A 71,531-nucleotide genomic window follows, 5' to 3' on the forward strand; every position below is an offset into this window, starting at 1 on the left:
ATAGCCCCATCGTACTGATTCCAAAACCATATGGATCGTTATGCTTCTGTAACGATTTCCGGAAATTGAATGAAGTAACAAAGTTCGACCTTTATCCAATGCCCCGGGTGGACGAGCTGATTGAGAGACTGGGGCAGGCCCAGTACTTTACCACGCTCGATCTCACCAGGGGTTACTGGCAGGTACCTCTCGCAGATTCGGCGAAGGAAAAGAACGCCTTTGTAACTCCAGAGGGTCTATACCACTTTGTGTTCTTACCTTTTGGGTTACATGGGGCCCCGGCTACATTTCAGAGGTTGATGGACATAGTGCTCAAGCCTCATCAGGAGTACGCGTCTGCGTATCTAGATGATATTATCATCTTTAGCACCGACTGGCATACGCACCTATCACAGGTACAAGCAGTGCTGGATTCTCTCAGAGCCGCAGGGTTAACGGTAAACCCCAAAAAATGTGCGATAGGGCTAGAGGAAGCCCGATATTTGGGGTATGTGATAGGCCGAGGAGCTATCAAGCCCCAAATCAATAAAGTTGAGGCTATAAAAAACTGGCCTAAACCGTCAAGTACAAAACAGGTGAGGGCGTTCCTTGGCATCCTTGGGTATTACCGCCGGTTTGACTTGCATGGGTCACTGCCTCAGTTACTGCACGGTGTGAACACCGCCGCCTTACATGGCCCTTTAACAAGCCTTGTCACATGACCACTTGTGATGAATGGCACCAGAGGAACCCCGCAGAATCCCACCGCAGCCACCACATGTGAGGGATCCACACCTTGCCACCCGGCTGACTTCACAGTTACATCAGAAGGAACACGTGACACGGATCCCTCCTTTGCACCAGCACCAGCTCGGGGACATGTAACGTCAGCTTGGTACAGTTCTACACAGACACCCCCTGTCCACACGGGTACAAGAGTGAGAAGAGGTGGCCCACTCAGTCACTGACGTGGCACCACACTCACACCCCTGACAGGTTGAGAGACCCCTTCACTAGCACCAGTGAAGCAGAACCTTGTCGGCCTGGTTGAGCTGCCACCAGTATCTATTAGATATAAGCCCCCCGGTCCATCAAAAATAGTTATATCGGGCGAGAAACCAGCCCTAGTAGCATTAGTTGGACCGAACAACGGACGTGAGGAGTCGTGGATTGAGATAAAAGAGCAGCCCAAAGTTAAATATATTTACTTGCCTTAAGGGCACACTAGACAATACACTATATACATAACAGTACTTACATAATGGCCAGAGATGCAAACACAATAGTAGTGGTACAAGAGTATTCAGATATTAAGAGTCAGTGACCAGTCTAATGGAAGGCCTGGCTTGCGAGGGAGGTGAAGTCTGTACAGAGCTACAGCAAGTACTTGCAGAGGTACAAAAGAAAGAGGAAGATGGAGTAGGGCATGGGATCTGTGGACCGGATATTACAAGAACAATTTATTCTGGGACTCTACAGTACTTCCCTGAGCAGGGGGAGAAGACCAGAGGCCAACAAAGATGAAATATAGAAAATTTTATTATTAAAATTCAATAACAGGTGTGGGGGATACCCGACACATACAACAAAACAAAAGTGAAAAAGTGAAGCGCATGGCAATAATATATAATGGACACCAAACAACCTCTCTATAATGAGGGCATAAATAGTCAGTAAGGCCACTAGTGTGTATGTGTATATATATATATATATATATATATATATATATATATATATATCAGCATTAGCTTGGTAGCTAACATATATCATTACCTCTGGGTAATGTAGTTTGGTCTCCTAGTAACACACATTTCCGGTCGGCGGATGCATGTGATACTAGTAGTCGGTATTTCGGGAACCTCATTGGCCTCTTTTATATACTCAGCTTTTTTGTCTTTGAGCACACCCCTTGACAAAGACTCGTTGCCGAAACGCGCGTCGGGGTTGGAGCGCGTGCAGTGACAACACTATAGTGGCAGTTATATACTACAGGTATGTCACCCTATAATCCTACATGGACAACATAGCACATATTAGTACAGGCGAGTTCTGCTGTCTTTTGCCCTCTGATATATGTTAGCTACCAAGAACACATACATACATATATATATATATATATATATATATATATATATATATATATATATACATACATATACTAGTGGCCTTACTATTTATACCCTCATTATAGAGAGGTCTTTGTATACGGGGGCAGCGGTCGGGTCTCCGTGCGCGGGGGCAGCGGTCGGGTCTCCGTGCGCGGGGGCAGCGGTCGGGTCTCCGTGCGCGGGGGCCGCGGTCGGGTCTCCGTGCGCGGGGGCCGCGGTCGGGTCTCCGTGCGCGGGGGCAGCGGTCGGGTCTCCGTGCGCGGGGGCCGCGGTCGGGTCTCCGTGCGCGGGGGCCGCGGTCGGGTCTCCGTGCGCGGGGGCAGCGGTCGGGTCTCCGTGCGCGGGGGCAGCGGTCGGGTCTCCGTGCGCGGGGGCAGCGGCCGGGTCTCCGTGCGCGGGGGCAGCGGCCGGGTCTCCGTGCGCGGGGGCAGCGGCCGGGTCTCCGTGCGCGGGGGCAGCGGCCGGGTCTCCGTGCGCGGGGGCAGCGGCCGGGTCTCCGTGCGCGGGGGCAGCGGCCGGGTCTCCGTGCGCGGGGGCAGCGGCCGGGTCTCCGTGCGCGGGGGCAGCGGCCGGGTCTCCGTGCGCGGGGGCAGCGGCCGGGTCTCCGTGCGCGGGGGCAGCGGCCGGGTCTCCGTGCGCGGGGGCAGCGGCCGGGTCTCCGTGCGCGGGGGCAGCGGCCGGGTCTCCGTGCGCGGGGGCAGCGGCCGGGTCTCCGTGCGCGGGGGCAGCGGCCGGGTCTCCGTGCGCGGGGGCAGCGGCCGGGTCTCCGTGCGCGGGGGCAGCGGTCGGGTCTCCGTGCGCGGGGGCCGCGGTCGGGTCTCCGTGCGCGGGGGCCGCGGTCGGGTCTCCGTGCGCGGGGGCCGCGGTCGGGTCTCCGTGCGCGGGGGCAGCGGTCGGGTCTCCGTGCGCGGGGGCAGCGGTCGGGTCTCCGTGCGCGGGGGCAGCGGTCGGGTCTCCGTGCGCGGGGGCAGCGGTCGGGTCTCCGTGCGCGGGGGCAGCGGTCGGGTCTCCGTGCGCGGGGGCAGCGGTCGGGTCTCCGTGCGCGGGGGCAGCGGTCGGGTCTCCGTGCGCGGGGGCAGCGGCCGGGTCTCCGTGCGCGGGGGCAGCGGCCGGGTCTCCGTGCGCGGGGGCAGCGGTCGGGTCTCCGTGCGCGGGGGCAGCGGCCGGGTCTCCGTGCGCGGGGGCAGCGGCCGGGTCTCCGTGCGCGGGGGCAGCGGCCGGGTCTCCGTGCGCGGGGGCAGCGGTCGGGTCTCCGTGCGCGGGGGCAGCGGTCGGGTCTCCGTGCGCGGGGGCAGCGGCCGGGTCTCCGTGCGCGGGGGCAGCGGCCGGGTCTCCGTGCGCGGGGGCAGCGGTCGGGTCTCCGTGCGCGGGGGCAGCGGTCGGGTCTCCGTGCGCGGGGGCAGCGGTCGGGTCTCCGTGCGCGGGGGCAGCGGTCGGGTCTCTGTATACAGGTCGCTGCTCTCTGGTCGTTGCTGGTATCTGCCGTTTAGCCTCTGATCACCAGGGGGCAGTACGCTCCTCACACTGTTGTGCTCAGAGCCTCCCGTACAGCCGCCGGTCTCTATCACTGGTACGGACCGTGTCCCTCCGTATCATGGAGCTCATTCACAGCCTGAGGAAGAGGATGGCCGCCGTGACACAGGACGACTTCCGGCGCGGCGGCTGCGGCTGCGGCTGATTGGCTGCTGGAGTGAGGACTACAGCTCCCGGCATGCTGCGCGACCGGAGCGGAAGTGCCCGGAGCCGGGCCGATGATGGTCGGACAGAACCGGATACATGGAGGAGGAGGATCCCAACCACAACCACTGGCGGCTGCGGCCCGAGAGCGCCCCGGAGCCGTGCAGGAGAGGACGGGAGGGCGGCAGGAGCGGAGGAGCGGGAGGGCTGGCCGGCATCAGTCCCGGCATCGGCTCCGGCGCCTCCAAGTTCTGTGAGTGCAGAGACTGTGTGTATATATATATATATGTGTATTGTACAGAGTGTGTGAGAGGCGGAGGGCACCACAATAATAATAATAATAATACTCCACCATGGTGTCCATACTAACAGACTATGGATCGTATGTAAGATGTGTATGGACAGAGATCACCAATGTGTAATCACCAGCTATTCAGCCCGTTCTACGCCCGGGGGGGGAGCATTTTTATTGGTATATGAGCTCCCATGCTGGTATGTGCTGCCCCCATCCTATCCCCACCCCCCAGTCCTGGTATGCGTGGCACCCCTCACCCCCCCAGTCCTGGTATGCGTGGCACCCCTCACCCCCCCCAGTCCTGGTATGCGTGGCACCCCTCACCCCTTTCACACTGTACACACATACAAAAAAATAAACACTTATACTCACCTTTCTTCCCTGTGCTCCAGCGGTGCGGTGTCTTGTTTTGCCGGAGGCCGGGGGAGGAGCGCGGCGCTGGAGTACTCCCGTCCCCATACCGCGCTGTCTGGCATTATTTTGTTGAAGACACACAGCAAATGTATCTTCAGTAAAATGGCGCCGGACAACGTGGTATGGGCATGCACCGATCTGACGCTTCACTCCGTCCCCGATCTCCGGCGAAGAGAGGCGCCGCGGCAACGCTCCTCCCGGTCAGGTAAGTATGGAGATCGTGGTGTGTGTTCAGTGTCTACACATACCGCGATCTCCGGCGCCATACACCTCCTCTTACCTGTAACGGCTCCATGCGTGCTTCTGTCTGGAGCCGGACTGTGCGTCACACATGCGCCGTCTATAAAGGCTTCCCCCTTTATATTATAGATATACTTTTATTAAACAACTGGAGAAAGATTAAAAGGATCTAAAGAGCAGAAGGCTTCAACGTAACAACGAGCCGCAGCACAGTATTGTGTGGAGTAAACCTCAAGCGTCATGGCCAATCCAAGCTGACACTCCAAAAGTGCTAACAATATATCTATGTATACGCGTGTAATGCGCCCTGTACTTCATGTTTAACCTGGAACTGCTGACACCTCACTTCCCGGTCACCACCCCGTGTTCCTCTGCTCGGACTCGCTGCTCATGCGCATGGGCATCATGACGGCGGTGGCTGGTCTGGCGGTGGCTGGTCTGGCGGCGGCGGCGGCTGGTCTGGCGGCGGCTGGTCTGGCGGCGGCTGGTCTGGCGGCGGCTGGTCTGGCGGCGGCTGGTCTGGCGGCGGCTGGTCTGGCGGCGGCGGCGGCTGGTCTGGCGGCGGCTGGTCTGGCGGCGGCTGGTCTGGCGGCGGCTGGTCTGGCGGCGGCTGGTCTGGCGGCGGCTGGTCTGGCGGCGGCTGGTCTGGCGGCGGCGGTGGCTGGTCTGGCGGCGGCTGGTCTGGCGGTGGCGGTGGCTGGTCTGGCGGCGGCTGGTCTGGCGGCGGCGGTGGCTGGTCTGGCGGCCGGTCTCCTCAGCTGATGCTGTTTAAAGTAATGTTTTAATGATATATGAAATACTTGACTGGACGAACTTCACCATCACTATTTCCTCCCCTGATGAAGCCACCCCGGTAGTGGCGATACGTGTGGGGTTGGGGGTTTCCTTTGTAACCTCTTTGTGTATCTTTGTATACACCACATGCACGGCATTATGGGCATTTCTCTTACCTTGTATTTCAAGCGGGTATTAGATATATTGTTAGCACTTTTGGAGTGTCAGCTTGGATTGGCCATGACGCTTGAGGTTTACTCCACACAATACTGTGCTGCGGCTCGTTGTTACATTGAAGCCTTCTGCTCTTTAAATGTTTTTAATCTCTGGAATCTTTCTCCAGTTGTTTAATAAAAGTATATGATTAAATATTGGTGATCCCCGTCCATACGACTTAAGTACAGTGTGTGTGTGTGAGACGCCTGTGTGTGTGAGACGCCTGTGTGTGTGAGACGCCTGTGTGTGTGAGACGCCTGTGTGTGTGTGACGCCTGTGTGTGTGTGACGCCTGTGTGTGTGTGACGCCTGTGTGTGTGTGACGCCTGTGTGTGTGTGACGCCTGTGTGTGTGTGACGCCTGTGTGTGTGTGACGCCTGTGTGACGCCTGTGTGTGTGTGTGACGCCTGTGTGTGTGTGACGCCTGTGTGTGTGTGAGACGCCTGTGTGTGTGTGAGACGCCTGTGTGTGTGTGTGTGACGCCTGTGTGTGTGTGTGTGACGCCTGTGTGTGTGTGTGTGACGCCTGTGTGTGTGTGTGTGACGCCTGTGTGTGTGTGTGTGACGCCTGTGTGTGTGTGTGTGACGCCTGTGTGTGACGCCTGTGTGTGTGACGCCTGTGTGTGTGACGCCTGTGTGTGTGACGCCTGTGTGTGTGACGCCTGTGTGTGTGACGCCTGTGTGTGTGACGCCTGTGTGTGTGACGCCTGTGTGTGTGACGCCTGTGTGTGTGACGCCTGTGTGTGTGACGCCTGTGTGTGTGACGCCTGTGTGTGTGACGCCTGTGTGTGTGACGCCTGTGTGTGTGACGCCTGTGTGTGTGACGCCTGTGTGTGTGACGCCTGTGTGTGTGACGCCTGTGTGTGTGACGCCTGTGTGTGTGTGACGCCTGTGTGTGTGTGACGCCTGTGTGTGTGTGACGCCTGTGTGTGTGTGACGCCTGTGTGTGTGTGTGACGCCTGTGTGTGTGTGTGACGCCTGTGTGTGTGTGTGACGCCTGTGTGTGTGTGTGACGCCTGTGTGTGTGTGTGACGCCTGTGTGTGTGTGTGTGTGTGTGTGTGTGTCGCCTGTGTGTGTGTCGCCTGTGTGTGTGACGCCTGTGTGTGTGTGTGTGTGTGACGCCTGTGTGTGTGTGTGACGCCTGTGTGTGTGTGACGCCTGTGTGTGTGTGTGACGCCTGTGTGTGTGTGTGACGCCTGTGTGTGTGTGTGACGCCTGTGTGTGTGTGTGACGCCTGCGTGTGTGTGTGACGCCTGCGTGTGTGTGTGACGCCTGCGTGTGTGTGTGACGCCTGCGTGTGTGTGTGACGCCTGCGTGTGTGTGTGACGCCTGCGTGTGTGTGTGTGTGTGACGCCTGTGTGACGCCTGTGTGTGACGCCTGTGTGTGACGCCTGTGTGTGACGCCTGTGTGTGACGCCTGTGTGTGACGCCTGTGTGTGTGTGACGCCTGTGTGTGTGTGACGCCTGTGTGTGTGTGTGTGTGACGCCTGTGTGTGTGTGTGTGTGACGCCTGTGTGTGACGCCTGTGTGTGACGCCTGTGTGTGACGCCTGTGTGTGACGCCTGTGTGTGACGCCTGTGTGTGTGTGACGCCTGTGTGTGTGTGTGTGTGACGCGTGTGTGTGTGACGCCTGTGTGTGTGTGTGTGTGTGTGTGACGCCTGTGTGTGTGTGACGCCTGTGTGACGCCTGTGTGTGACGCCTGTGTGTGACGCCTGTGTGTGACGCCTGTGTGTGACGCCTGTGTGTGACGCCTGTGTGTGACGCCTGTGTGTGTGTGACGCCTGTGTGTGTGTGTGTGTGACGCGTGTGTGTGTGTGTGTGTGACGCGTGTGTGTGTGACGCCTGTGTGTGTGTGTGTGTGTGTGTGACGCCTGTGTGTGTGTGTGTGACGCCTGTGTGTGTGTGTGACGCCCCCCAATCGCTCTCTGCAGCGTATGTACGGGGGGAGGTCCGCAGCCGGCGCGTCCCGATCTCGCTGCAACGTATGTACGGGGGGAGGTCCGCCGCCCCCAGATCACTCGCTGCAGCGTATGTACGGGGGGAGGTCTGGCTGCCGCCGCCCCCCGATCACTCGCTGCAACGTATGTACGGGGGGAGGTCTGGCCGGCCGCCGCCGCCCCCCGATCACTCTCTGCAGCGTATGTACTTGGGGAGGTCCGCGGCCGGCGCCTCCTGATCTCGCTGCAGCGTATGTACGGGGGGAGGTCCGCCGCCCCCCCGATCACTCGCTGCAGCGTATGTACGGGGGGAGGTGCGGCCGCCGCCTCCCGATCTCGCTGCAGTGTATGTACGGGGGGTTTCCGCGGCCTCCGCCCCCTGATCTCTCTGCTCTTCTCTTCCAGTGATGAATGTGATCACAGTCGATGATTATAAGAACACGTATTGGCCGAAGCTGGAGAGCGCCATCGAGCAGCTGCTGACCCAGAGCCCCGGGGACTACATCCCCATCTCCTACGAGCAGATCTACAGGTAAGGTCCTGTGCGGGTGCCCCCTCCTCCTGTGAAGACCCGGGGTCTCCCGTGGGCGTAGTACTACTCAGACAACACAGGGTGATGGTAAAACAGCGCGGCAATACTTTACTGAACCACAAGGCGGACAATAAACAGATAGAACAGTCCTAGCAAATACCCAAGATGGTGGAACATTACACAGTCCTCACCCTTCCGCTCCGCCTGCCTGGGAAAGAACAGCTGCGACTTTGGGACTTCCAGGGCCGACTACCTCAACCAGTGCCCCCCGCTTCTGGCAGGCCCCCACAGAGAGAAGGTAGTGGCAAGCTTAGGAAGCTAGAAGTCCATCAAGGCACAAGGCCAGGAGACCCGAAGGTCCCACCCAGGCTTCTCCGAACAATTCCATGGATCAAGTTAACCTCATTGTCCCAACCAGGCTTTCTCCGAGTGTATCCATGGATCCAGGTGACAGAATGGTCCCAATCTGGCTAACCCAAACATATCCATGTGACCAGGTAACTGTAGGATTACAATCCTGGCTTTCCCAAATGTCTCCATGGGACCAGGAGACTGGAGGGTCACAATCCTAGTTTCCCTAAACGTCTCCATAGGATCAGTGATGGTCAATGGAGCAGATCTGTATCCTTCCAGCCAGGGCCGTGTTCCCTTAGGCTGGCATCCTGTAGAATCCAAATCTGTGTCTCTGGATGGAGCCATGCTACCAAACTACTGTCCTGAAGAGTCTCTCTGATTCTCCTTGCAGCACAAAAGAAACCCTGTTTATATGTACATCTGTGGCTCAGGTCATCATTCACAGGTCAGTGGAGAAGGTGCAGGGCTCATTGTTTGAGCATTTAATCAATTTGCGTACTTTGTCCTCTTGTTTTGTGAGAGCCAACAAGCTAGCTGGCCTGGTTCAATATGTAATTAGCATATTGGCAAACATTATTGTTCTATTACCCTGAGTCACTGTCCTTCTTGACCAGCCAAACAAAAACTCAAATTTAAAAGTCAGCACAAACACAATAGTGTATTTCTCTTGGCCTAACGAATTTAGACGTCTGGATAATTATGGTTTAGAATCTGTGTCGTCATACCCCCCTCCTCCACACGGGGCACACGCCTCATCTTAGCCTCTCTTGCAGCTGCGTGTACAAGTGCGTGTGTCAACAGCACTCGGAGCAGATGTACAGCGACCTGATGTGTAAAATCACCTGTCACCTGGAGAAGGTGTCCCTGGAGCTGCAGGTAGGGCGGCGCCACCTCAATGATGTGTGGTTGTTCCTGGGCGCCGTGCATGTGGAGAGGTGCACATACATCTCATACATGAGCTAGAGCACACGTCAAACTCTGGCCCACGACACCAGAACCACCACCCCTATGTGGGGCCCATTATTCTGTATGGAGCACTGTGTGGGGCCATTATACTGTACGGAGGACTATGTGGGGCCCATTATACTGTACGGAGGACTATGTGGGGCCATTATACTGTATGGAGGATTATGTGGGGCCATTATACTGTACGGAGGATTATGTGGGGCCCATTATACTGTATGGAGGACTGTGTGGGGCCATTATACTGTACGGAGGACTATGTGGGGCCCATTATACTGTATGGAGGATTATGTGGGGCCATTATACTGTATGGAGGATTATGTGGGGCCATTATACTGTATGGAGGATTATGTGGGGCCCATTATACTGTATGGAGGATTATGTGGGGCTCATTATACTGTACGGAGGATTATGTGGGGCCATTATACTGTACGGAGGATTATGTGGGGCCCATTATACTGTATGGAGGATTATGTGGGGCCCATTATACTGTATGGAGGATTATGTGGGGCCCATTATACTGTATGGAGGATTATGTGGGGCTCATTATACTGTACGGAGGACTATGTGGGGCCATTATACTGTACGGAGGACTATGTGGGGCCCATTATACTGTATGGAGGACTATGTGGGGCCCATTATGCTGTATGGAGGACCATGTGGGGCCCATTATGCTGTATGGAGGACCATGTGGGGCCCATTATGCTGTATGGAGGACCATGTGGGGCCCATTATGCTGTATGGAGGACCATGTGGGGCCCATTATGCTGTATGGAGGACCATGCGGGGCCCATTATGCTGTATGGAGGACCATGCGGGGCCCATTATGCTGTATGGAGGACCATGCGGGGCCCATTATGCTGTATGGAGGACCATGCGGGGCCCATTATGCTGTATGGAGGACCATGCGGGGCCCATTATGCTGTATGGAGGACCATGCGGGGCCCATTATGCTGTATGGAGGACCATGCGGGGCCCATTATGCTGTATGGAGGACCATGCGGGGCCCATTATGCTGTATGGAGGACCATGCGGGGCCCATTATGCTGTATGGAGGACCATGCGGGGCCCATTATGCTGTATGGAGGACCATGCGGGGCCCATTATGCTGTATGGAGGACCATGCGGGGCCCATTATGCTGTATGGAGGACCATGCGGGGCCCATTATGCTGTATGGAGGACCATGCGGGGCCCATTATGCTGTATGGAGGACCCCGCGGGGCCCGTGCCGCTGTATGGAGGACCCTCTGCACTGGAGGGGGGCTCACCCTCTGCAGGTGTGCGGGGTGGCACCGCAGGCTGTTGTCTGCCATACGCTGGCTGCCTCCTGTGGGGGCGCCTCTGTTACTGGAGGGGTTGGGGATCCCGATCCTCATGTTGTGCAGTGACTCTCTCCTTCCTGTGTTGCAGACGACTTCCCCGGAGCAGTATATAGAGAAGTTCAATCTGGCCCTGAGCCAGTATATGGGGGCTCTGCACAGCATCGTCCCCCTCTTCATCTATATGGTAAGTCCTAGCGGTAGCAGCCCACCCCGTGCATGGCCACCGGGGGCTCCACAGACCGGACTGAGACCCGCTGTGCATCTGCTGGCACTAATGAGGGAGAAGGGACACCACTCTGTGTCTCCCTGGAGGCCCTGGGCCCCTCCTAACGGATCCCCCCCTCTCCCTCCGCACCCCTCGCATTTCTTCTTCGATCCCCCCAGGCCCCCGCACCCCTCGCATTTCTTCTTCGATCCCCCCAGGCCCCCGCACCCCTCGCGTTTTTTCTCCCCCATCTTGTAATTTTTTATTCCTTTCAGAACAAGTTTTATATAGAGACGAAGCTGAATCGAGACCTGAGGGACGAACTGATCCTGCTGTTTACCGAGCACGTGGCCGAGAAGCACATCTACAGCCTGATGCGTGAGTGTCCACACCGCCGGCACCTCCCACCTGACCAGCCCCCCCCCCCCACCTCCGCCGTCACCACCCACCTGACCAGCCTCCCCGTCACCACCCACCTGCCCAGCCCCCCCCTCCGCCGTCACCTCCCACCTGCCCAGCCTCCCCCCCCCCCCCACCTGCCCAGCCTCCCCCCCCCCCCACCTGCCCAGCCTCCCCCACCTCCGCCGACACCACCCACCTGCCCAGCCTCCCCCCCCCCCACCTGCCCAGCCTCCCCCCCCCACCTGCCCAGCCTCCCCCCCCCCCACCTGCCCAGCCTCCCCCCCCCCCACCTGCCCAGCCTCCCCCCCCCCCCCCACCTGCCCAGCCCCCCCCCCCACCTGCCCAGCCTCCCCCCCCCCACCTGCCCAGCCTCCCCCCCCACCTGCCCAGCCTCCCCCCCCCACCTGCCCAGCCTCCCCCCCCCCACCTGCCCAGCCTCCCCCCCCCACCTGCCCAGCCTCCCCCCCCCACCTGCCCAGCCTCCCCCCCCCACCTGCCCAGCCTCCCCCCCCCACCTGCCCAGCCTCCCCCCCCCCACCTGCCCAGCCTCCCCCCCCCCCACCTGCCCAGCCTCCCCCCCCACCTGCCCAGCCTCCCCCCCCCCACCTGCCCAGCCTCCCCCCCACCTGCCCAGCCTCCCCGTCACCACCCACCAGCCCAGCCTCCCCCACCTCCGCCGTCACTCACCCACCTGCCCAGCCCCCTCCCCCACCTCCGCCGACACCACCCACCTGCCCAGCCTCCCCCCCCCCCACCTGCCCAGCCTCCCCGTCACCAGCCCAGCCTCCCCGTCACCACCCACCTGCCCAGCCTCCCCCACCTCCGCCGTCACTCACCCACCTGCCCAGCCCCCTCCCCCACCTCCGCCGACACCACCCACCTGCCCAGCCTCCCCCCCCCCACCTGCCCAGCCTCCCCCCCCCCACCTGCCCAGCCTCCCCCCCCCCACCTGCCCAGCCTCCCCCCCCCCCCACCTGCCCAGCCTCCCCCCCCCACCTGCCCAGCCTCCCCCCCCCCACCTGCCCAGCTCCCCCCCCCCACCTGCCCAGCCTCCCCCCCCACCTGCCCAGCCTCCCCCCCCCCCCCACCTGCCCAGCCTCCCCCCCCCCCCACCTGCCCAGCCTCCCCCCCCCCCACCTGCCCAGCCTCCCCGTCACCACCCACCTGCCCAGCCCCCCCTCCCCGTCACCACCCACCTGCCCAGCCCCCCCTCCCCGTCACTGCCCAGCTGCCCCTACCCCCCTTCCCCGTCACCACCCACCTGCCCAGCCCCCCCTCCCCTTCACCACCCACCTGCCCAGCCCGTCGCCCCCCCCGTCACCTCCCACCTGCCCAGCCTCCCCCCACCACCGCCGTCACCACCCACCTGCCCAGCCTCCCCCCACCACCGCCGTCACCACCAACCTGCCCAGCCCCCCCACCTCCCCGTCACCACCCACCTGCCCAGCCCCCCCACCTCCCCGTCACCACCCACCTGCCCAGCCCCCCCACCTCCCCGTCACCACCCACCTGCCCAGCCCCCCCTCCCCGTCACCACCCACCTGCCCAGCCCGTCGCCCCCCCCGTCACCACCCACCTGCCCAGCCTCCCCCTCCCCATCACCACCCACCTGCCCAGCCTCCCCCTCCCCATCACCACCCACCTGCCCAGCCCCCCCCCCTCCCCGTCACCACCCACCTGCCCAGCCTCCCCCTCCCCATCACCACCCACCTGCCCAGCCTCCCCCTCCCCATCACTCACCCACCTGCCCAGCCCACCCTCCCCGTCACTCACCCACCTGCCCAGCCCACCCTCCCCGTCACTCACCCACCTGCCCAGCCTCCCCCTCCCCGTCACCACCCACCTGCCCAACCTCCCCCCTCCGCCGTCACCACCCACCTGCCCAGCCCCCCTCCCCGTCACCACCCACCTGCCCAGCCTCCCCCTCCCCGTCACCACCCACCTGCCCAGCCTCCCCCTCCCCGTCACCACCCACCTGCCCAGCCTCCCCCTCCCCGTCACTCACCCACCTGCCCAGCCTCCCCCTCCCCGTCACCACCCACCTGCCCAGCCTCCCCCTCCCCGTCACCACCCACCTGCCCAACCTCCCCCCTCCGCCGTCAGCTCCCACCTGCCCAGCCCCCCTCCCCGTCACCACCCACCTGCCCAACCTCCCCCCTCCGCCGTCACCACCCACCTGCCCAACCTCCCCCCTCCGCCGTCACCACCCACCTGCCCAACCTCCCCCCTCCGCCGTCACCACCCACCTGCCCAACCTCCCCCCTCCGCCGTCAGCTCCCACCTGCCCAGCCCCCCTCCGCCGTCACCACCCACCTGCCCAACCTCCCCCCTCCGCCGTCAGCTCCCACCTGCCCAGCCCCCCTCCGCCGTCACCACCCACCTGCCCAACCTCCCCCCTCCGCCGTCAGCTCCCACCTGCCCAGCCCCCCTCCGCCGTCACCACCCACCTGCCCAACCTCCCCCCTCCGCCGTCAGCTCCCACCTGCCCAGCCCCCCTCCGCCGTCACCACCCACCTGCCCAACCTCCCCCCTCCGCCGTCAGCTCCCACCTGCCCAGCCCCCCTCCGCCGTCAGCTCCCACCTGCCCAGCCCCCCTCCGCCGTCACCACCCACCTGCCCAACCTCCCCCCTCCGCCGTCACCACCCACCTGCCCAACCTCCCCCCTCCGCCGTCAGCTCCCACCTGCCCAGCCCCCCCGCCCCTCCCCGTCATTATTCCGCTCTCCTCTCCTTGCAGCGCTGTTGCTGGAGGCGCAGTCCACACCGTTCCAGATCACCCCGTCCACCATGGCGGCCATCGTGAAGGGTCTGCACACACTGAGGCCAGGTAACTGCACGGCCCCCGCAATACCAGATGGGGGGGGTCTCCTGTGTGTAGTGCCCCCCTTATTACAGATCAGGGGTCTCCGGTGTGTAGTGCCCCCCACCCCACCCCGTATTACAGATGGGGGGCTCCTGTGTGTAGTTACCCCCCCCCCTTATTACAGATGGGGGGGCTCCTGTGTGTAGTGCCCCCCCATATCACAGAGGGAGGGGGGGGGGGGCTCCTGTGTGTAGTGCCCCCTATTACAGATGGGGGGTTTCTCCTGTGTGTAGTGCCCCCCTTATTACAGATCAGGGGTCTCCTGTGTGTAGTGCCCCCCACCCCATATTACAGATGGGGGGCTCCTGTGTGTAGTTACCCCCCCCCTTATTACAGATGGGGGGGCTCCTGTGTGTAGTGCCCCCCCATATCACAGAGAGAAGGGGGGTTTCTCCTGTGTGTAGTGCCCCTCGTATTACAGATGGGGGGTTTCTCCTGTGTGTAGTGCCCCTCGTATTACAGATGGGGGGTTTCTCCTGTGTGTAGTGCCCCCCGTATTACAGATTGGGGGGGGTCCTCCTGTGTGTAGTGCCCTCCCCCTGTATTACAGATGGGAGGGGTCTCCTGTGTAGTGCCCCCCCATATTAGAGATGGGAGGGGTCTCTGGTGTGTAGTGCCCCCCCTTATTACAGATGGGGGGGTCTCCTGTGTGTAGTGCCCCCCTATTACAGATGAGGGGTCTCCTGTGTAGTGCCCCTCCCCCTTATTACAGATGGGAGGGGTCTCCTGTGTAGTGCCCCTCCCCCTTATTACAGATGGGAGGGGTCTCCTGTGTAGTCCCCCCCCTTATTACAGATGGGGGGGTCTCCTGTGTGTAGTGCCCCCCTATTACAGATGGGGGGTCTCCTGTCACTGTGTGCTCGCTCTTGCAGACTGGGTGCAGCTCGCTCCGATGCTTTTCTCCAAGTTCATCCCCAATATCCTTCCCCCGGCCGTGGAGTCGGAGCTGCAGGATTACGCCGCGCAGGACCGGAAGCTGCAGCGAGATCTCCTGCAGACCGGATTCAACAGGTTAGTGAGCGCGGGGGGCGGGGTCACTGTGTGATGTCATCACCTCCTTGGGTGGGTGCGCTGTACTGCCCCCTAGTGTCTCCCGGGGTCAGAGAACTTGATCCCAGAGAAGAGAAAAGTCAAGAAAACCCATAAGATCGATAGGATCCGGGGGTGTGACTGCTTCTGCAGCAGTGGTGGTCTGGGCTGGGGGCCGGAGCTACTTTGGTGGGGGGGCCGCTGGCAGGGCTGTGGTCCGCTCTGGTGGGGGGGCCGCTGGCAGGGCTGTGGTCCGCTCTGGTGGGGGGGCCGCTGGCAGGGCTGTGGTCCGCTCTGGTGGGGGGGCCGCTGGCAGGGCTGTGGTCCGCTCTGGTGGGGGGGCCGCTGGCAGGGCTGTGGTCCGCTCTGGTGGGGGGGCCGCTGGCAGGGCTGTGGTCCGCTCTGGTGGGGGGGCCGCTGGCAGGGCTGTGGTCCGCTCTGGTGGGGGGGCCGCTGGCAGGGCTGTGGTCCGCTCTGGTGGGGGGGCCGCTGGCAGGGCTGTGGTCCGCTCTGGTGGGGGGGCCGCTGGCAGGGCTGTGGTCCGCTCTGGTGGGGGGGCCGCTGGCAGGGCTGTGGTCCGCTCTGGTGGGGGGGCCGCTGGCAGGGCTGTGGTCCGCTCTGGTGGGGGGGCCGCTGGCAGGGCTGTGGTCCGCTCTGGTTGGGGGGCCGCTGGCAGGGCTGTGGTCCGCTCTGGTGGGGGGGCCGCTGGCAGGGCTGTGGTCCGCTCTGGTGGGGGGGCCGCTGGCAGGGCTGTGGTCCGCTCTGGTGGGGGGGCCGCTGGCAGGGCTGTGGTCCGCTCTGGTGGGGGGGCCGCTGGCAGGGCTGTGGTCCGCTCTGGTGGGGGGGCCGCTGGCAGGGCTGTGGTCCGCTCTGGTGGGGGGGCCGCTGGCAGGGCTGTGGTCCGCTCTGGTGGGGGGGCCGCTGGCAGGGCTGTGGTCCGCTCTGGTGGGGGGGCCGCTGGCAGGGCTGTGGTCCGCTCTGGTGGGGGGGCCGCTGGCAGGGCTGTGGTCCGTTCTGGTGGGGGGGCCGCTGGCAGGGCTGTGGTCCGCTCTGGTGGGGGGGCCGCTGGCAGGGCTGTGGTCCGCTCTGGTGGGGGGGCCGCTGGCAGGGCTGTGGTCCGCTCTGGTGGGGGGGCCGCTGGCAGGGCTGTGGTCCGCTCTGGTGGGGGGGCCGCTGGCAGGGCTGTGGTCCGCTCTGGTGGGGGGGCCGCTGGCAGGGCTTTGGTCCGCTCTGGTGGGGGGGCCGCTGGCAGGGCTGTGGTCTGCTCTGGTGGGGGGGCCGCTGGCAGGGCTGTGGTCCGCTCTGGTGGGGGGGCCGCTGGCAGGGCTGTGGTCCGCTCTGGTGGGGGGGCCGCTGGCAGGGCTGTGGTCTGCTCTGGTGGGGGGGCCGCTGGCAGGGCTGTGGTCCGCTCTCGTGGGGGGGCCGCTGGCAGGGCTGTGGTCCGCTCTGGTGGGGGGGCCGCTGGCAGGGCTGTGGTCTGCTCTGGTGGGGGGGCTGCTGGCAGGGCTGTGGTCCGCTCTGGTGGGGGGGCAGCTGGGGTCTGTGTCATGCCCAGCCATACATACGTCTGTATCCATGTATCACTTTCTCTTCTCTCCTCAGAGGTGACCAGTCCCGAAAGAGAGCAGGCGATGAGCTGTCCTACAGTAAGTCCGGTCGTGCACCCAGCAGTGCATGTGGCGGCTGTGCTTGCACCCGAGGGTGGCTCGCGTGGCGGCTGTGCTTGCGCCCGAGGGTGGCTCGCGTGGCGGCTGTGCTTGCGCCCGAGGGTGGCTCGCGTGGCGGCTGTGCTTGCGCCCGAGGGTGGCTCGCGTGGCGGCTGTGCTTGCGCCCGAGGGTGGCTCGCGTGGCGGCTGTGCTTGCGCCCGAGGGTGGCTCGCGTGGCGGCTGTGCTTGCGCCCGAGGGTGGCTCGCGTGGCGGCTGTGCTTGCGCCCGAGGGTGGCTCGCGTGGCGGCTGTGCTTGCGCCCGAGGGTGGCTCGCGTGGCGGCTGTGCTTGCGCCCGAGGGTGGCTCGCGTGGCGGCTGTGCTTGCGCCCGAGGGTGGCTCGCGTGGCGGCTGTGCTTGCGCCCGAGGGTGGCTCGCGTGGCGGCTGTGCTTGCGCCCGAGGGTGGCTCGCGTGGCGGCTGTGCTTGCGCCCGAGGGTGGCTCGCGTGGCGGCTGTGCTTGCGCCCGAGGGTGGCTCGCGTGGCGGCTGTGCTTGCGCCCGAGGGTGGCTCGCGTGGCGGCTGTGCTTGCGCCCGAGGGTGGCTCGCGTGGCGGCTGTGCTTGCGCCCGAGGGTGGCTCGCGTGGCGGCTGTGCTTGCGCCCGAGGGTGGCTCGCGTGGCGGCTGTGCTTGCGCCCGAGGGTGGCTCGCGTGGCGGCTGTGCTTGCGCCCGAGGGTGGCTCGCGTGGCGGCTGTGCTTGCGCCCGAGGGTGGCTCGCGTGGCGGCTGTGCTTGCGCCCGAGGGTGGCTCGCGTGGCGGCTGTGCTTGCGCCCGAGGGTGGCTCGCGTGGCGGCTGTGCTTGCGCCCGAGGGTGGCTCGCGTGGCGGCTGTGCTTGCGCCCGAGGGTGGCTCGCGTGGCGGCTGTGCTTGCGCCCGAGGGTGGCTCGCGTGGCGGCTGTGCTTGCGCCCGAGGGTGGCTCGCGTGGCGGCTGTGCTTGCGCCCGAGGGTGGCTCGCGTGGCGGCTGTGCTTGCGCCCGAGGGTGGCTCGCGTGGCGGCTGTGCTTGCGCCCTCCTTTAATGTCGTCTTTATCTGTATAGTTGTTGTTAAATTTTCAGTGAAATTCTGCTCATAAAATGAGATGCTGCAAATTTAAAGGCAACTTGTGTCCAAAAAACGCAATTTACCTGCAGACATTGGAGTAGTCACGTCTGGCCGTGTAACTGGAGCAGCGGCAGGGAGAAGATGAATCCAAAGTAATAAATCCTCCCAGCTGCCGGTGGCCGTTTTCTGTCGGGCAGAGGGTGCCGGGGGGCGTAGGAGTAGGGTCACCGCTCAGAATGATCCAATGCTTTCTGACAACTTCTTCCACTTTTTTATATGATTTATTAGAAGTTCTCACAAAGCTAAATGGAAACCTATTGTATCTGCCGCTGTATCTGCCGCTGCATCTGACTTTGTGGCGGTCTTGGCTAAACATCATTCTGTGCGAGCCCTCTAGTCTTACTCTAGTCTTATTGAAAGCCTCTTCTTTTTGGGGTTTCCCTTTTCTAAACCTCTGCCCCTTAAGATCTTAGACTCTTTATAAAAGTCAGTTTGACGTCCGGTTCTTGCGGATCCGCCGGAGCTGGCCATGTGGGACACTTTTCCCCCAGCTAGGTAGATGTCCACTATGGTAATCCAAATTGCTATTGACCTCTACCTGCCTGAAATGAGTGCAGGTCTGAATAGCGCCATTGTTCACAGAAATCACCAAATCTAAAAGCTCAATAGACCCATCTGAAAAAGTAGAGGTCAATTCAAGCCCGATGTGTTATTGTTCAGCCCTTGTATGTAGCGATTTGTCTCTTCTAATGAGCCGATCCAAATAAAGAACAGGTAATGTAGGAACCGTCTATAGAATAGGATGCGACCCACCGGCAGGAGGGACGGGGCGATGTGCACCGACTCCAACATCCCCATAACCAAGTCAGCATAACTTGGCGCCAATCTGGTGCCCATCGCGCAGCCCCTCTACTGCCCATAGGCCATTTGGATTGTTAGAACATGATTGGCGGCCGTACAAAGTCATCAGCATCCAATTAATTCTGCTAACTTGCCCCTGATATGACGGCTGGAGCGGCTTCTCTCGGTGAGGTATGATGTCAGCTGCTGAGGATGGTGTTACTACTCGGCTGCTTTCCCAGGTTTACGTCACTCTGGAGCGCAGCCGACTCTGTGATAAGTTTTGTAAAGAACTCGCAGCAGTAAGTTCTGAACACAGATTTATATTACACTGCAAGTCTCCTCACAGGGGAAACTCCTCACAGGGGAAACTCCTCACAGGGGAAACTCCTCACAGGGGAAACTCCTCACAGGGGAAACTCCTCACAGGGGAAACTCCTCACAGGGGAAACTCCTCACAGGGGAAACTCCTCACAATGCATTTGCAGTACTCAGTGGGAGGTCTGCAGTATATATATCATGGAGGAGACACTGAGACTGCTGTATATACACCACAGAGGAGACACTGAGACTGCGGTACATAGACCACAGAGGAGACACTGAGACTGCCGTACATGCGCACCACACAGGAGACACTGAGACTGCCGTACATGCGCACCACACAGGAGACACTGAGACTGCCGTACATGCGCACCACACAGGAGACACTGAGACTGCCGTACATGCGCACCACACAGGAGACACTGAGACTGCCGTACATGCGCACCACACAGGAGACACTGAGACTGCCGTACATGCTCCACCGGGGGCCAAACCGAGACTGCCGTGTATACACCACCGGGGGCCAAACCGAGACTGCCGTGTATACACCACGGAGGGCATGTAAAAGTTTGGGCTCCCCTGGTCAAAATTACTGTTACTTTTGGTGACATAATTCCTTTGTATTTTAGGCACAAAAAAAAAAATGTATATTTTGTAGTGTTTTTACTGTAGTGGGTGCGATGGGAGGAAAATGGGAAGCATGTTCCTTTAAGAGTCAATGTCGGTTTATTGCTCCACAAACCAACAAGTAAAAAAAGAAAAACAAGGTAAAGTGTCCTTTACCCAAGTGTCCGCTTAGCTAGTCCTGTGGTCACACCGGCTGGTATCCACCAGCACACACCTCAGTCTGGAGACAACACCTAGGAGGCCTTCTCCCTCCAAACACACAGACAATGTGCCAAACAACAGCCTCCATTATATAGGCTGGTAACTGTGAGGTATGTGGGTAGAGAGACCGGCCCATCTCTCTAAACTACCTGTTACCTGGTGCCAGGTGCACCACACCATCCTCTAAGTGCTTATATGCACTAGAGAAACACTCCGGCTTACATCCCAGAGGACAGCCATCTGTCACCGGTGTGTCAGAAGTGGCAGACAGTCGTCCTGCAGTTGGTTGCAGGAGATCTCTACGTTTGGCATTACAGACACCTTAGAGGCTGTCTCTCTAGGAGCCAGCGGCTACCTCCCTCTTGCTAATTAACACCCTGGCCTGGGTGTATAAATACCTGCTGTCTGCTAGAGGGAGGTACCTGCGATACTCACATTACCCCTTGTGAAGGCTCGGAGCAAGTGCATTACTTCTTCCTCTATGGAGCTATGAGGACCGGTGTTTATCTCTCGGAAGTCAACTAAAAGCTAAGCTATCTTCCCTTGTTTGTTCCCCCTTGTTGTCTTTAGTTGTCAGTGGGGATTGACTAGCACTCATCCCCCTCCCTTCCCTAGCCAGGGCTTAACACCAGGAAAAGACAGGGCGAGGTTCCTGTGCGGCGATTGGTGAAGAGCCAATATAGGGACGTTAGTGGAGACAGGGTGACGCTAGACCAGACTAAGAGGTCTCCACTCCCCCCTTTCCCTAGAGTCTGGGCTCCCTTTCCCTCTTCCCTCTGTGTTGCACTAAGTCTTTCCCACACCCTGCGTGACATTATCGCCGGCCGAGCACATTTTGAAAGGAAAAAAAAAAAAATAAAACCGACACTTTGTTGTTTTTTTTGTGTGTTTTTGGGCGTGGATTTTTTTTTCCCTTTATTATGGGATCAGTGGCGGAGCTCGCAGAGCAGTTCCGGTGTCTGTCTCTGGAGGTGAATGACCTCCGCTGTGAGGTTCAGCAGCAGCATCAGCGGCTACAGGTCGCCAATGTTGGGGTCTCTGCCGGTAAGCCAGTCCAGCCTGAACCCAAGGTTGCCCTCCCGGACAGGTTTTCAGGAGGTAGGGATAAGTTTTTTGTATTTAAGCAGGCATGCGAACTGTATTTTAAACTTCGTCCTTACTCCTCCGGTAATGAGGAGCAGCGGGTTGGCGTTGTGATCTCTCTACTGCAGGGAGATCCTCAGTCCTGGCTGTTTTCTTTACCGCAGGATTAGGTTTGTCTCCAGTCTGTGGAGGGGTTTTTCGGGGCAAGAATAAGGTGTATGTTGTTTTTTTGTAGGAAAAAGGGACATTTTGTTGGGACCTGTCCTTCAATTCCTAAACTAAAGGAGACTCGATTAACTCTTGGTAGTCTGGAGTTGGATAAACAAGGGGTGCATTTGTTGCCAACCTGCAGTTCTGTGTTTGTGGACAGTGGAGCCGCGGTCAGCATGGTTGTTGCTGAGTTTGTGAATACCCATGGTCTTGCTTGCTGTACTTTAGTTAAACCTATTTCCATCTTCGCCACTTGCACAGAAAGCATTTACTCAGATTGTACATAATGTAAAACTAAGGCTATGTGCCCACGATGCAGAAATTTTCCTGAGCATTTCTGCAACTCCTTGGCAGAAAAGCGGTTTTTGCATGTTTATTTGCCATGCGTTTTTCCAATGCATTGTATAGGCAAATCTGCATGCAGAAACGCACAAGAATTGGTCATGTCCATATTTTTTCTGCAAGTAAAATCTGCGCAGAAAAAATCCTGACCATGTGCACAGAACTTGCTGAATGTCATAGGAAGTCATGGGATAAGGTATGCAATGCGTTTCTGGAGCGTTTACGCGCTGCAAATACGCACCAAAAAACGCATCATGGGCGCACAGCTTGAGGGTGCGGTCAGTTCATTGTGAAATAATCCCTTGCTATGTCCTCGACAGTCTTCCCACACCTATTGTTTTGGGTATTCCTTGGCTTGTTAAGCATAATCCGGTGGTGGATTGGCAAAATGGGGAGATTACTGCCATGGGAATTGTTTAGATATTTCCCTTGCTACTGTCTCTACAGAAATATCTGCTTTTCTGTCTGGTTTTGAGGATGTTTGTTCTGAGAGGGGATGTCAGGATTTGCCTCCTCATAGTGCATATGACTGTACTATTAATCTGACCCCCGGAGCTAAACTACCAAAGTCCAGACTGTATAATCTTTCTGGCCCTGAGAGACAAGCCATGAAGGATTTCATTGTGGAAACTCTGGAGAAGGGACATATCAAACCCTCATCTTCGCCCGTGGCGGCAGGGTTCTTTGTGAAGAAAAAAGATGGCGGTCTATGTCCCTGTTTAGATTTCCAGGAATTAAATCACATTACCATCCGTGATCCATACCCTCTTCTTCTGACTCCTCATTTATCAGACAGGTTGTAGAAGCTAAGGTGTTCTCCAAGTTGGATTTAAGGGGAGCCTACAATCTGGTTAGAATCAGAGAAGGGGACGGATAGAAGACAGCATTCAATACCCCAGAAGGACATTCCGAGAGTCTGGTTATGCCTTTTGGTTTGACCGATGCACCTGCGGTATTCCAGCATTTCATAAATGATATTTTCCATCATTTGGTGGGGAGGTTTGTGGTGGTCTATCTGGACGATATTTTGCTTTACTTACCTGATTGTGAGACACATCGGGGGCATGTTAAGCAGGTGCTCCAGATATTAAGGGACAACAAACTTCATGCCAAACTGGAAAAATGTGTTTTCGTTGTCCAGGAGGAGCAGTTTTTGGGGTACCTGTTGTCATCTTCGGGTTTTCGGATGGAACTGGAGAAGATCGATGCTACATAGTTTCATAGTTACATAGTTTATAAGGCCGAAAAAAGACAAGCGTCCATCCAGTTCAGCCTATTTCTTGTGCACTGCAGCTATTCCGCAGCGTTGATCCAGGGGAAGGCAAAAAAACCCCATGCGGTATAGGCCAATTTACATCATTGAGGAAAAATTCACTTCCCGACTCCAATCTGGCAGTCAGATTAAATCCCTGGATTAATTAACTATCACTAAGCATAAGATGTAATTTTATTGTTCTCCAGAAAGGCGTCCAGGCCTCTCTTGAACTCATTAAGTGAGTTGGACATCACCACTTCCTCTCCCAGAGAGTTCCAGAGTCTCACGGCTCTGACCGTAAAGAATCCCCTTCTATGCTGGTGCAGGAACCTCCTTTCCTCCAGACGCATAGTGTGCCCCCTCGTCTTTGTCACCATCCTTGGTATAAACAGGTCATGGGAGAGATCTCGGTACTGCCCCCTCATGTATTTATACATGTTTATGAGGTCTCCCCTAAGCCTTCTCTTTTCCAACGTAAATAGGCCTAATTTTGACAACCTCTCTGGGTATTCTAGTCCCTCCATTCCCTTTATTACCTTAGTCGCCCTCCTTTGTACCCTCTCTAGCTCCAATATGTCTTTCCTGAGCACCGGAGCCCAGAACTGTGCACAATATTCTAAGTGCGGCCTTACCAGCGCTTTATACAGAGGAAGAACAATGTTCTCATCATATGCCCCTATTCCTCTTCTGATGCATGCCATGACTCTATTTGCCTTCGCAGCTGCTGCCTGACACTGGGCACTCCAATTTAATTTGCTATTAACCAAGACGCCCAGGTCCTTCTCCATGTCAGATTTCCCCAACGGTTTCCCATTTAATATGTATGGGTGACTGCTGTTTTTCTTTCCCATGTGCATGACCTTACATTTATCGGCATTGAACCCCATTTGCCATTTTTTGGCCCAACTCCCCAATTTATCTAAATCCTCCTGTAGCTGTGCCCTATCCTCATCTGTATTAACTACTTTACAAAGTTTAGTATCATCTGCAAATATTGCTATTTTACTATGCAACCCTTCCACTAGATCATTAATAAATATATTAAATAATATAGGGCCCAAGACAGACCCTTGAGGCCCCCGCTAGTAACCCTGACACCCCCTGAGCTTACTCCATTGATAACCACCCTCTGCTTTCTATCACTCAGCCAGCTATTTACCCACTTGCACACATTATCCCCCAGACCAAGCATTCTCATTTTATATACCAACCTTTTGTGTGGCACGGTATCAAACGCTTTGGAGAAGTCAAGGTCTACAACATCCACTGACTCTCCCCGGTCCAGCTGTGAGCTCACCTCCTCGTAGAAGGCCATCAGGAGCGATCCCTCATGAATCCATGTTGATATGGAGTTAGACAGTTATCATTAAGATATTCTACAATAGCATCTCTAAGAAATCCTTCAAACAATTTACCCACAACAGACGTTAAGCTGACTGCTCTATAGTTCCCAGGGTCACTTTTAGACCCCTTTTTGAATATTGGTACCACATTTGCTTGGCGCCAGTCTAGTGGGACAGTCCCTGTCCATAAAGAGTGCTTGAATATAAGATACAGCGGCCTGTCTATCACATTACTTAATTCTTTTAGTACCCGGGGGTGTATGCCATCTGGGCCTGGTGACTTGTCTATTTTGATATTATAAAGGCGTTTCTGAGCTTCCTCCTGGGTTAGGTGGGTGATATTTAGCGGAGGGTTTACTTTATCACTCTGCATTTCCTCCGATAAATTGTTTTCTTTTGTGAAAACAGTGGAGAAGAAGCTATTGAGTAGGTTCGCTTTACCCTCATCGCCCTCTATGATTTTACCCAGGTTATTTTTCAATGGGCCAACGCCATCAGTTTTAATCCTTTTACTGTTTATATAGTTACAGAACAGTTTGGGATTGGTTTTACTTTCCTTGGCAATTAGTCTCTCTGTCTCCTCTTTTGTTATTCTTATTTGTTTTTTACAGATTTTGTTTTTTTCCCTATAAGATATTAGCGCTTCCTCGCTGCCTTCTTGTTTAAGTTTACCGAAAGCCCTTTTTTTGTTTTTCATTGCCCTCTTGACGTCCTTATTTAGCCACATTGGCTTCCTCCTATTCCTAGCCCTTTTATTCCCATAAGGTATGGACCTTCTACAGTGACTATGTAGGACTGTTTTGAACATTTCCCATTTTCTATCCGTGCTCCTATTACTGAAGATCCTATCCCAGTCTATAAGGTGAAGGGCATCTCTTAGCTGAAGTTCAGTGTTTTTGTGACTCCCTTGCTGGGCACCTACTGAAGCACATGTGGAATTGTATAATGTTGGGGTCACTATTTCCCAGGTGCCCCCCGACCTGCACCTCAGTTATTCTGTCTGGCCTGTTAGTTAATATTAAGTCTAGAAGGGCCGTCCCTCTAGTTGGTTCCAGCACAAGTTGTGACAAATAATTGTCTTTGATAATTGACAGAAACCTGTTTCCTTTCTGAGATCTACAGCTTTCTGTTTCCCAGTCTATATCGGGGTAGTTGAAGTCCCCCATAATAATCACCTCGTTATTTTTTGCTACTTCGTCTATTTGTCTCATTAATAGACTTTCCGTGGCTTCTGCTATATTTGGTGGTTTATAACAGACTCCTATGATAATTTTATTCTTGTTTTTTGCCCCATGTATCTCCACCCATAAGGACTCGACCTCCTCATGTCCCTCCCATACATCCTCCCGTATTGTAGGCTTTAGACACGTCTTTACATATAGACAGACTCCACCCCCTTTCTGACTTCTTCGATCCCTTCTAAACAGACTGTAACCCTGTAAGTTACCTGCCCAGTCATAGCTTTCATCCAACCATGTCTGGGTTATTCCCACTATGTCATAGTTACCTGTAGATATTTCTGCTTCCAGTTCATCCATCTTGTTTGTCAGGCTCCTGGCATTTGCTAGCACGCAGTTTACACGATTTTGTTTTGTTCCAATCTTCTCCCTGTGGATTGTATTAGACATTTTCTTACCTCCCTTCCCAGCATCTTGTCTTGGACCTTCTTTGTCGCACTTCATATCTTTCATTACTATGTTCTCTGGTTGCATGTTCTTGCTGTCCTTGATTGGGACCGTCCCAAGAACCTGAAGGCTCTACAACGTTTTCTGGGCTTTACTAATTTTTACCTGAAATTCATCCAAAATTACTCTGTAATTGTGAAACCCCTTGCTGACATGACTAAGAAGGGGTCTGATTTTTCCAAATGGTCAGAGGCCTCCCTCCAGGCTTTTTCTTCCTTAAAGAATAATTTTGCCACTGCACCTGTACTCAGTCAACCCGATGTTTCCCAACCCTTTGTTGTGGAGGTCGATGCTTCGGATGTCGGGGTTGGGGCTGTGTTGTCTCCGGGTTCGTTCCCTGGTAAATGGCGTCCATGCACCTTCTTTTCTAAAAAGTTATCTTCGGCTGAGAGAAATTATGACGTGGGTAATAGGGAACTTTTGGCGATCAAATTGGCATTTGAAGAATGGCGACATTGCTTGGAGGGGGCTGTCCATCATATTACTGTTATTACTGACCATAAGAACCTGTCATATCTCCATTCAGCTAAACGTCTCAACCTTAGGCATGGCAGAAGGTCCTTGTTTTTTACTAGGTTCAATTTTGTTGTCACTTTTCGTCCAGGGGTCAAAAATGTCAAGGCTGATGCTTTGTCCCGGAGCTTCCCTGGTGGTGGTGACCATGAGAACCCTGTCCCGATATTACAGGAAGGGGGTAGTCATTTCGGCATTGTACCCTGAACTGGAGGGTGAGGTGTTGGAGACACAGGGGGACGCCCCTGCCTCCTGCCCTTCAGGAAGGTTATTTGTTCCATCTAATCTGCATCACAAAGTAATTAAGCAACATCATAACTCTGTGCTTGCTGGGTATCCAGGTGGTAAGGCAACCGCGGATCTCCTCTCTCGTCATTTTTGGTGGCCGGGGTTGCATCGGGATGTGATTGAACACATAGCTGCTTGTAGTATTTGCGCACATTCTAAGGTTTCACATACCCGTCCGTCTGGTCCTCTTCTTCCGCTACCTATCCCTAGTAGGCCGTGGACACACTTGTCAATAGATTTCATTACTGACCTACCGGTATCTGCCGGCAAAACGGTGGTTTTGGTGGTTGTAGATAGGTTCAGGAAAATGGTTCACTTCCTCACATTACCTGCACTTCCAAATGCCAGGACTCTTGCTCAGGTGTTCATAAATGAGATTGTGAAGCTTCACGGGGTTCCTTCCGACATGGTGTCTGATCAGGGGACCCAGTTTGTTTCTAAGTTCTGGAAGCCGTTCTGTTCTTGACTGGGGGGTGCAGCTGTCCTTTTCCTCTGCCTTCCACCCTCAGTCGAATGACACGTTCGGACTGTCCAATCTGAATTTGAAGACCTCCTTCAGGTGTTTCGTGTCAGAAAATCAGGAGGATTGGACATCCTACTTACCGCTGGCAGAATTTGCCATTAATAATCATCGTCAAGGATCTACTGGCAGGTCACCGTTCTTCGGTGCATACGGTTACCATCCACAGTTTGGTACCTTTAGTGGGGGAGGAGCTTCAGGAGTTCCTGAGGGGGAACGGTTTGCTTCGTCGCTCTCCTCGGTATGGCGGGGTGTTCTGAGTAATTTAAAGATCATGGGAGACAGGTATAAACTTATGGCTGACAGAAAATGTTTTCCAGGTCCGGACCTGAATGTGAATGACTTTGTGTGGTTGTCTACCAGGAATATGATTGAAAGTTCCTTCTTGGAAGCTAGGACCTAGGTTTATTGGTCCCTATAAAATAACTGCCATCTTTAACCCAGCAGCATTTCATCTTGAACTTCCTCAGGCTCTTAAGGTCCACAACGTGTTCCACAGGTCCTTACTCAAAAAGTATGTGGAACCTCTTGAGCCCTCACCTCTACCACCACCCCCAGTAATGGTTGATGGTAATCTGAAGTTCCAGATTTCGAGGATTGTAGATTCTTGTTTCCAATGTCTACGATGCTAGGTGCACTGGAAGGGTTATGGTCCAGAAGAGAGGATGTGGGTTTCAGCATCAGAGGTGAACACTCCCAGGATGGTTTGTTCATTCCACACCTCTTTTCTTGAGAAATCCGGTCCTTAGTGTCCGGAGGCCACCCGTAGAAGGAGGGGTACTGTCACTGGTGTGTCAGAAGTGACAGTCACCCTGCAGTTGGTTGCTGGAGATCTCTACGTTTCGCATTAGACACCTTCTTAGAGGCTGTCTCTCTAGGACCCAGCAGCTACCTTCCTCTTGCTAATTAACACCCTGGCCTGGGTGTATAAATACTTGCGGTCTGCTAGAGGGAGGTGCCAGCAAACCTCACATTACCCTTTGTGAAGTCTCGGACCAAGTGCATTACTTCTTCCTCTCTGGAGCTTTGAGGACGGGTGTTCTTCTCTCTGAAGTCGACTAAAAGCAAAGCTATCTTCCCTTGTTTGTTCCCCCTTGTTGTCTTTAATTGTCAGTGGGGATTTACTAGCGCTCATCCCCCTCCCTTCCCTAGCCAGGGCCAAACGGCAGGGAAAGATAGGGCGAGGTTTGCGTTCAGCGATTGGTGAAGAACCAATATAAGGACGTTAGTGGAGACAGTGTGATATTAGATCAGCCTAGGAGGTCTCCACTCCCCCCTTTCCCTCTTCCCTTTGGGTTGCACTAAGTCTTTCCCACACCTTGCGTGACACCATCTCTGTGATAGATACCTCCCATCAACTATGCGACCATTCACAGTGGTGTAAAAGTGTTTGCCCCCTTCCTGAGTTCTTATTCTTTTGCATGTTTGTCATTTAAGGCTATGTGCCCACGATGCAGATTTGAAGCAGAAATTTCCTGAGCATTTCTGCATCTCCTTGGCTGAAAAAACGCATGCGGATTTTACATGCGTTTTTTTTCAAGCGGTTTTCCAAGTGATGTTGAGCATCACCTGGAAAAGGGCTTGACAAGTTGGTCACACAATATACAGTTGTGCTCAAAAGTTTCCATACCCCGGCAGAATTTTTCCTTTCTTGGCCTTGTTTTAGAGAATATGAATGATAACAAAAAAACTTTTTCCCCACTCATGGTTATTGGTTGGGTGAAGCCATTTATTGTCAAACTACTGAGTTTTCTCTTTTTAAATCTAAATAACAACCAAAAACATCCAACTGACCCTGATCAGAAGTTCACGTACCCCAGTTCTTAATCCCGTGTGTTGCCCCCTCTAACATCAGTGACAGCTTGAAGTCTTTTGTGGTAGTTGTGGATGAGGTTCTTTATTTTCTCAGATGGTAAAGCTGCTCATTCTTCTTGGTAAAAAGCCTCCAGTTCCTGTAAATTCCTGGGCTGTCTAGCATGAACTGCGCGCTTGAGATCTCCCCAGAGTGGCTCAATGATATTGAGGTCAGGAGACTGAGATGGCCACTCCAGAACCTTCACTTTGTTCTGCTGTAGCCAATGACAGGTCGACTTGGCCTTGTGTTTTGGATCGTTGTCATGTTGGAACGTCCAAGGACGTCCCATGCGCAGCTTCCGGGCTGATGAGTGCAAATTTGCCTCCAGTGTTTGCTGATAACGTGCTGCATTCATCTTTCCTTCAACTTTTACCAAGTTTCCTGTGCCATTAGTTGTGAGGCTTGTCTCTGTGCTGTTGGGTGTATTACAGGCGAGATACTTTGTGGCATTTGTGCAGTAATGGCTTTCTTCTGGCGACTTGACCATGCAGCCCATTATTCTTCCAGTGCCTCCTTATTGAACATCTTGATACAGCCACACCGCTAGTTTTCAGAGAGTCCTGAATTTCAGCTGATGTTATTTGTGGGTTTTTTCTTTGCATCCCAAACAATTTTCCTGGCAGTTGTGGCCGAAATTTTTGTTGGTCTACCTGACCGTGGTTTGGTTTCTACAGAGCCCCTGATTTTCCATTTGTTAATCACAGTCTGAACGCTGCTGACTGGCATTATCAATTCCTTGGATATTTTTTTGTATCCCTTTCCTGTGTTATACAGTTCAACTACCTTTTCCCGTAGATCCGTTGACAATTGTTTTGCTTTCCCCATGACTCACAATCCAGAAACGTCAGTGGCTGGATGAAAGATGCAGGCGTCTGTCTGGATCCCAGAAACTCACTCAGCTTTTATGCACATACACTGATTACAAGCAAACGGGTCACAGGTGAGGATGTTACCTTTAGTAGCCATTCAAACCCATTTGTGTCAAATTCTGTGCATGTTATCAGGCCAAAATCACCGGGGTGTGTGAACTTCTGATCAGGGTCAGTTGGATGTTTTTGGTTGTCATTGAGATTTAAAAAGAGAAAACACAGTAGTTTGACAATAAATGGCTTCACCCAACCAATAACCATGAGTGGGGAAAAAGATTTTTTGTTATCATTCATATTCTCTGAAACAAGGCCAAGAAAGGAAAAATTCTGCCGGGGTGTGGAAACTATTGAGCACAACTGTAAATCTATGCAACTGGCATGGACTTATATTGTGTGACCAACTTATGAGGAGATTTCTGCATCAAGAGTAAATAAAAAGAATTAAAAAGTAAAAAAAAAAAAAAAAACCCTTATACTCACCTCTCTAGTCTCCTCCCGGCCGCGTCCTCTCTCCTCGGCAGCCCGCGGTGTACTGGCAGGACCTGCGGTGACGTCATTTAGTCAGCTGATTGTCACGCGACCATCACCTGACCACTGACGTCAGCGGTCGCGTGATCATCAGATGACTAAATGACATCACTGCAGGTCCTGCCAGTACACCGCGGGCTGCCGAGGAGAGAGGACGCTGCCGGGGGGAGACTGGCGGCCGCCGGAGAGGTGAGTATGAATAATTTTTTTTATTTTTTACTTTATAATTCTTTTTTAACTTGCAGGTAACATGGTACACTGGTCAGATGACAGTCTCCTCTTCTCCCAACCCGGGTCCCATCCGCGCATTGAATCGCATAATATCCGCATGCATACTTGTATACATGCAGATGTTATGCAGTACAATGCAAGTCAATGGGCTCGAAATCGCACAAGAAATTTCCGCAGCATGTGCACAGGACATGCAGATTATCACTGGGAAACATGGCAGACATCTTAACCAGCGATTTTAATGCTTTTCTGCGCTGGAAATGTATTAAATCTGCATCGTGGGCACACAGCTTAAGTGTTTCAGATCACAAAACAAATGTAAATATTAGACAAAGATAACACAAGTAACACAAAACATGGAGGTTTTAAATGAAGGTCTTTATTAAGGGAAAAAGAAATCCAAACCTACAGGGTCCTGTGTGATAGTGATTGCCCCTCCCTAAAACATAAGTTATCTGTGGTTTATCACATCTTTGGGAAGCTGAGCTCAATTTTCCTACCACACACAGGTCTGGTTACTGCAACACCTGTTCTCAATCAAGAACTAACTTAAATACGACCTGCCTGACAAAGGGAAGTAGACCAAAAGATCCTCAAAAGCTAGATATCATGCTGCGATCCAAAGAAATTCAGGAACAAATGAGAAACAAAGTAATTGAGATCCATCAGTCTGGAAAAGGTTAAAAAGCCATTTCTAAAGCTTTGGGACTCCAGTGAGCCACAGTGAGAGCCATTATCGACAAATGGCAAAAACATGGATCCGTGGTGAACCTTCCCAGGAGTGGCCGGCCGACCAAAATTACCTCAAGAGCACAGCAACGACTCATCCAAGAGGTCACAAAAGACCCCACAACAACATCCAAAGAACTGCAGGTCTCACTTGCCTCAGTTAAGGTCAATATTCATGACTCCACCATAAGAAAGACTGGGCAAAAATGGCAGAGCACCAAGACGAAAACCACTACTGAGCAAAAAGAACTTAAAGGCTTGTCTCCGTTTTGCCAGAAAACATATTGATGATCGCCAAGACTTTTGGGAGAATACTCTGTGGGGTGATGAGACAAAAGTGTAACTTTTTGGAAGATGTATGTCCCATTACATCTGGCATAGAAGTGACACAGCATTTCAGAAAAGGAACATCATACCAACAGTAAAATATGGTGGTGATAGTGTGATGGTCTGGGGCTGCTTCAGGACCTGGAAGACTTGCTGTGGTAAATGGAACCATGAATTCTGCTGTCTACCAAAAAATCTTGAAGGAGAATGTCCGGCCATCTGTTCATGACCTGAAGCGCACTTGGGACAATGATCCAAAACACCAGCAAGTCCACCTCTGAATTGCTGAAGAAAAACAAAATATTAAGACTTTGGAGTGGCCTAGTCAAAGTACTGACCTTAATCTGATTGAGATCCTGTAACCTGACCTTAAAAAGGTGGTTCATGCTCAGAAACCCTCCAATGTGGCTGAATTACAACAATTCTGCAAAGATGAGCGGCCAAAATACCTCCAGAGCGTTGTAAAGACTCATTGGCAGTTGTCCTGCAGGTTTGGATTTCTTTTACCCTTCATAATAAAGACCTTCATTTATAAGCTGCATTTTGTGTTACTTGTGATATCTTTGTCTAATATTTACACTTGTTTTGTGATCTGAAACATTTAAGTGACAAACTTGCAAAAGAATAAGAAATGAGGAAGGGGGCAAATACTTTTTCTCCTTTTACCATGACAGCACCACCTGAGACAGGGTATCCGCCCATCATTGACAGGAAACCTACTAAATAAAAGGGCGGCACGTCTCCTCATCAGTTTGGTTTTCTGTCCTTGAAGGGAACCTCTGAAGAAGCTGTGCTTCTTTGTTCCAGACTGCGGGTGTCCGAGGACAATAGACACCTCTGGTCTGGAGATGTGCTGCTGGTCAGGAGGTCGGCGGTGCATTAGGCATGCAGGTGGGGTCCTCTTCATAATGTCGCTGGCCGACACGCGTCCCGGGACTGTGCACACTGGGGTCTGTTTTGCAGCCCGGGCCAAGCGTGCCAAGTTCCTTCTCCGGGTCTGCGCAGGTAGGCCGGGCGGGAGGCCTCCGGGGAAGTGCGCAGGGACCTGCTTCCGGGGCTGCGGACACGTGGGCGTGCCGGTGGTCATATCCGTCGCGCCGGAAAGCAGGGCGTCCGGGTCTGTGCACACGCAGGGTGCATGACAGTAAGTGTCCGGTGCGCCCTGATGACTCAGCACGCCGGAATGCAGAGCTGCACGGGTCTGCGCACGCGCGAGGCTCTTGTCAGGAAGTCCGGCGCACCCTGCTGACGCAGCGCGCCGGAAGGTATTGTGGCAGTCCAGTGCGCATGCGCAGAGCTCAGTAAAAATATAAAATAAACACTTTGTCTAACCCGGATATCTGAGGGTGAAGTGGCAAAGCTGCTAGATGGCGGTGCCTACACATCTTGTCCAACATGGATGAAGAGCAGCAGCAGCGGCAGTCGAACAACGGCTGCAAGACCACCCAGAAGAACAGGGCAGGTCATTAGTCCACCACCTCCAGGCGAGCGAGATCATGTGAACTGATCCAGCCTCCATCGCTGGAGACTGAACGGCAGAGTGCTGAGTGATCTCCGTGGAAGTTCACCACGGTGTGTAACGCCAAACAGAATAACTGGGAATGTGCGCTGTGCGGGTTTCTAAAAGACTCTGCCCTGGGTGTATTCAAAAGACCATATTGGAAGAAACCCCCAGCTTTGCCATGGATCTAAAATCTTTAATCCAAACTGAGGTTAGAGACTCCCTGAAAACCCTAATTATACGGAAAAAGGATAAGAGGCCAAAACATCAGCCATGTGATTCAGAGGAATCATTAACATGACAAGACCTCCTGGCTGATCTGATGTCACCCTGTCTCCACTAACGTCCCTGTATTGGTTCCTCACCAATCACCGCACGCGAACCTAAACCCTGTATTTATTGGTCGACCATGACAGCACCACGAGAGAGGGGGTCCGCCCACCAAGGACAGGAAACCTGCAGGCTTAAAAGGGGCGGCCCTCTCTCTCTCCTCAGTTTGGTTTCCTGTCCTTGTCCTGTGACAGGCTTACCTGTAGAAGACGTCCGAGAAGCGTGCTGTCGAGCTGCGCCCCTGTCTGGGGTCGGCAGCTCCGCCATTGTCCTGTGCCCTTGGGTGTGGGTGCCGTGCCCATGTCTGGGGTGGCAGCTCCAGCCGGATGTAATCGTGGCGACTGAGGCTGTGCCCCTATCTGGGGTCTGCAGCCCCAACTTGAGGTGGGCACAGCATTGGGGGACTGCGTCCCTGTCTGGGGTGAGCAGCCCCAAACCTGCGCACAGGACACTGGAAGGAGCGGCGCCTCGGTCCGGGGTAGAGCTGCCCCTCGCAGCAGGTGAACACTGGGGCTGTGGCCTTGTCCGGGCCAGGCAACCTGGAGGGAAAGCACCAATATCATGAGCGGCGCCCCTGTACTCAGCGCTGCAGAATGTGGCAGTGCCGCATACTTCTGGTCTTTTACTATGGCCGGGGGCGGGGCATGATGACGCCCAGGCAGTCATATGACTAGAACAGGAAATTTCTGGAAACATGCATACAAACGCCGGGTGAGTGCTGCAGTTGCCCCTCCAACCAGCAGAGGGCACTCAGAGAAATGAGGGGAAGTAGACACTCCTATATAAGCGTCCAGACATCCTCACTCCAGGCTTCCCAGCTACCTTGGTCTCTATTATTAAAATGGATTCTGAAGACTAACAGCAGCAGCAAATCCAGCAGCCGCCACTTTCTCCATCTCAGTGGTCACCTGGGGAGACCCAGATGACACGACCCCCCCCTGAGTCAACAGCAATTCTTGGACTTCGGGTAGCCGAACCCTGTCCAGCTATCGTGACTCTAACAGGACGGACAAATCTGCAACCTTCTAGGGACGATCCTCCGGCTGAGAGAGGTCCTCCATCTAAACCGGTACCGGCTATTTGAACTCTGGATAAGTGATCTTCGAGAAAGTTCACTTAGGTAATAAGGTGTCCCTTTTTCTTATCTGTTTAGGGGAAGAAGTGTACCTTCAAAGCCAAGCACAAGCAATGTGCATTATGCGAGGCCTTATTGGCGGACTAGTATTCCAAAAGATTCTGCCAGTCCTGCGTAAACCAAACTTTGGCAGACGAGACCCCTGGTTTCGCCTCAGGCTTAAAAACCCTAGATAAATCAGAGGTGCGCGAACTCCTCTCTAAAAAATCTAAGAGGAAGGAAGCTACCGATGAGGTCTCCCCAACCCTTGATTATTCCCTATCATCAGCCGATGAGGTGGACTCTGACGATTCATCTTCTTCATCCTCCTCATCCTTGGATAGTGGTTCACGCCAGCACTGCTTTCCGTTAAATGAGGTTGACGGATTGGTTAAAGCGGTCCGCTCAACCATGGGCATTACGGTCCCCAGGCCAGAGAAGTCAGTCCAAGACGTCATGTTCAGAGGACTGGGGCAGAGGAAGAGAAAATGTTTTCCATTTAATGATAAACTTCAGAATCTAATCCGTAAAGAGTAGCAAAGGCCGGAAAGAAAGGGTTCTCTCCCCCCATTCTTTAAAAGAAAGTACCCCTTTGAGGACTCGGCCTCCTCCTCCTGGGAGAAGGCTCCTAAACTTGACACAGCTATAACTAAAGCTTCTAAGAAGTCCTCTCTCCCCTTTGATATGGGGGCCCTTAAAGACCCTCTGGACAGAAAAGTGGATGTGTTTCTCAAAGGCATCTGGGAGACAACCGCTGGAGCTTTAAAACCGGCAATTGCCACGACTTGCACAGCTAGGTCTTTGATGATACGGCTAAATCAGCTGGAGTCACATTTAGAAAACAATACGTCCAGGAAGGAGATCTTCTCTAGTATCCCACTCATGCAGGGGGCAGCAGCTTTTCCAGCGGATCCTTCTGCAGACTCAGTTAAGTTAGCTGCTAGATCGTCCGCCATGTCTAATGCAGCCCGCAGGGCTCTGTGGCTCAAGTGTTGGCCGGGTGACATCCAGGCTAGAACTAGACTCTGTGCTATACTTTGCGAAGGGGGACATCTCTTCGGTCCAGTACTGGATGAAATCTTGGACAAAGCAAGTGACAGGAAGAAGGGTTTCTCTAGCCTGTCCATGCCTGCCTATAAGAGGTCTTTTCGCAGGAGAAGATTTGTACGTAAGCGGCCACAGAGGGACCAAGATAAATGGGAAGACCATAAACCAAAAGGTAGAGGTCTTCTGTTCAATACGTCTTCTACCCCCCAGGTAGGGGGAGGCTAATGGGCTTCTTACCTGCTTGGACAAAGATTTCAGCCAGTATTTGGATCCTTAATCTGATAGGTTCGGGTCTGAGATTTCAGTTCCAAGCAGTTCCTCGTGGAAGGTTTATCTTGACCCCGGTTCGTTCCTCTATGTCGGAACAGTTCGCCCTTCAGAGAGAAGTCCTGGACCTTGTTCATAAAGCAGTCCTGGTGGAGGTCCCGGTGTCCGGAAGAGGGTTGGGATTTTATTCCCCTCTCTTTCTGGTCTCTAAGCCGGACGGTTCTTTTCAGGTGTATTATAAACTGAATAAATTCCTGATAATCCCCACCTTCAAAATGGAATCGGTCAAGTCAATAATAAAATTGCTGTTTCCAGATTGTTACATTGTAGTTTTGGATTTGAAAGACGCCTGTTACCATGTACCTATCCATTCAGATTGCCAGGAGTGGCCTGGTTATAGATGGGGTCATCAAGCATTTTCAATATAGGGCCCTTCCAGTCGGTTTAGCCATAGGCCCCCCGGGTATTTACCAAAATTGTGGCAGAGGTAATGCTCATGTCAGAGAACATGACATATTATCCCTTATCTGGATGATTTCCTGATAGTTGGTAATTCTGCCCTCCAATGTAGTAAGCATCTAGAAATAGTGATCTCCATCTTGGAGAATCTGGGCTGGGTTCTCAATCTGAATAAATCTAGGTTAACTGCCGCAAAGGTTCAGCAATTCTTGGGCGTTATACTGGATTCAGACATGTTACCTCCCTGAAGCCAAAAAACTAAAGATCAGGGATCAAGTGAGAAGGGCCGTGTCAAACCCAGTCATGTCCCTTAGAGTTGTGATGTCCCTGTTAGGTACCCTGACATCTTGGTTCCCTGGGGTTCTGGGGGCTCAATACCACTCTAGGGTTTTACAATGGGATGTACTGCATAATGAAGTTTTGTTGAAGGGACACTTGGAGGGGAGGTTTTCCTTGTTCCCCCGGTCAGTTGAATCCTTACAGTAGTGGGATGATGATGCGAACCTATCCAGAGGGGTCCCCTGGATTTTTAGAACCACCAAAACAATTACTACCGATGCCAGTTCCAGTGGGTGAGGTGCCCATCTAGGAGATATTGTAACCCAGGGGTCTTGGTTTAATACGGAAAAGACTCTCTCTCCTCCAATGTTAAAGAGTTGCTAGCAGTCAATTATTTTCTAGTCTTTCTTCAAAAATGTGACGTAAAGATTCTGATAAAATCGCAGTAGCTTACATGAACCACCAGGGGGGTACACGATCAAGATCTCTGATGAGTGGTGGATCATCTCTTTCAGATCTCAGAATGCCATCTTCGTTCCCTAACAGCCCTTCATATAAAGGGAAAAGAAAATTCAAGGGCTGACTACTTAAGCCGCTATACCCCGATACAGGGAGAAGGGGAACTAAATCAGGACATTTGTCATCCAAATAGTCCAAAGATGGGGGCCTCCGGTAGTGGACTTGTTTGCCACAAGGTTAAATAAAAAAACACGCCTTTTCTGTTCCCTAAATCCCAAACAAAAACCCCTGGCAGTGGACGCTCTCCAAATACCTTTGTGGTTCAGCCTAGCCTATGCCTTTCCCCCGTTGACCCTTCTTCTCATGGTTATCAGGGAGGAAGAGGCAAGAGTTCTGCTGGTCGCACACTTTTGACCCAGGAGGCCCTGGTTCTCGTGCCTGAGGAGCATGTCTGTGACAGATCCTTGGGTCCTACCAGAAGTTCCGGATATCCTCCGATAGTCCATCCTCAAGTGTCTGGCCTCCACTTGACTGTATGGAACTTGAAGGGAAGCTATTAAGAAAAAAGGGGTTCTCCCAAGGCCTAGTAGCTACCTTTAATGCGTAGCCGTAAACCTGTTACAACCAGAATTTATGCGAGTAGTCCTACCCTCCTTCTGCCCTAATCCGGGTAACCAGAAGGAAGAAGAGTTTCATACGCTAGATGTAAGGAGATGTGTAATTAGGTACCTCTTGGTCACCAGAGATTTTAGGAGAGACAGTTTGTGATTTTAAAGCCTTTCCTAACACCTTGGTAGGATATAAATAACGAAGTCCCCCTTAGCTAGATGGATTAGGGAGGCTATTTCCCTAGCTTATACATTCAGCGGGGAGGAAATACCACAAGGGTTGAAGGCTCACTCCACCCGGACAGTGGCGACCTCTTGGGTGGAGAAGACAGGTGTATCGATAGAAGACATACAGTTAGGTCCATATATATTTGGACAGAGAGAACATTTTTCTAATTTTGGTTCTAGACATTACCACAATGAATTTTAATCAAAACAATTCAGATGCAGTTGAAGGTCAGACTTTCAGCTTTCATTTGAGGGTATCCACATTAAAATTGGATGAAGGGTTTCGGAGTTTCAGCTCCTTAACATGTGCCACCCTGTTTTTAAAGGGACCAAAAGTAATTGGACAGATAAAATAATTGTAAATAAAATGTTCATTTCTAGTACTTGGTTGAAAACCCTTTGTTGGCAATGACTGCCTGAAGTCTTGAACTCATGGACATCACCAGACGCTGTGCTTCCTCCTTTTTGATGCTCTGCCAGGCCTTCACTGCGGTGGTTTTCAGTTGCTGTTTGTTTGGGGGCCTTTCTGTCTGAAGTTTAGTCTTTAACAAGTGAAATGCTGCTCAATTGGGTTGAGATCAGGTGACTGACTTGGCCATTCAAGAATATTCTGCTTCTTTGCTTTAATAAACTCCTGGGTTGCTTTGGCTTTATGTTTTGGGGTAATTTTGTCCATCTGTAGTATGAAACGACGACCAATCAGTTTGGCTGCATTTGGCTGGATCTGAGCACACAGTATGGCTCTGAATACATCAGAATTCATCCGGCTGCTTCTGTCCTGTGTCACATCATCAATAAACACTAGTGACCCAGTGCCACTGGCAGCCATGCATGCCCAAGCCATCACACTGCCTCCGCCGTGTCTTACAGATGATGTGGTATGCTTTGGATCATGAGCTGTACCACGCCTTCGCCATACTTTTCTCTTTCCATCATTCTGGTAGAGGTTGATCTTGAGAATGTTCTTCCAGAACTGTGCTGGCTTTTTAAGATGTTTTTTAGCCTTTTTCTTCTTGATGCTTATGAGCGGCTTGCACCGTGCAGTGAACCCTCTGTAGTTACTTTCATGCAGTCTTCTCTTTATGGTAGATTTGGATATTGATACGCCTACCTCCTGGAGAGTGGTGGTCACTTGGTTGGCTGTTGTGAAGGGGTTTCTCTTCACCATGGAGATTATTCTGCGATCATCCACCACTGTTGTCTTCCGTGGGCGCCCAGGTCTTTTTGCATTGATGAGTTCACCTGTGCTTTCTTTCTTTCTCAGGATGTACCAACCTGTAGATTTTGCCACTCCTAATATTGTAGCAATTTCTCGGATGGGTTTTTTCTGTTTTTGCAGCTTAAGGATGGCTTGTTTCACCTGCATGGAGAGCTCCTTTGACCGCATGTTTACTTCACAGCAAAACCTTCCAAATGCAAGCACCACACCTCAAATCAACTCCAGGCCTTGTATCTGCTTAATTGAGAATGACATAACGAAGGGATTGCCCACACCTGTCTATGAAATAGCATGGGAGTCAATTGTCCAATTACTTTTGGTCCCTTTAAAAACAGGGTGGCACATGTTAAGGAGCTGAAACTCCTAAACCCTTCACCCAATTTTAATGTGGATCCCCTCAAATGAAAGCTGAAAGTCTGAACTTCAACTGCATCTGAATTGTTTTGATTAAAATTCATTGTGGTAATGTCTAGAACCAAAATTAGAAAAATGTTCTCTCTGTCCAAATATATATGGACCTAACTGTATGTAAGGCTGCTACATGGTCTTCTCCGTCTTTCTATAGGCACTATAGACTGGATTCGGGTGTTTCATCTGATCTCACTTTCGGGAGAAGGGTGCTCCAGGCTGTAGTCCCTCCCTAAACATCTTCATCTCTGCAATTCTCTCGTGGTGCTGTCATGGTCGACAGATAGTCATAAGTTGCTTACCGGTAACGGGATTTTTTGGAGACCATAACAGCACCCTTATATTCCCTCCCTTCACGTTTGTGGGAGCACTCCTTGTTTATTGATTATCACTCTTAGTTGGTGATATATAAAAATGTTGGTTTATAATGTTTGCTATGTCTACTAACCTGGTGGTCCTCTCAATGCTCTGTAATCCAAACTGAGGCGAGAGGGAGGGCCGCCCCTTTTAAGCCTGTAGGTTTACTGTCCTTGGTGGGTGGATCCCCTCTCTCGTGGTGCTGTCATGGTCTCCGAAAAATCCCTTTACCGGTAAGTAACTTATGACTTTCTCTAGCTCTTTGCCCTGGATAGGGGGGATGAGCGCAAGCTGATCCCACTGACAGCTAAAGAAAACAAGGGAGATAGACACGGGGGAAAGTAGCTTAGCTTTAGCCGATTAAAAAAAGAGAACTCCAAGCCTTCACAAGGAAAATAGCAGTCTGAGAGCTCCAAGCATTCACAAGGAAACATGAGTATCACCGGCACCTTTCTGCTGGAAATTGAAACTATTTAAAAACCCAGGCCAGGGTGTCAATTAGCAGGAAGGAGGTAGCCGCTGGATCTTAGAGTGAAGCAGCTAAGAAGGTGTCTGTAATGCCAAACAAAGATCTTCTGCAACCAACTGCAGGGAAACTGTCTATCACATCTGACACACCCGTGACATGGGCATAGCGGATACCAAGACCCCTAGAACAGTCCAAGACATCATGTTCGGGGGTCTAGATCAGAAGAAATGGAGCACATTCCCGGTCAATGAGAGAAAGATGCTCCTTGACAAAAGAGTGGAAGAGACCCAAAAAGAAAGGGCAGCTGCCATCATCATCCAAGAGGAGGTACCCGTTTGATGAATAGGACACAGCCAAGTGGGATAAAACCCCTAAAATCAATGTTGAGGTGTCGAAATCCTCTAAGAAATCCACCCTGCTGTTTGAGGATTTGGGAGCTCTCAAAGATCCCCTTGACAAGAAAGCTGAGGCTAATGTAAAACTGACATGGGAGTCCTCAGTGGGAGGATTAAAACCGGCAGTCAAAGCCACTTGCTCAGCCAAGTTAATGATGATCTGGTTGCAACAACTAGAGGACCAAATTAAAGAGGAAGGGAAAAGATCCTGGCCAGTCTCCCACTAATGCAGGGCGCGGCTGCCTTCCTCGCGGACGCATTGGCTTAGTCGGTGAGACTGGCAGCTAGGTCAGCAAATTTGTCCAATTCGGCTCACAGAGCACTGTGGCTCAAAATCTGGCCAGGAGATTTCCAGTCCAAGACTAAGTTGTGCTCAATCCCGTGTGAAGGGGAGTCTCTTTTCTGCCGAGCTCTGGACGAAAGCTAGATAAGACGGCAGATAAAATAATGGGGTTTCCCAATGTATCGATGCCACAGTACAAGAACTGATTTCGTAAAAGGAGATATAACAGGAGCAAATTCTCCTGGGAACAGGGTGAATGGAAGGACAGGAAGCCAAAGAGTGGAGGCTTCATGTTCGGAGGTCCTCTGTCTGAGAAAAGGAAAACCCCTATTGGCGGGCCTCCCGAGGTAGGAGGCAGGCTGTCCCACTTCCTACCCGCCAGGGAAAAAATTACATCCAGTGCTTAGATATTGGGGATAATAAAATCAGGACTGAGACTGGAGTTCACATCTATCCCTCGGCAAACCTTCAGGATCTTGTCTCCCAGGAAGCTAGCAGCCCTAGAGAAGGAAGTATTAAGCTTAGTGAAAAACAGGTTCTGAAGGAAACGCCGATAAGCGAACAAGGGAAAGGATTCTATTCTCCCTTGTTTCTAATAAAAAAAAAAAAAAAAACAGACGGCACCTTCAGAACCATAGCTTGAAAGTCCTGAACAACTTCCTGACCTACAGACCATTCAAGATGGAGTCTGTGAGATCGGCCATAAAAATGTTGTTCCTGGGATGTTACATGAGTGTCCTGGACCTGAAGGACGCCTATTGCCACGTCCAAATCCATGCGAACGGTCAGCAGTACCTGAGAGTGGCTACATTCATCAACAGGCCGGTCGGGCATTTTCAATTCACAGCTTTGCTCTTCGGCCTCTCTCTGGCTCCGAGGATCTTTACAAAGATCATTCTGGAGGTCACGACACATCTGCGGGAACGGCATAGCCTGATAGTCCTGTACTTCGACGACTTTCTGGTAGTAGGCCGCTCAGTAGAACACTGCAAACTTAAGTTTACAGAGGTCAGGACCAGTCTGGCCGAACTTGGGTTGATATTAAATCTGGAAAAGTCAAGACTGGAGCCAAAAAGTTCAGTCTTTCTTAGGGCTTACCTTGGACTCAGGGGAACAGACTTTTCTACTACTGGAAAACAAAAAGGACAAGATCGTGACCTTAGTCTCAGCAACAGTCAAAAAGCCACGGGTCTTGATTCAATATTTGGCTGTGACCAAGCAATGGAAGAAGAATTAAGTCTTGTTTGTGTCTTTCCAGGGAGCTAGGAAGTTCCTCAAAGGAACCAGGGGCACTATAGCTAGATGGGTCAGGGACGCCATTAGCTTACCATATTCTTCCAGTAATGTGTCAGTCCCAGAGAACTTGAGGTCAAATTCCACCAGGGCCGTGGCGACCTCCCGGGGTAAGAAGGCGGAAGTGTCTATCGACAAGATATGTAAGGCGGCGACATGGTCATCTCCTTCCACCTTCTATAACCATTACCGGCTTGATCTGTCTTCATCTGCTGATCTATCCTTTGGGAGAAATGTATTTCAAGCGGTGATCCCTCCCTAAGGTTCTTCTATATAAATCTCTCAGGTGGTGCTGTCATGGGAGAAGGGGAAAAAATCTTAGTTACTTACTGGTAACAGGATTTTACAGAGCCCATGACAGCACCTTTATATTCCTTCCCTCTTTATCACTAATGGTGTGCACTATGTGTGGGTGTATAGTGAGCAATGTTTTAATGGTGGTAGTTGTGCACCAACATACTGTCTGGAGGTCCTCTCATGCTCTGAAACTCAACTGATAGGAAGGAGAAGTGCCGCCCTTTTAATCAGTAGGTTTCCTGTCCTTGATGTGGGGTGCCCTCTCTCAGGTGGTGCTGTCATGTGCTCTGTAAAATCCCATTACTGGTAAGTAACTAAGATTTTTCACACCACTGTATTTTCATCTTTTGCATCAGCCCATTTTCCTTTTTGAAATTTCTAAAATGTAAAAGTTTGTGCACCCTGCATGGTTAGTGCCTTGTAGCGCCCCCTTTTGTAAGTATCACAGTTTGTAAACGCTTGTTGTAGCCAGACAAGAGTCTTTCAATTTTTGTTTGAGGGATTTTTATCCATTCTTCCTTGGAAAATTCCTGCAGTTCTGTGAGATTCCTGGGGCGTCTTGCACGCTCTGCTATTTTGAGGTCTAGCCTCAGATTTTCAATGTTGTTCAGATCAGGGGACTGTGAGGGCCGTTGTAAAACCTTCAGCTTGCGCCTTTTGAGGTCGTCTATTTTGAATTTTGACGTGCTTAGGATCATTATCCATCTGTAGAAGTCATCCTTTTTTCAACTTCAGCTTTTTTACAGATTGTGTTATGTTTGCATCAAGAGTTTGTTAGTTTCATTGAATCCATTTTTCCCTCTACTTATAAATGTGTAATGCAGGTGTCAGAATGCAACGCGCAGAGTCACAAAATGAGGGCAGTCAAATAGCTATAAATAACAATTTATATATGTACATACCCTGCTCAAAAAAATAAAGGGAACACTGAAACAGAATATAACTCCAAGTAAATGAAACTTCTATGAAATCAAAGTAACACTGATTGACAATCAATGTCACCTGCTGTTGTGCAAATGGAATAGACAATAGATGGAAATTATTGGCAATTATCAAGACCCCCTGAATAAAGGAGTGGTTCTGCAGGTGGGGACCACAGACCACATCTCAGTACCAATGCTTTCTGGCTGATGTTTTAGTCACTTTTGAATGTTGGTTGTGCTTTCACACTCGTGGTAGCATGAGATGGACTCTACAACCCACAGAAGTTGCTCAGGTAGTGCAGCTCATCCAGGATGGCACATCAATGCGAGCTGTGGCAAGAAAGTTTGCTGTGTCTGTCAGCGTAGTGTCCAGAGGCTGGAGGTGGTACCAGGAGACAGGCCAGTACACCAGGAGATGTGGAGGGGGCCGCTACCTCCGCCTTTGTGCAAGGAGGAACAGGAGGAGCACTGCTAGAGCCCTGCAAATTGACCTCCAGCAGGCCATAAATGTGCATGTGTCTGCACAAACAGTTAGAAACCGACTCCATGAGGGTGGTATGAGGGCCCGACGTCCACAGATGGGGGTTGTGCTCACAGCCCAACACCGTGCAGGACGCTTGGCATTTGCCACAGAACACCAGGATTGGCAAAGTGGCCACTGGCGCCCTGTGCTCTTCACAGATGAAAGCAGGTTCACACTGAGCACATGTGACAGACGTGACAGAGTCTGGAGACGCCGTGGAGAGCGATCTGCTGCCTGCAACATCCTTCAACATGACCGGTTTGGCAGTGGCTCAGTAATGGTGTGGGGTGGCATTTCTTTGGAGGGCCGCACAGCCCTCCATGTGCTCGCCAGAGGTAGCCTGAATGCCATTAGGTACCGAGATGAGATCCTCAGACCCCTTGTGAGACCATATGCTGGTGCGGTTGGCCCTGGGTTCCTCCTAATGCAGGACAATGCCAGACCTCATGTGGCTGGAGTGTGGCAGCAGTTCCTGCAAGATGAAGGCATTGAAGCTATGGACTGGCCGCCCGTTCCCCAGACCTGAATCCGATTGAGCACATCTGGGACATCATGTCTCTCTCCATCCACCGTCACGTTGCACCACAGACTGTCCAGGAGTTGGCGGATGCTTTAGTCCAGGTCTGGGAGGAGATCCCACAGGAGACCATCCGCAACCTCATCAGGAGCATGCCCAGGCGTTGTAGGGAGGTCATACAGGCACGTGGAGGCCACACACAATACTCAGCCTCATCAGGAGCATGCCCGGGCGTTGTAGGGAGGTCATACAGGCACGTGGAGGTCACACACAATACTCAGCCTCATCAGGAGCATGCCCAGGCGTTGTAGGGAGGTCATACAGGCACGTGGAGGTCACACACAATACTCAGCCTCATCAGGAGCATGCCCAGGCATTGTAGGGAGGTCATACAGGCATGTGGAGGCCACACACAATACTCAGCCTCATCAGGAGCATGCCCAGGCGTTGTAGGGAGGTCATACAGGCACGTGGAGGCCACACACAATACTCATCCTCATCAGGTGCATGCCCAGGCGTTGTAGGGAGGTCATACAGGCACGTGGAGGCCACACACAATACTCAGCCTCATCAGGAGCATGCCCAGGCGTTGTAGGGAGGTCATAGCGGCACGTGGAGGCCACACACAATACTCAGCCTCATCAGGAGCATGCCCAGGCGTTGTAGGGAGGTCGTACAGGCACGTGGAGGCCACACACAATACTGAGCCTCATCAGGGGCATGCCCAGGCGTTGTAGGGAGGTCATACAGGCACGTGGAGGCCACACACAATACTCAGCCTCATCAGGAGCATGTCCAGGCATTGTAGGGAGGTCATACAGGCACGTGGAGGCCACACACAATACTCAGCCTCATCAGGAGCTTGCCCAGGCGTTGTAGGGAGGTCATACAGGCACGTGGAGGCCACACACAATACTCAGTCTCATCAGGAGCATGCCCAGGCGTTGTAGGGAGGTCATACAGGCACGTGGAGGCCACACACACAATACTCAGCCTCATCAGGAGCATGCCCAGGCGTTGTAGGGAGGTCATACAGGCACGTGGAGGCCACACACACAATACTCAGCCTCATCAGGAGCATGCCCAGGCGTTGTAGGGAGGTCATACAGGCACGTGGAGGCCACACACAATACTCAGCCTCATCAGGAGCATGCCCAGGCGTTGTATGGAGGTCATACAGGCACGTGGAGTCCACACACAATACTCAGCCTCATCAGGAGCATGCCCAGGCGTTGTACGGAGGTTATACAGGCACGTGGAGGCCACACACAATACTCAGCCTCATCAGGAGCATGCCCAGGCATTGTAGGGAGGTCATACAGGCACGTGGAGGCCACACACAATACTCAGTCTCATCAGGAGCATGCCCAGGCGTTGTAGGGAGGTCATACAGGCAAGTGGAGGCCGCACACAATACTCAGCCTCATCAGGAGCATGTCCAGGCGTTGTAGGGAGGTCATACAGGCACGTGGAGGCCACACACAATACTCAGCCTCATCAGGAGCATGCCCAGGCGTTGTAGGGAGGTCATACAGGCACGTGGAGGCCACACACAATACTCAGCCTCATCAGGAGCATGCCCAGGCGTTGTAGGGAGGTCATACAGGCACGTGGAGGCCACACACAATACTCAGCCTCATCAGGAGCATGCCCAGGCGTTGTAGGGAGGTCATACAGGCACGTGGAGGCCACACACAATACTCAGCCTCATCAGGAGCATGTCCAGGCGTTGTAGGGAGGTCATACAGGCACGTGGAGGCCACACACAATACTCAGCCTCATCAGGAGCATGCCCAGGCGTTGTAGGGAGGTCATACAGGCACGTGGAGGCCACACACAATACTCAGCCTCATCAGGAGCATGCCCAGGCGTTGTAGGGAGGTCATACAGGCACGTGGAGGCCACACACAATACTCAGCCTCATCAGGAGCATGCCCAGGTGTTGTAGGGAGGTCATACAGGCACGTGGAGGCCACACACAATACTCAGCCTCATCAGGAGCATGCCCAGGCGTTGTAGGGAGGTCATACAGGCACGTGGAGGCCACACACAATACTCAGCCTCATTGTGACTTGTTTTAAGGACATTACATCACAGTTGGATCGGCCTGTAGTGTGTTTTTCCACTTTAATTTTGGGGGTGACTCCACATCCAGGCCTCCATTGGGTAATAAATGTGATTTCCATTGATGATTTTTGGGTGATTTTGTTGTCAGCACATTCAGCTTTCTACAGAGCAAAGTATTCAATGGGAAGATTTCATCCATTCACATCTAGGAGGGGGGATTTCAGGGGTCCCTTTATTTTTTTGAGCAGTGTTATATTAAACAAGCTGACAGGGATTGCAACAGGGGTTAGTAATGAGAACACTATCACCATAGCAATAACAATAAAATCCTTCTCTAAAATACTGTATCCAGCCCAAATATGGGATTAATCACTGAAGTCCATCGGTTCTGCGAATGGTCCTAGCGGGGGTCTCTGGTTATTCCCGCTAGGCCTTTAAGTCTTTTTCTGACAGTCAATTAGATCCCGTTTGGCTTTCTCCACCTCACCCGTCCCCCTCCCAACCTGATACCCTAAACCCGATTGTTCCCGGTACGGTGAGGGAGCGGTTGAAGTGACCTCCCTGTTCAGTGATGACGCTCGTCAGCTTCTGCTGACGAGATCTCTCCGGCACGACTCGTTTCTATCCTCTTTGTCCTGTCAATCGGGGCTATTTACCACGTCGTGGGTAGGAGGGTCTTGTACATTTCCTTAATGTCGTATCCAAGTCCCGGTCCTCTTCCATAGCCGTGACCCCCGAGGGACCGATGCGCTGAATCCCGCACTCGTTCACCGGCAGCCACCCGTCTTGCCTTACGGGTCTCTCACCCCGGTCTCTCTCACTGGTTCCTTCAGCGCGTCTGGCCTGCGTCACGTCTCTGTGTCTGGCGCTGACCATTAAATTTTGAAATCCTCTGCTGGAGGTCACCTGACCGGGTCCAGCGTCCAAACTTGAAATGCTCAACAAATGACGCTCTTTCTCCTTATTACATACATCTAACACTGATTCTCTGAAAGACTTTTCTCCTTCTATTAGAAATGTTCCCCGTGCCATTGGCTGCAACACAATCCCAAAACATGATTGATCCACCCCCATGCTTAATGGTTGGTGAGATGTTTTTTTCCTGAAATTCTATGCCCTTTTTTCTCCACACATACCTTTGATCATCGTGGCCAAAGAGTTTTATTCTAACCTCATCAGTCGACAGGACTTGTTTCCGAAATGCATCAGGCTTGTTTAGATGTTCTTTTGCATACTTCTGACTCTGAATTTTATGGCGGGGGCACAGGACATATCTTCTACTGATGACTCTTCCATGAAGTCCATATTTGTGCTCGTGTCTCTGAACAGTAGACAATGGACCACAACTCCAGAGTCTGCTAAATCTCTCTGAAAGTCTTTTGAAGTCAAATGGGGGTTCTGAGTTGCCTCTCTAGTAATCCTACAAGCAGCTCTCACTGAAATTTTACTTGGTCTTCTAGACCTTATCTTGACCTCCCCTGTTCCTGGTAACTTCCATTTTTTAATTACATTTCAAAATGAGGAAAGGGCAACTTGAAAGCGCTTTGCTATCTTCTTATACCTTCTCCTGCTTTGCAGGCCTCCACCATTTCTAATTTCAGAGTGCTCAGCAGCTGCTTAGAAGATCCCACGGCTGCAGGTTTTTGGCACAAGGTTAGAGGAGGCTGGGTTGTTAGAGTTGGGAAATTTGCATCACCGGCCTTTCCTAACGATGACCGAGAACAAGCCATAACCCTAACAGGCTAATGAAAGTCTGACACCTTGGTCCGTTATCTGCACAAATCTCCATCCTTTTATTTGTAATTTTTAAAATGTAAAAATGTAGAAATAATTATATCACACACACACACACACACACACACACACACACACACACACACACACACACACACACACACACACACACACACACACACACACACACACACAGTGAAGGAAATAAGTATTTGATCCCTTGCTGTTTTTAAGTTTGCCCGGTGACAAAGACATGAACAGTCTATAATTATGAATTACCACATGTGGAATTATATACTTAACAAAAAAGTGTGAAACAACTGAAAATATGTCTTATATTCTAGGTTCTTCACAGTAGCCACCTTTTGCTTTGATGACTGCTTTGCACACTCTTGGCATTCTCTTGAGGAGCTTCAGGAGGTAGTCACCGGAAATGGTCTTCCAACAATCTTGAAGGAGTTCCCAGAGATGCTTAGCACTTGTTGGCCCTTTTGCCTTCACTCTGCGGTCCAGCTCACCCCAAACCATCTCGATTGGGTTCAGGTCTGGTGACTGTGGAGGCCAGGTCATCTGGTGTAGCCCCCCATCACTCTCCTTCTGGGTCAAATAGCCCTTACACAGCCTGGAGGTGTGTTTGGGGTCATTGTCCTGTTGAAAAATATTGACTTTTTGCATTGTAGAAAGTTAGGGTCCAGGCTATTGAGATGTTGGAAGAATACACACAAGACTGTTGGTCACCTTGCCAAACGCGGAATATATCCTCTTTACCGCTTCGCCACGTTGCGGCGTCGTGTGAAGGTTGAGTCACTTATAAGTATATCTCTTCTCAGAATTTGACATAAATACATTTGTGTATGGCGGTGCTTTCTTTGAACCCATTGCGCTTCATTTGCATTGAACGTAAAATTTGTCACCAAATAGAAAACCATTTTCACAAAGTACTAAGTTTATAAGATCCAGGCCCGAGGAATATAGCAGACGCTCAGTATCTGTGAGACCCTCGCCTTGGTTACTGGACGTCTCAAGTGACCAATATCCTATTGAATTGATGGGACTAATAGATTTAATAAGATCCGCAAAGTCAGAGGTATCCAGTAGGAATGATTTGGTGGATCGTATAAGTGATGTCAATATATATATATATATATTTTTTTTAGAAAATTGATAAGGGGATAAAATTGATTTGTTTGAAGCAACTATCGGTTTACCTGGTGGTTTTTGCAAATCCTTATGTATTTTTGGTAGAGTATAAAAGGCTGGAGTAGCAGGATTAGCCTTGTGAAGAAGGGTATAAGATGGTCCTCCCGGCCCTCACAGGTGACAGTACCGTCTTTACACCCACATCAGAGGCTGACAATCCGGCATTAACACTGGCCGGGTACACACAGTGCATTTTTACTTCTGAAAAGCCTGCTCCGCTTCAGAGGTCCACTTCCCCATGACTGAATCCTTGTCTTTTGGAAGGTCAGTAAAAGTGGCTGCCATACTGGTAAATTCCCTATAAAGCTTTTGTAGTCACCAGTTAACCTTAGGATTGCCGTAACTTCTTGTTTACTGGTCGAGGCTGGGTCTGGATGGCCTCCCTCTATTTATTTAGGGCTTCAGAACACCTGCCCAATTATGTACACCTGGTATTTTTCTCCCTCCTGGACCATGTATGTTCTCATCATTCAGATATAAATCGGCTGCTGCCTGATGTGGCCTCAAAATCCTGTCCATTAGTCTCTGAAATGTGGCTTGGAGCGCATGTAAACCAAGTGGAAGAACCGTGTATTGAAAGTGTCCCTCGGGCTGAAGGTGTTAAATCTTCAGCCTGACCTGTGGTGGCACCGGCCAGTCACCTTGTGAAGGTCTAATGCTATGAAGTGTCCAGCATCACCAAGTGTCATAGAAATATTGAAAATCTCTCTCCCTGTGATCTCTTCCTCTCTTTTCCTCCAAACCACTCTTTTTCCCCCTCCCCTATCTACCATTTGTCAGAGTACACAGGAGCGATGGCAAGCTCAATAGTCCTTTCTAATTAACATACGATTGTAGTTGTAGTAGCACAGGCCTGTGATAAATATACACCTAGGTGAGAAGGATGCAGTTCCTGGCTTCAAAAGAATTCTCTCTTATCCCCAGGGCATCCCCATTTGCTCAACAGAAATCTACAGTCTCGCCGGCACCGACACAAAGTATGGAATATCGGAAGTTCTATAATTTCGTATAATAATGGGACACCTTTTTAGTGGCAGGGTCAGCTAAGGAACAATACGCATAATTTTCCGAATCTTTACGCCTTTCTGGTGAGCTGTAATGCAAAAGTACAAAATAACAGACCGCAGCTATGCCATGTGTGGTCTCTAAAGAAAGGTAAATTCGTAATGGAAAATATGGTATCTCTCGCGCGCTTCTGCGATCAACCTGCGAGGAGTTATCGCGGAAGTTAGATATTTTAATGAAAACATGAAGGCTGGAGCCCTGCCCACGTGATGTCATCACAGGGGGTGTGGGTAGGTCCCCCCCTCGGCTTAAAAGACCTCACTGAAGATTGATCTATACTCATGTTGGAAGTTACATATTTATATGTAAGCAGGGGTCACGTTCGCTGAATGGGCATAGGAGCGCTTCCCTCCAGCTAGACTGAATCATCTCTGCGATCTGTCGAGTAAGTTCTTCTTTAACCCATTTTTATTTTCGTGTAACTGCATATGTATTGTAATGTCTCTCTTTGTAAAACCTTTTGTATATTTTTCATAAACACTGCCTCCCTTTTGGAATAAATATAAAATTTAATAGTTCTGTTCCTTTTGCTCTGTAATCATTCCCTCCCCCGAAGCCATACGCTACCAGAAAGCAGGCGTCCCATCTGGCCTGTATTGTATTTCAAATCTGATCGGTGGTGGCAGCGAATAATATTAAGTGGGTTATCAGTGATAGTACAAGGGCATATACATATATTCCATGTCAAGCAAAGACCCAATGCAAATAGTGACAAACAATGCCACAAGTACCAGTCTAGAAGTAGACTGGTATTAGCAAAAGATGCCAACTCAAGCAATAGAATGGAAAGAGAAGACTGAGTCTCATTGGCATACAAAAGTGTAAATTTTGTTTGTTACAAAGAAGGTAAACAGTAAGTTAGTATATAGTAAGTTGGTTACCACAAAAGTGCATAGTGCCAGGAAATGTGGTGTCAGGGACGACCTGATTAAGGGGAAATACCCCCTGCAGATGATAGAAGCACTTTTGCTATGATCTTTGATGCTCTAAGTATAAGCATGTGAAAGGCAAAAAAGTTCTAGAATTCATATTTAGGCAGCAAACCCTATAATAGATCTTACCAGGTCAGAGTAAGCTGTGAAGCACCGCAAGGTAAAACTGATGGCAAGAAACGACTCGACGCGCGTTTCGCTGGAGGTGGTATTGCTTTTTCTAGAGCTTAAAGTCTATTTAACAAGCTCATTTATTCCAGACATCAAACTCTGACCCAGTATTCAGCTTCTTAAATTCATTGCAGAAGTGTAAGATTTGGGATGAATTCTATGGGACTAGACCACAAGCTATGAGTCCTGGATAACCCCTAAATTTTACTTCACTTATGCCTCCTAGCAATCACTTTCTGCTTGGCCTCAGTCACACTGGAGAGGTTTTGATTTACTTTGATATCTGGTTCTGTGATGACTTCGTGTTTTATCACATTTGTACAACCGGGAGCTCCGTAATCACGTCCCTATTGTTCTGTGCTAACTCTTTTACTTTTTGTACCTGATAACATGTCTTGACATTTTCACCTTCGGGACATTGGAGATAAAATCCACTTCACGAGTATTGTTAACTGCTACCAACACTCCCCTATGTTTTGTCTTATCATAGGCTAGATGACCCCCTAATCCAGGGGTTGGGAACCTCAGGCCCATGGGCCATTTACGACCCTTGATGACCTTTTATCCGGCCACCAGGCAGACTCCCAGGGATCGCCATGCTTGGGCTGCTGGCCCATTAATATTTCTTGCTCTTTGTACACGTAGTGTTCACTGCTGAATGCTGATGAGACGTGTGCAATGTAAGATTGCGTTCTGACACCAGTGCCAGCGTCAGGTCGTACTTTGTGGTCGGAGTTAGTGCGAAATTTGTACGGCCGCCAAAGGATGGTATAAATATCCAAATGGCCTTTAGCAGAATATGGATTTCCCACCCCTGCCCTAGTATATGTGTTGGCGCTTCATCCATCACGCTTTGAGGATGAGATTTAGAAACTATTGGCTGTTCCACATTTTGTCTATGACTCTCAATTACTCTGTATAATAAAGTCATTTTTTACCCCAAAATGTGGGAATATTTTCTCAGAACCAGGTTCTTGTCGTACCTTATACTACTTTTTCCCTTTTCTCATGTGTGGGTTGACATGGGGTTCCTTAGTTGGGCTGTCCCAAAGTTATTTTTGTAGACTGGAGAAAGTCACCATTTGCTAGTCTGGCCTACTCTGCCTTGCCATCTCATAACCTGGAGAGACCAACGTGCCATGTGAGGGTAGAAGGACAGTCAGTTAATGCTCAATTGGACTCGTTAGTCCGGTAATCTGGTCCATGGCAGCTTGGTGGACAACAGAAAACTGCAGAGCAGATTAATGGGAGCCACCTCTGTTCATTATCCTCCAGCCACCACTGCTGATCTGACTTTTGAAACCCCATGTGAGAAAGAAACCCATGACTTCGCAGTGGTAAAGACTAACGCATGATGTGATTGTGTTCTGTAAATTTCCTTTGTTTTGGCCAAATGTGGGAAATGCTACAAAAGGGTTAAACTAATGCAAATGTATCTGTTGTTGAACCTTTATCCCTGGAGGAACTTGAAAGTATGGAAGCTGTAGGGGCAATTGCGGGTGACAGTTTTTTGCAGATGTCATTGATGAAGACCTGCCTGAAATTGGACTCCCTGATCGCAGAAGCGCGCGAGTGAGACCATATTTTCCATATGAATTTACCTTTCTCTAGAGACTACACATGACATAGCTGCGGTCTGTTATTTTGTACTTTTGCATTACAGCTCACCAGAATGGCGTAAAGATTTGGAAAATTATACGTATTGTTCCTTAGCTGACCCTGCCACTAAAAATGTGTCCCATTATCGGCAGTATAGAACTTCCGATATTCCATATTTTGTGTCGGTGCCGGCGAGACTGTAGATTTCTGTTGAGCAAACGGGGATGCCCAGGGGTTAAGAGAGAATTCTTTTGAAGCCATTAGCTTGTGGACCCTTTTATACCAAACCTCAGCATTGCAGTTGATTAGCCACAATGATACTGAACATTTGGAGATGCTCAGTGAAGCAGGAAAATGCAAATCTCCCTACTTCCAACCTTCCTGCTGGCCCACCCATAAAGTATCAGAAGGGAACCTAGGGGAAATGTACCACCATCAGGAGCAAGCGGTGGAGCCCATCCATACCGTATAAGAAGGAACCTAGGGGAAATGTACCACCTTGAGGAGCAGGTGGTGGAGCCTATCCATACAGCATCAGAAGGGAACTTAGGGGAAATGTAACACCATCAGGAGCAGGCGGTGGAGCCCATCCATACAGTATAAGAAGGAATCTAGGGGAAATGTACCACCTTTAGGAGCAGGTGGTGGAGCCTATCCATACAGCATCAGAAGGGAACCTAGGGGAAATGTAACACCATCAGGAGCAGGCGGTGGAGCCCATCCATACAGTATAAGAAGGAACCTAGGGGAAATGTACCACCTTCAGGAGCAGGGCTGTGGAGTTGGAGTTATGGAGTCGGAAGCAGTCAGTATAAAATGGACCGACTCCTAAAATATATAATAAATTGGGTACAGTCGTTCAATGCAGTTTGTGGGGAATATTTTTTTCACATGAATTTGGGAAAGTGATGAAATGTCCTATAAATGTCTGTCCTATTCCTGATCTAAGGGTCTAAACTTTTAGCTGAGATGAATCTGTGCTACAGTAAATTTATCACTTAAACCTGAGCCGTGTACGAGGGAGTCGTGGAGTTGGTGTCATGGAAATTGAGGAGTCAGAGGTTTGGCTTACCGACTCCACAGCCCTGATCAGGAGCAGGCGGTGGAGGCCACCCATACAGTATAAGAAGGGAACCTAGGGGAAATGTACCACCATCAGGAGCAGGCGGTTGAGGTGGTGATGTAAGGATAAGGGCAGGGTTGGCAGCTGGAGGGGCCGTTGATGTGGGGGTCTACAGCAGCCAGTGTAGGGGATCACCGCTCCCACATGAACACATTTGTTAGAAATGTTGCAGGCAGAATGTAGATGATAGTCCAGAATAAATGGCGCTCTCTCGGTATCCTAGTCCAGTATGATTGGCTCTCTGTCGGCGGTATCCTAGTCCAGTGTGAATGGCGCTCTCTCGGCGGTATCCTAGTCCAGTGTGAATGGCGCTCTGTCGGCGGTATCCTAGTCCAGTGTGAATGGCGCTCTGTCGGCGGTATCCTAGTCCAGTGTGAATGGCGCTCTGTCGGCTGTATCCTAGTCCAGTGTGAATGGCGCTCTGTCGGCGGTATCCTAGTCCAGTGTGAATGGCGCGCTCTCGGCGGTATCCTAGTCCAGTGTGAATGGCGCTCTCTCGGCGGTATCCTAGTCCAGTGTGAATGGCGCTCTCTCGGCGGTATCCTAGTCCAGTGTGATTGGCGCTCTCGCGGTATCATAGTCCAGTGTGAATGGCGCTCTGTCGGCGACATCCTAGTCCAGTGTGAATGGCGCTCTGTCGGCGGTATCCTAGTCCAGTGTGAATGGCGCTCTCTCGGCGGTATCCTAGTCCAGTGTGAATGGCGCTCTGTCGGCGGCATCCTAGTTCAGTGTGAATGGCGCTCTGTCGGCGGTATCCTAGTCCAGTGTGAATGGCGCTCTGTCGGCGGTATCCTAGTCCAGTGTGAATGGCGCTCTGTCGGCTGTATCCTAGTCCAGTGTGAATGGCGCTCTGTCGGCGGTATCCTAGTCCAGTGTGAATGGCGCTCTGTCGGCGGTATCCTAGTCCAGTGTGAATGGCTCTCTGTCGGCGGCATCCTAGTCCAGTGTGAATGGCGCTCTGTCGGCGGCATCCTAGTCCAGTGTGAATGGCGCTCTGTCGGCGGCATCCTAGTCCAGTGTGAATGGCGCTCTGTCGGCGGCATCCTAGTCCAGTGTGAATGGCGCTCTGTCGGCGGCATCCTAGTCCAGTGTGAATGGCTCTCTGTCGGCGGCATCCTAGTCCAGTGTGAATGGCTCTCTGTCGGCGGCATCCTAGTCCAGTGTGAATGGCTCTCTCTCGGCGGTATCCTAGTCCAGTGTGATTGGCGCTCTCTCGGCGGTATCCTAGTCCAGTGTGATTGGCGCTCTCTCGGCGGTATCCTAGTCCAGTGTGAATGGCGCTCTCTCGGCACTATCCTAGTCCAGTGTGAATGGCGCTCTCTCGGCACTATCCTAGTCCAGTGTGAATGGCGCTCTCTCGGCACTATCCTAGTCCAGTGTGAATGGCGCTCTCTCGGCGGTATCCTAGCCCAGTGTGATTGGCGCTCTCTCGGCACTATCCTAGTCCAGTGTGAATGGCGCTCTGTCGGCGGTATCCTAGCCCAGTGTGAATGGCGCTCTCTCGGTATCCTAGTCCAGTGTGAATGGCGCTCTCTCGGTATCCTAGTCCAGTGTGATTGGCGCTCTCTCGGCGGTATCCTAGTCCAGTGTGATTGGCGCTCTCTCGGCGGTATCCTAGTCCAGTGTGAATGGCGCTCTCTCGGCACTATCCTAGTCCAGTGTGAATGGCGCTCTGTCGGCGGTATCCTAGCCCAGTGTGAATGGCGCTCTGTCGGCGGTATCCTAGCCCAGTGTGAATGGCGCTCTCTCGGTATCCTAGTCCAGTGTGATTGGCGCTCTCTCGGCGGTATCCTAGTCCAGTGTGATTGGCGCTCTCTCGGCGGTATCCTAGTCCAGTGTGAATGGCGCTCTCTCGGCACTATCCTAGTCCAGTGTGAATGGCGCTCTCTCGGCACTATCCTAGTCCAGTGTGAATGGCGCTCTCTCGGCACTATCCTAGTCCAGTGTGAATGGCGCTCTCTCGGCACTATCCTAGTCCAGTGTGAATGGCGCTCTCTCGGCACTATCCTAGTCCAGTGTGAATGGCGCTCTGTCGGCGGTATCCTAGCCCAGTGTGATTGGCGCTCTCTCGGCGGTATCCTAGTCCATTGTGAATGGCGCTCTCGCGGTGGTGGGATTTGCTCGCTTGCTCTCGGTTCTTACATGCCATGGTGTTTCCTCACTCCTCTCTCTTTTCTTGCAGATGGCTCATGCAGCAGTTCTCAGAGTTACAGATGAGGTTGTGCAGTGGCGGCGCCTCGTGGATTGAGTGCTGAGGCTTCTGTGGAGCCATGTGGACTGTTAATAAGCGGCACCTCTTTTGGCTGTATATACATAGGAATATATATATATTTTTGTTTTAAAGAAGACTTGAACTCTTGCTGCTATCATAAGGGTGAGAGACTGAGCTGCGCCCTCCCGACACAGCACTCCGCACTCCTAGTTGCTGGCTCATTTCAGCTGCTTTTTCATTTGTATAAAAGTTGTAAAAAAGAAAAGAAAGTGCACCCCAACCATGGTCTGTTATTGTCCTGCGGCTACAGCCATCCCTTCCTCCCATCCACTTTTCATGTGTTTCTTGCTGCGTTTGTTCAGGTTCTGTATTTATAACATTGTTCTCCTCTGTGGACCAAAATTAAACTCTGACTTATTCATCTTGTGGAGGTGCAGTCATCTGTCTGCAAGAAGTTCTGTGTCTTATACCACCACACCAACGATGGAAAAAGGCGCACCGCTCAGAGTGAGGATGGAGAAAGGCGCACCGCTCAGAGTGAGGATGGAGAAAGGCGTACCGCTCAGAGCGAGGATGGAGAAAGGCGCACCGCTCAGAGTGAGGATGGAGAAAGGCGCACCGCTCAGAGCGAGGATGGAGAAAGGCGTACCGCTCAGAGCGAGGATGGAGAAAGGCGTACCGCTCAGAGCGAGGATGGAGAAAGGCGTACCGCTCAGAGCGAGGATGGAGAAAGGCGTACCGCTCAGAGCGAGGATGGAGAAAGGCGTACCGCTCAGAGCGAGGATGGAGAAAGGCGTACCGCTCAGAGCGAGGATGGAGAAAGGCGTCCCGCTCAGAGCGAGGATGGAGAAAGGCGCACCGCTCAGAGCGAGGATGGAGAAAGGCGCACCGCTCAGAGTGAGGATGGAGAAAGGCGCACCGCTCAGAGCGAGGATGGAGCGGTACATGTGCCTTGTCCCCGCCACACCGTCGACTGAGAAGGCTGCAACGCTCACAGTAAGGATGGAGGTAGCGGTGTCCTGTACTGCCACACCGTGGACGGAGAAGAGCTGCAACGCTCACAGCGAGGATGGAGAAAGGCGCACCGCTCAGAGCGAGGATGGAAGTTGCGGTGTCCTGTCACCACCGCGCGGGCCGAGGAGGCGGCTGCTGCGCCGCTCACCACCGCGCGGGCCGAGGGGGCTGCTGCTGCGCCTCTCACCACCGCGCGGGCCGAGGGGGCTGCTGCTGCGCCTCTCACCACCGCGCGGGCCGAGGAGGCTGCTGCTGCGCCTCTCACCACCGCGCGGGCCGAGGAGGCTGCTGCTGCTGCGCCTCTCACCACCGCGCGGGCCGAGGAGGCTGCTGCTGCTGCGCCTCTCACCACCGCGCGGGCCGAGGAGGCTGCTGCTGCTGCGCCTCTCACCACCGCGCGGGCCGAGGAGGCTGCTGCTGCTGCGCCGCCTCTCACCACCGCGCGGGCCGAGGAGGCTGCTGCTGCTGCGCCTCTCACCACCGCGCGGGCCGAGGAGGCTGCTGCTGCTGCGCCTCTCACCACCGCGCGGGCCGAGGAGGCTGCTGCTGCGCCTCTCACCACCGCGCGGGCCGAGGAGGCTGCTGCTGCGCCGCTCACCACCGCGCGGGCCGAGGAGGCTGCTGCTGCGCCGCTCACCACCGCGCGGGCCGAGGAGGCTGCTGCTGCGCCGCTCACCACCGCGCGGGCCGAGGAGGCTGCTGCTGCGCCTCTCACCACCGCGCGGGCCGAGGAGGCTGCTGCTGCGCCTCTCACCACCGCGCGGGCCGAGGAGGCTGCTGCTGCGCCTCTCACCACCGCGCGGGCCGAGGAGGCTGCTGCTGCGCCTCTCACCACCGCGCGGGCCGAGGAGGCTGCTGCTGCGCCGCTCACCACCGCGCGGGCCGAGGAGGCTGCTGCTGCGCCGCTCACCACCGCGCGGGCCGAGGAGGCTGCTGCCATATTAATACATTTTATTTCTGTAACGCCAACATGTACGGCAGCACTTTACATTTTAGAGGGGACGAGTACAGACAATAAAGAGAAACACGTAATTCTCCAGACACAGGAGGAGCGATGGTCCCGATCACAAGAGCTTACAGTTGATGAGGAAATAGGGGGGAACAAAAGGTGAATGCTAAGGTTAAGTTCACACGTAGCATTTTTCCGGCCGCGAAAACGCTTGTTAATCGGTCTGCCATGCATAGCAATGCGAATTCGGATCTGCTGTGCACATGATGCGTTAATTAATGCGCCGAATTCGCATTGCATTGCAAGCCGCAGCATGACCATTTCTAGCACGATCACGCCGCAAATTGGCGGCCAAAGCGTCACATTGAAACGCAGCAAACCCGCAGGCAAATGTGGATTTGCTGCGTTTTAATTAAATTCAATGGCCGTGAATTTGCAGTGCGAACGCGGTGCGGGTGGTACCCAGGATGAAGAGGAGACTACAACTCTCATCCCGACCACCGCTCCCGCTAATAACAGCGTGACTGCTGAGGGGTGATATTAATAGCCGCAAAGGGGGCTAGTATCCATGGCCCCTTCCCTGGCTATCAGCCCGCAGTTGTCTAGTTTAGCCTTTGCTGGTTAAATTTTATAGGGGGACCCTACGTCAATTTTTTTCTGGGGTCCCCCCGTAATCTAGCCAGTAAAGGCTAAACAAACAGCTGTGGGCTGATATTAATAGCCAGGGAACATTGTTGGCTAATGGCCCCTTCCCTGGCTACTAATATCAGCCCCCAGCAGTTGGCTATTCCCTCTGCTGGTTCTAAAAATGACGTGGGAGCCCACGCCATTTTTTTTTTTTTTTTAATTTTAGGCTCTGTGCCCACAATCCGGACGTAGCACCACTTTGAACGCATATTTTTTGCTGTGTCCAAAACGTTGCATTCTATTGAACGCAGGTAAATCCCCATGTGTTCGCTGAACCATGCGTATTTACCACATTCAATACATTCTAGTGGTCAAATTTCTGTTGTGGAGACTAGCGACTCTGCACGAGAATTTGACATGCTGCTTTCCTGAAAGATGCGTCACATGTTAGTGTCCACGGGTGATTCGCAGCCTCTGATACACGCATAGTGGACATGGGATTTCTAGAGATCCCATCCACTATGCTGTAACATCTGGACACTGCGGGTTTGACGCTGTATAAACACCCAGCATCAAACCTGCAGCGGCTCCTGATCGTGGCCACGTACCCAAACTCACCGGCAGCAAGTCAATTTCTGTAACGGACACGCCAGTCTCCGCTGCAGATTTTGACCGATTGAAGTGTCCTTGTATGCGGTGGATTCACATTTACCCGCAACAAAAATTTGGCATTAGAACACCGCGTTTTGGACGCAGCAAAAATAAGCTGTTTCCAAAGCGCTGCTGAGTGCTGATCGGGGGGACGTAGCGGCTAATGAACCAGCTGTGAGATGTTATTAATGGCCACGGACCATGTTTGCCTTGACACCTTCCCAGGCTTAAAATAGCAGCTCACAGCAGCTGCATAAATTACATGAATAGAAATCCTAATGAAGATTGGGTGAATGGGACTAACTGATACCTAGCTCTTTTGTTTGGTCATGAAGAGGTCTGATTGACACCTTGTCATAAGCAAACTTAATTAAAGTAAAGAGTTAAATAAACACACGGATACAGAGCAAACTTTATTTGAATTACAACAGATACATTTTTTAATCATTCAAATTAACCAATCTACTCACCCCAGTTCTGATGGTAATCCAAGGTTTAAGCAATGTCCCACCAAATAACTTTATTTAGTTCCAAAAATCATTAATTGATGTACAAAAACGCTTAAAAAAACGCATGTAAAAACGTTTTCCCTGCCAAGGAGAAGCAGAAACGCACAGAAAATTTCTGCTTCAAATACGCATCATGCGCATATAGCCATACAAGTGCTTGAATTATAGGGTCCGGCCATCTATATAATAAATATGGTGTTCATGTAAAGCGGCATGACCCGGTCTCATGGGGGGGTGTGAACAGATGACACCAGGGTCCTAGTTTTGAGGAATATTTTGTATGGGCAAACAGGGCTAGATAAGTGAGGTGATAGGCCAGTTACTTCCCATACTGCTCACAATGAGGACAGAGGAGACTGCGCCTGCACTTCTCTCCGAGTATAAAAGAGGCTGCACGCCATGGAAAGACCCACACTACAGCCTGTTCTCCGGGGCCTGGACGGACCCACACTGCAGCCTGTTCTCCGGGGCCTGGACGGACCCCACACTGCAGCCTATTCTCCGGGGCCTGGACGGACCCCACACTGCAGCCTGTTCTCCGGGGCCTGGACGGACCCCACACTGCAGCCTGTTCTCCGGGGCCTGGACGGACCCCACACTGCAGCCTGTTCTCCGGGGCCTGGACGGACCCCACACTGCAGCCTTTTCTCCGGGGCCTGAATGGACCCCACACTGCAGCCTGTTCTCCGGGGCCTGGACGGACCCCACACTGCAGACTTCTCCGGGGCCTGGACAGACCCCACACTGCAGACTGTTCTCCAGGGCCGGGCCCCACACTGCAGACTGTTCTCCAGGGCCAGGCCGGACCCCACACTGCAGCCTGTTCTCTGGGGCCTGGACGGACCCCACACTGCAGACTGTTCTCCGGGGCCTGGACGGACCCCACACTGCAGACTGTTCTCCGGGGCCTGGACGGACCCCACACTGCAGCCTGTTCTCCGGGGCCTGGACGGCCCCCACACTGCAGCCTATTCTCCGGGGCCTGGACGGACCCCACACTGCAGCCTGTTCTCCGGGGCCTGGACGGACCCCACACTGCAGCCTGTTCTCCGGGGCCTGGACGGACCCCACACTGCAGCCTGTTCTCCGGGGCCTGGACGGACCCCACACTGCAGCCTGTTCTCCGGGGCCTGAATGGACCCCACACTGCAGCCTGTTCTCCGGGGCCTGGACGGACCCCACACTGCAGACTTCTCCGGGGCCTGGACAGACCCCACACTGCAGACTGTTCTCCAGGGCCGGGCCCCACACTGCAGACTGTTCTCCAGGGCCAGGCCGGACCCCACACTGCACCCTGTTCTCTGGGGCCTGGACGGACCCCACACTGCAGACTGTTCTCCGGGGCCTGGACGGACCCCACACTGCAGACTGTTCTCCGGGGCCTGGACGGACCCCACACTGCAGACTGTTCTCCGGGGCCTGGACGGACCCCACACTGCAGACTGTTCTCCGGGGCCTTGACGGACCCCACACTGCAGCCTGTTCTCCAGGGCCGGGCCCCACACTGCAGACTGTTCTCCAGGGCCTGGACGGACCCCACACTGCAGCCTGTTCTCCGGGGCCTGGACGGACCCCACACTGCAGACTGTTCTCCAGGGCCGGGCCCCACACTGCAGACTGTTCTCCAGGGCCAGGCCGGACCCCACACTGCAGCCTGTTCTCTGGGGCCTGGACGGACCCCACACTGCAGACTGTTCTCCGGGGCCTGGACGGACCCCACACTGCAGCCTGTTCTCCGGGGCCTGGACGGACCCCACATTGCAGCCTGTTCTCCGGGGCCTGGACGGACCCCACACTGCAGCCTGTTCTCCGGGGCCTGGACGGACCCCACACTGCAGCCTGTTCTCCGGGGCCTGGACGGACCCCACACTGCAGCCTGTTCTCCGGGGCCTGGCCGGACCCCACACTGCAGCCTGTTCTCCGGGGCCTGGACGGACCCCACACTGCAGACTGTTCTCCAGGGCCGGGCCCCACACTGCAGACTGTTCTCCAGGGCCGGGCCCCACACTGCAGCCTGTTCTCCAGGGCCTGGACGGACCCCACACTGCAGCCTGTTCTCCGGGGCCTGGACGGACCCCACACTGCAGCCTGTTCTCCGGGGCCTGGACGGACCCCACACTGCAGCCTGTTCTCCGGGGCCTGGACGGACCCCACACTGCAGCCTGTTCTCCGGGGCCTGGACGCACCCCACACTGCAGCCTGTTCTCCGGGGCCTGGACGGACCCCACACTGCAGACTGTTCTCCAGGGCCGGGCCCCACACTGCAGACTGTTCTCCAGGGCCGGGCCCCACACTGCAGCCTGTTCTCCGGGGCCTGGACGGACCCCACACTGCAGCCTGTTCTCCGGGGCCTGGACGGACCCCACACTGCAGCCTGTTCTCCGGAGCCTGGACGGACCCCACACTGCAGCCTGTTCTCCGGGGCCTGGACGGACCCCACACTGCAGCCTGTTCTCCGGGGCCTGGACGCACCCCACACTGCAGCCTGTTCTCCGGGGCCTGGACGCACCCCACACTGCAGCCTGTTCTCCGGGGCCTGGACGGACCCCACACTGCAGCCTGTTCTCCGGGGCCTGGACGGACCCCACATTGCAGCCTGTTCTCCGGGGCCTGGACGGACCCCACACTGCAGCCTGTTCTCCGGGGCCTGGACGGACCCCACACTGCAGCCTGTTCTCCGGGGCCTGGACGGACCCCACACTGCAGCCTGTTCTCCGGGGCCTGGCCGGACCCCACATTGCAGACTGTTCTCCAGGGCCTGGACGGACCCCACACTGCAGCCTGTTCTCCGGTGTCTGGACGGACCCCACACTGCAGACTGTTCTCCAGGGCCGGGCCCCACACTGCAGCCTGTTCTCCAGGGCCGGGCCCCACACTGCAGCCTGTTCTCCAGGGCCTGGACGGACCCCACACTGCAGCCTGTTCTCCGGGGCCTGGACGGACCCCACACTGCAGACTGTTCTCCGGGGCCTGGACGGACCCCACACTGCAGACTGTTCTCCGGGGCCTTGACGGACCCCACACTGCAGCCTGTTCTCCAGGGCCGGGCCCCACACTGCAGACTGTTCTCCGGGGCCTGGCCGGACCCCACACTGCAGCCTGTTCTCCGGGGCCTGGACGGACCCCACACTGCAGACTGTTCTCCAGGGCCGGGCCCCACACTGCAGACTGTTCTCCAGGGCCGGGCCCCACACTGCAGCCTGTTCTCCAGGGCCTGGACGGACCCCACATTGCAGCCTGTTCTCCGGGGCCTGGACGGACCCCACACTGCAGCTTGTTCTCCGGTGTCTGGACGGACCCCACACTGCAGACTGTTCTCCAGGGCCGGGCCCCACACTGCAGCCTGTTCTCCGGGGCCTGGCCGGACCCCACATTGCAGCCTGTTCTCCAGGGCCTGGACGGACCCCACACTGCAGCCTGTTCTCCGGTGTCTGGACGGACCCCACACTGCAGACTGTTCTCCAGGGCCGGGCCCCACACTGCAGACTGTTCTCCAGGGCCGGGCCCCACACTGCAGCCTGTTCTCCAGGGCCTGGACGGACCCCACACTGCAGCCTGTTCTCCGGGGCCTGGACGGACCCCACACTGCAGACTGTTCTCCGGGGCCTGGACGGACCCCACACTGCAGACTGTTCTCCGGGGCCTTGACGGACCCCACACTGCAGCCTGTTCTCCAGGGCCGGGCCCCACACTGCAGACTGTTCTCCGGGGCCTGGCCGGACCCCACACTGCAGCCTGTTCTCCGGGGCCTGGACGGACCCCACACTGCAGACTGTTCTCCAGGGCCGGGCCCCACACTGCAGACTGTTCTCCAGGGCCGGGCCCCACACTGCAGCCTGTTCTCCAGGGCCTGGACGGACCCCACACTGCAGCCTGTTCTCCGGGGCCTGGACGGACCCCACACTGCAGACTGTTCTCCAGGGCCGGGCCCCACACTGCAGACTGTTCTCCAGGGCCGGGCCCCACACTGCAGCCTGTTCTCCAGGGCCTGGACCAGGGCCGGCTCCAGGTTTTTCTGGGCCCCGGGCGAAAGAGTCTCAGTGGGCCCTTTTAACACATACACCATTCATGATGCACAGATACGGCGGAGAAATATATATATATATTTATTTAATACACATGGCCCAGCCTGCCCCCTCATCCTTCACATACGCAGACATATGCGCGTGCACACACGGTACGCAGACACACGCACGCACACACGATACGCAGACACACGCACGCACACACGGTACGCAGACACGCGTGCGCACACACGGTACGCAGACACGCGTGCGCACACACGGTACGCAGACATATGCGTGCGCGCACACGGTAAGCAGACATATGCGTGCGCGCACACGGTACGCAGACATATGCGTGCGCGCACACGGTACGCAGACATATGCGTGCGCGCACACGGTACGCAGACATATGCGTGCGCGCACACGGTACGCAGACATATGCGTGCGCGCACACGGTACGCAGACATATGCGTGCGCGCACACGGTACGCAGACATATGCACGCGCACACACGGTACGCAGACATAGGCGCGCGCACACACGGTACGCAGACATAGGCGCGTGCACACACGGTACGCAGACATATGCGCGCGCACACGGTACGCAGACACACGCACGCACACACGATACGCAGACACACGCACGCACACACGGTACGCAGACACGCGTGCGCACACACGGTACGCAGACATATGCGTGCGCACACACGGTAAGCAGACATATGCGTGCGCACACACGGTACGCAGACATATGCGTGCGCACACACGGTACGCAGACATATGCGCGGGCACACACGGTACGCAGACATATGCGCGCGCACACACGGTACGCAGACATATGCGCGCGCACACACGGTACGCAGACATATGCGCGCGCACACACGGTACGCAGACATATGCGTGCGCACACACGGTACGCAGACATATGTACACATACAGACATACACATAGATAAAACAGACAAATATATATACACAGTCATATACACTGACATTCACATACATGCACTCACACAGACCCATTACTAATATTTTTAATATGGGGATTGGGGAAGCCTCACTCACCTGTCCCCGGTCCAGTGTCCTGTCCAGCAGCTCCTCGGGTATGGGGCAGTGCAGGGCCCCCGGCGTGTCACAGACTTCATGGCCCTGGAACATCAGAGGGGCCCACTTGCGGTCGGGTCCGGGCCCCACCCGCCCATCTGTGCAGGACCTCCGCTCCGACGGTGTTTGATTGACGGCACTCCCCCCAGACATGGCCGCGCGCTGTCCGGCTGTGTCTGCTAGTAATGACGCGGCAGGAGCGACACACAAGCACAATTAAAGGTGCAGTGCCTTCGACCCTGCCGTGTCATTACTAGCAGACACAGCCGGACAGCGCGCGGCCATGTCTGGGGGAAGTGCCGGCAATCAAGCAGCGCCTGCGTCCCTGAACAGGTGCCGAGGAAGCGGCCAGGGCCCCGACAGTGAGTGGGTGTGTGGGCCCGGCCCCGACAGTGAGTGGGCGGGTGGGTGTGTGGGCCCGGGCCCCGACAGTGAGTGGGCGGCTGGGCCCCTCTGATTTTCCAGGGCCCCGGCACTTGCCCGGGTACGCCGGGTGCTGACGCCGGCCCTGGCCTGGATGGACCCCACACTGCAGCCTGTTCTCCGGGGCCTGGACGGACCCCACACTGCAGACTGTTAACCAGGGCCTGAACGGACCCCACACTGCAGCCTGTTCTCCAGGGCCTGAACGGACCCCACACTGCAGCCTGTTCTCCGGGGCCTGGACGGACCCCACACTGCAGCCTGTTCTCCAGGGCCTGAACGGACCCCACACTGCAGCCTGTTCTCCGGGGCCTGGACGGACCCCACACTGCAGCCTGTTCTCCGGGGCCTGGACGGACCCCACACTGCAGCCTGTTCTCCGGGGCCTGGACGGACCCCACACTGCAGCCTGTTCTCCGGGGCCGGGCCAGACCCCACACTGCAGCCTGTTCTCCAGGGCCTGAACGGACCCCACACTGCAGCCTGTTCTCCGGGGCCTTGACGGACCCCACACTGCAGCCTGTTCTCCGGGGCCTTGACGGACCCCACACTGCAGCCTGTTCTCCGGGGCCTGGACGGACTCCACACTGCAGCCTGTTCTCCAGGGCCTGAACAGACCCCACACTGCAGCCTATTCTCCGGGGCCTGGATGGACCCCACACTGCAGCCTGTTCTCCGGGGCCTTGACGGACCCCACACTGCAGCCTGTTCTCCGGGGCCTGGACGGACCCCACACTGCAGCCTGTTCTCCGGGGCCTGGACGGACCCCACACTGCAGCCTGTTCTCCGGGGCCTGGACGGACCCCACACTGCAGCCTCTACTACAGGGCCGGGCCCCACACTGCAGCCTGTTCTCCAGGGCCTGGACGGACCCCACACTGCAGCCTCTACTCCAGGGCCGGGCCCCACACTGCAGCCTCTACTCCAGGGCCGGGCCCCACATTGCAGCCTGTTCTCCAGGGCCTGGACGGACCCCACACTGCAGCCTGTTCTCCGGGGCCTGGACGGACCCCACACTGCAGCCTGTTCTCCGGGGCCTGGACGGACCCCACACTGCAGCCTGTTCTCCGGGGCCTTGACGGACCCCACACTGCAGCCTGTTCTCCGGGGCCTTGACGAACCCCACACTGCTGCCTGTTCTCCGGGGCCTGGACGGACCCCACACTGCAGCCTGTTCTCCAGGGCCTGGACGGACCCCACACTGCAGCCTCTACTCCAGGGCCGGGCCGGGCCCCACACTCCTCAGTGATTGCAGCTGCTGTGAGATTTCTCTCTATCGCTCCCTATTTCTCCTAGTCAAGTAAGATGATTAATAGGGGTTTTATCAATAAAATGACATCTGCCCCAAGCAGGGGTGTGCATAGAAATCATGGGGCCCCATAGCCGAAGTACTAATTGGGCCCCCCTCCACCCCAAAAAAATGAAATAATTGTCGGGGTCACAGAAGAGCAGATCTCACAATTTTTCAGCCTTTACATAGTAATTTTCCTTCTGCTTAAAGGGGTATTCCCATCTCCAAGATCCTATCCCAATATGTAGTAGGTGTAATAGTAATATTAGCAAATATATACAATTAGAAGTGTAGTATATTTTTTTCTGATTTGCTATCTCTCTTTCCTCATGTGCTGGAATCACAGGACCTTAGGTATCCATTGTTATGACCACTAGCAACTAGCTAACTAACTGTGACTTTATCAGTGGACGTAACCATGGATACCTAAGGCTAGCCGGTGTCCCTCAAGAGGAGGAACCAAGAAAAAGGCAATGGAGAGAAATCGAGAGCGAAGAGGAGGAAGGCTTCGCAAGCCGGGGGGGAAGCTGATTCATCTAGTGAGGCGCATGATGTCGACTCACCGGCAAAGCACCCAGGAGGGGCTGAAGCAGCTGGTCAAGGAACTGCTGGAGAATCACAGGCTGGTGCCAGCAATATAGTCCACAACTTCACGGTTACCAGCTAAGGCCGTACCCAGGTTGGCTGCGGCAGTGCTACATCCTCGGATGAGGACCCTGGGCCCAGCAGGTACCCTGATCAGCCTTGGAGGTGGAAGAAGCCACTTTCATCTGCAGCATGGGCCACCTTCATGAAGGAGCGGAGGGAGGCCCGGAAGAAGTGAGCTGGTCTGTTAAAAGGTCCGTTGACCTTGTCATTTCTTCCTGCATTAGGATCCACCAGCTGTGAGTCTGTTTCTGGGACTGTTTCCCAATGGGGGCGGAGTGCCCCTTGTTGATTTCGGTTAAGAAGAGTTGAAAGAAGAGAGAATCGGAGGACTGTTTCCCCTACCTCCCAGGCCAAGGAGGCCTCAAGCAGCACCAATTTGAATGCCCATGTGAGCTGCTCTTTTTATTTTTATTTTTGTTGCGCCTGTTGCGCCTTTTTCTGCTGGAATTTGTAACACGGAGGCACACTGTGAGGATGACTGTCCTCTAAACCTAAGAGACTTGCGGCCTAGCGGGAAGAACCGGTGACCCCCGCTAGGGCCAAGAAGAAAGAGACTTACGAGGGCTTCCCTGTGACCGTGTGCCCAGAATGCAACCTATTGGTGTGTGACCTGTCTTAAAAATATGGACATGGACATTGTGTTTCCAGGGTCCTTACCAAGAAGGACCGGTATTGTTGAGCAGAGTCAAATGTTATGGCAATGGACTGTCCTGAATTGCAGTTCCGGGGCCCTTAACCGAGAAGGGCCGGTCTCCTACCCAAGAAGAAGACTTCAGGACCAGTCTTGTACTAAAATGTTTTAGTGATGTAGTAATGTGATATGATGTCATAAATGCTGATCTGTATTGATTGTTTAGTGTGATCGGAGACGACCAACATTAAAGTGCCCTGATCAAGCCTTGAGTGTTTATAGAGCTTGTTCCTGGCATAATTCCTTGTGAGCTGCAGTACTTGTAACCAGCCACAAGATGCCACTGTCTCGGGTGCAGATGTCAGGTTGAGTCTGCCAGCAGTATTGCAGACAGTGAAGGGGTTAAAGGTGTGTGATGACAGCCCACAGAGGGTGGGCACATCAGGAAAATCTCAGCTTAGTTTCCAGAAGCAGGAAGTGATGAGTCAGTAAGGGTTAGGACAGTGAACCATACGGGCAGCCTGAGTATATGGTGGCTGCTAGGGTAGACAGGAGCTTCATACCCTCAGATAGTGGGATCATCAGTGTAAAGATCTCCCTGCGCAAGAGTCCTGTTAGCCAGCCGGAGAAGCTCAACGGAGGTATTGAGAACCCGGGGAACTTCTAGTCTGCAGGTAGCAGAGGAAGATAAATAGGACTCCAGGCTAAGACGTGGGGGAGATATTGGATCCGGAACACTGCTGGTATTGCAGAAGAGTCTCTTGGGCTAGAGATTAGAGTCACAGAGATGCTTCACCTAAAGAGGGAACCAGGGCTGAAGATGTTGCCAGCGCCTGTGAGGGAGATAATAACCTGTCGGGCCTTATCCATTATATCTGCCTGTAAATATTGTACATATTCCTCTTCCCCAAGTAAAGTCCAAGTTCTGGTTAAGAACCTCGTGTCCTCTGAATTTATTGCTGCCCTGGTCCCAGAAGAGAAATGCCTGGAGACAGCCGCGATCGGATGGTTGGAAGTAAGTGGAGAGCACCCCATACACAGCCACACATCAAAGGGAGGACACGTATTGTCTGTAGGGTGCCAGAGCGACCAGGGGCTGCAGCTCGCCCACGACTACCTCGCTGAGGCACCTTACATCCCTACACTGTTTAATAGCCTGCACTAGCCCTCCAAACATTATGATGGCCCCCACACAGTATGAAGGACCCTACACAAACCTTCACACTGTATAATTGCTAGAATACAGTATAATGGACCCCTACATATTATAATAGCCCCACATAGCCTTCCATATAGTATAATGCAGCCCTCTGTGAAGACTTGGGGTCTTCCTTGGGCGTAATGCTGCTCAGACAACACAGGGTGAGGGTGAAACAGCATGGCAATACTTTATTGAACCACAAAGCGGACAATAAACAGATAGAACAGTCCCAGCTAATACCCAAGATGGTGCAACATTACACAGTCTCACCCTTCCTTCTCCGCCCACCTGGGATAGAACAGCTGTGACTTTGGAGACTTCCAGGGCCGACTACCTGAACCAGTAACCCCCTCTTCTGGTGGGCCCCCACAGAGAGGAGGTAGCAGCAAGCTTAGGAAGCTAGCAGTCCATCGAGGTACAAGACCAGGAGACCCTAGGGTCCCAACCTGGCACCTCCGAGAGTTTCCATGGGGCCAGATGACCGGCGGGTCCCAATCTGGCTTCTCTGAATGTCTCCGGGGGTTGCAGGCGACCGGTGGGTCCCTCCTGGAAACTCCAAACAACATATCCATGGGGCTTGGTGACTTCTTCATCCCAACCCTGGTCTCCCCAAAATGTATCTTTGTCTCTCTGATGGTCAATGGAGCAGATCCAAATCTTTCCAGTCAGGGCCGATACCCTTAGTTTAGAATCATGTAGAATACAAATCTGTGTCTCTTTGAGTAATGCCATGCAATCCATCTACTGTCCTGAAGGATGTCTCTCATTCTCCTTGTAAAGTCTCCAATCTCTGTTTCAAGTCAGACTGCTACAAAAACATATGTCCCTTCTTCTTCTCTGGGCTCAGCCCCCTGAATGGCAGAACTGCTCTCACCCTCCTCCCCAAAAACTAAGTGTGCTTATCTTTTCCAGGTCGACAACATCACCTGGGTCTACATATGAGACTTCCTGTGGTGAAGGTTCCGCCGGATCTTCTTTCGACACTTACACAATTGGCCTAGACGATTTTTGAACAATGGTTAAAGGCTCCTGAGATACTATTGAGATTAGTGGAATGCTGGAGACTTTACAAGTTAAATTAGTGTACATAAACTTACGAGCAAGCAGAAAATTAATAAAACACAGCCAGCAATCTCTAATAAAACACAATAAAGTATTTCTCTTGGATTAACAAATCTAATCGTCTGGCTAATTAAGATTTTAAGTTGTATTGTCACACCCTCATAATCCTCCAAATAATATAATGCACTCCCATGGTCCTCCATGCAGTATAATGCACCCCCATGGTCCTCCATGCAGTATAATGCACCCCCATGGTCCTCTATGCAGTATAATGCACCCCCATGGTCCTCCATACAGTGTAATGCACCCTCATGGTCCTCCATACAATATAATTCACTCCCCATAGTCCTCCATACAGCATAATGCACTCCCCATAGTGCTCCATACAGCATAATGCACTCCCCATAGTGCTCCATACAGCATAATGCACTCCCCATAGTGCTCTATACAGCATAATGCACTCCCCATAGTGCTCCATATAGTATAATGCACTCCCCATAGTGCTCCATATAGT

The 71,531-nt window shown here is 53.4% G+C and overlaps 1 protein-coding gene across 1 annotated transcript; it reads left to right on the forward strand.

The window, feature by feature from the left end:
• The first annotated feature begins 3,770 nt into the window (after nt 1–3,770).
• CACUL1 (CDK2 associated cullin domain 1) lies at nt 3,771–57,327 on the forward strand. Its single transcript, XM_073681263.1, has 9 exons — nt 3,771–4,017; nt 8,046–8,172; nt 9,300–9,402; nt 10,901–10,996; nt 11,293–11,395; nt 14,157–14,246; nt 15,155–15,293; nt 16,914–16,957; nt 56,877–57,327. The coding sequence occupies exons 1-9, from the start codon at nt 3,864–3,866 to the stop codon at nt 56,909–56,911; spliced, it is 891 nt and encodes a 296-aa protein (XP_073537364.1). The 5' UTR covers nt 3,771–3,863; the 3' UTR covers nt 56,912–57,327.
• The last annotated feature ends 14,204 nt before the right edge of the window (nt 57,328–71,531 follow it).

This window comes from Phyllobates terribilis, unplaced genomic scaffold (assembly GCF_046119375.1).
Source record: "Phyllobates terribilis strain yellow unplaced genomic scaffold, ASM4611937v1 Scaffold_5__5_contigs__length_657084704, whole genome shotgun sequence".
In the NCBI taxonomy this organism is placed as follows: domain Eukaryota; kingdom Metazoa; phylum Chordata; class Amphibia; order Anura; family Dendrobatidae; genus Phyllobates; species Phyllobates terribilis.

Bases quoted from the DNA above. Each gene is read 5' to 3' on its own strand.
- CACUL1 (XM_073681263.1), top strand. From the start codon at position 3,864: ATGGAGGAGGAGGATCCCAACCACAACCACTGGCGGCTGCGGCCCGAG. The intron at 4,018-8,045 runs GTGAGTGCAGAG...CTTCTCTTCCAG, and splicing joins CTCCGGCGCCTCCAAGTTCT to TGATGAATGTGATCACAGTC. The intron at 14,247-15,154 runs GTAACTGCACGG...TCGCTCTTGCAG, and splicing joins TCTGCACACACTGAGGCCAG to ACTGGGTGCAGCTCGCTCCG.